Genomic DNA, 67,385 nt, shown 5'->3' with positions numbered 1-67,385 from the left:
CAGACTGAAGCCAGTGCCCCCAGAGGGGAACCTCCCCGTACCCTATTGCCTAGCACTGCAGTAAACAAGCCCCTGGAACCGGTTCCCCGGGGTGTTATTGAAAAGTTCGGCCCAGCCCAGGCACTTAATTGAGCATATCCGGATGGGAGTCACCTGCCCCTAGGCCAGCTGGGAGGTGGGGAGGGGGCAGAACTAGTCCAGCTAGTCACCCCAGTATGCCCCTCCCAAAGCACACGGCAGAACCTCAATGCATCCCCCTAGCCCTGCTTCCCCTGCCCTGCCGCCCCTTCTCTCATGCTCTCTTAACTCGGTTATACTTTGGGCCTTCACAACTTCCCCTGGCAATGAGTTCCGCAGGCGGACTGTGTGCTCTGCACAGTAATGCTTCCTTCGGATTGTTTTAAGCCTGCTGCCTCTTACTGTCCTTGAGTGAGCCGTGATTCTGTGTTACAGGGACGGGGCAAATAAATCATGGTTTTATAGACTTCTATCACACACACACCCCTAGTTATCTCTTAGGTTTTTTTCTAAACTGGACAGACACTGGCTTGTTAATCTCGCCTCAGAGGGAAGCTGTTTCACCCCCCTCCCTCAGCATTTCATTGGCTTTCTCTGTACCGGTACCAACTCTAACGTACCTCTTTTGAGCTGTGGGTGCCCAGAATGGCCGTGGTATTGGGGAGAGGGGCACCCCAGGGCTTTCTATTGCAGGATTATGGTATTTTCTGACCCAGCTCTTTCCCTAACAGCTCCTAAACATGCTCTTAGCATTTGTGCCTCCCGCTGTGCGTTGAGCGGATGTTGTCAGGGAACTGCCCCTCTTTCCTGAGGGGTAACAGCTAATTTAGACACAAACACACACACCCCGCATTTTGTATGGCTAGTTAGGATTATGTTTTCCAGTATGTGTTACTTTGCGTTTACCAACCCTCGCAGCCCAACCCAACTCAGGGAGGTGCTGACTGGACACGTTGTTGCCAGGGATTACACCAGAGCTGAGAGAGCAGGGCCTGGCCACAATGGTGCAGGAAGTCCCTTTGAAGGGGAGACTTAGCAGCCGTTCCTACAGCTGGTCAGACTCTGGGCTAGCCTGCTCTCTGGAGGACTGTTGGGCCGCTGGATCCTCTCCCTGGAGAACGCTTTGTCCCCAGCTCTCACAGCCATTGCTCTGGGCTCATGGATGGGCACTTCCCCAAGGAGAGCAGTAGTCACTGGGGTTTATAGATCGACTACCGGTTTTGATGCAGCTGGGGCATGATCCACAAATGGCTTTGAAAATCAGGATCACTACTTTAACCCCGTGGTGTCCAGCACACTAGCCACTAGCCACATGTGGCTATTTGGCTGGTTGAGTGTGGCTAGTTTGCTATAGCAGTAGCTACTATAGTGGCTACTGCTTTAGAACTGGTTGGACACCCCTGCTTTAAACTGACCCCAGGGCTGGCAGGGAGTCAATGGAGGGGGAGCTATAGAGAAAGGAGGCAGCTGCTTTCTGTTTGAGCTGGAGCTTGTGCATCATTTTCACATGCAGCTTCAGTGACAAATACCAAGGCCAGGAGTCAGTGTGACCATCTCGTCTGACTTCCTGTATCACCAGGCCATGGGGCTTTAATTCCTGGCTGAATTAAAGCAGATCTGTTGCTGCTATTGGAGATACCCAGGGGATTAGCTGGCCCTCGGCCCTGGGAAGTTCTGTGTTTTCTCAAGTAGTTCTGTAGAGTTTCCCACAGTTCTCCCCACCACTTCACCCACAATGGCCTGAAATTCTGACACCTCCACTGAAGGTGCTAGAGCTGGGGGTTGTTCCTGGAGACATCCACTGATAAAGCCAGAGCTCTCCCTTCTGCTTGTCTGCCCCTGAGCAATGACACCCCAATATGTATGTCCCTGCCGCAAGCACTGTCCCTGCCTGAACAGTACCAAGCACAAGAGGGCCTAAACAGCCAGCAGAGGAAAGCTAAGCACATGTGTGGATGGACATAGAAAGGTTGGGATGGAAGGAACCACGAGGCATTGTCTAGTCCCCCTGCTGAGGCAGGACCAAGTAAACCCCAGCCAGCCCTGGCAAGTGTCAGCCTGCCCCCAAGAACAGGGATGTTCCACCCTCCCTGGGGAGGTTGCAGGATCAGGGCTAGGTTTGCCAGGTGTCTGGTTTTGAACCGGACAGTCCAGTATTTGACGGTTCTGTCCGGGGAAAAAATTAAGAAACTACCAGACACATCAAATGTCCAGTATTTTCTAATTAGGTAAGTTTTATTATTATTAGGAGTGTGTGAGTGTGTCTACCAGCCAGGCAGTACGCACCTATGTGAGGGGAGGGCAGGGACGGGGCCAGGGCCAGGGCAGGCGAGAATCCCCGGGGCCGGACTCGCTCAAGCTTCGCCGGGACCATGCACAGGATGGGCAGCGCCCCGGGATCTGCCTGTGCCTGGGTCAGTCCCGCTCCCCGCCAGCTGATTCTCTCCACCTGCTCCCCCACAATGGCCAGCCCCACACCCCCGGACCCCTTCTTGGCCAGGCCCACTTCCCGTTGGCCAGTTCCCCCACACCTCAGCCAGCCCCACTGCCCCCAACCAGCCCTGCTTCCCGCCAGCTGGTTCTCCCCCCCTCCTCCTCCTGATCTGCCCTGGCCAGCTCCGCTCCCCCGACCCCCTCCCGGCCAGACCTGCTTCCCGCCAGCTGGTCTCCCCCGCATGTTCCCCGGCCAGCCCCGCTGCTCCCAACCCCCCATCCCCACCAGCTCTGCTTCCCACAAGCCAGTTTCCCCCCGCACACACACACACACACACACACACACACACACACACACACACACACACACACATATCCTCCCAGACAGCCCTGCTCTCCCCCCCCCCCCCCCCCGGGCTGGTGTCCCCGCCCCCATCTGAGATCAAGTATGTCTGGTATTTTTTCTGAAGCCACCTGGTAATCAGGGCCTGTGTACATAAATGGATCCCAAGATCCGAAGGAACTGCTGGGGTCACCTAGTTTGACCTCCTGTGCAATTCAGGGAAGCCCTAGGGCCTATGTTAATGCCTGGCCGAACTAGAGCAGATTTTCTAGATCAGCAGTTCCCAACTTTTTCCAGCTGGGGACCCATTTTGACAATTCAGGAAGACTTGGTGACCCAGGGCAATTCAAAAATGGGGGGAAGTGAAGGAGGACAGAGCCACCCGGGGAGACACTTGGAGACCCTTTTGAAATGTAATGGTGACCCATATTTGGGTCCCGACCCATAGGTTGGGAAACCCTGCTCTAGATGGACACAGCTGGCCAGTCCTGATTTAAAACTGGCCACCGATGGGGAATCCACGGCAGTCTTTGGTCTGTTGTTCCAATGGTTAATTCCCCAATTTGCTCCTTATTTCTAGTCTGAATTTGCCCAACCTCCATTTCTAGCCCTTGCATCTTGTTAGACCTTTGCTTGATTGAAGAGACCCTCAGCAAATATTTGCTCTTCCCAGAGTGCTGAACTGGGGGTGCTGCTGCACCTGCTGGTGAGAGGTGGTTTCCATCACATTCAGGGGTTGCACTTTGGTTCAGTGTCTCTCTGGACCCTCACTATCCAGTGTCATCCTGGCTCCCCCTGTAGGCACTTAGGGTATGTCTAGACTGCCTCTGTCACCAGAGGCATGTAAATTAGACTACCCAACATAGTCAATGAAGCCGGGATTTAAATATCCCCGGCTTCATTAAAATAAAAATGGCCAACAGGCCTAGAACCTACTGCGTTGTGCCATTTACCCTTGTAGAATATTGGCCCAGTCTTCTACCCCTGACTCCGGGAGAGCGGTGGGTGCAGTGGGTTAGAGCAGGCAGGGCTCCTGGCTCTCACATGAGCTATTAATTCCTTGCCCTGAGAAAGGAGGAGTGGGGTGAAAACCAAGTGTGGCTCACACGGCAATGGAGAGGAGAAGGGATCTGCCCTCTCCCTTGCAGTGGCTTGGGATGGAGCGGCCAGGGCTTAAGACAAAGGGGGGCAGGAATACAGGCAGCAAATAACACTGCTTCCCCCCTCCCCCTCCCCCAGATAATTCCCCAAGAACTGATGTTGGGCTCTACCTTCCTCCCCTCCCCCTGTCCTTGTCCCCCATTTGACTATGGAGCAGGAACACCAGGTCAGAGGTAAGATACACACAGCCTCAGAGCCTGTGTCATGCAGCAGCCTCCATAGCCCTGGCTCATTTGGGGCTCCTAGTAGCCATCTGATTGCTCCTGAAAACGGTGAGACTGTCCCTGCTCCCAGGTGTGAACATTCAAAGGGTGGGACGTGGGAGGGAAACCTGAGGCCCAGGGTCAGAGCTGGGAATAGAACGAGGTGTCCTTAGTCCCAATGCCAGATCAGCTGGTCCCACAAAACAGCCTCGCTGAGCGCAAGGGAGGAGTTTCACATGCAGAGACACAGCTTCCAGGAGCAGCACTTCCCCCTCCACCTGCTGTGCGAATGGAGTCACTGGGGCCCACCTGTCTCATGCCCTCCCCTGAGCCCCCATTACATCACAGCCTCAGTTAGCCAGGCCAGAATTCACAGAGGGAAAGCTAGGACCAGACTCCAGCGCTCCCTTCACTCCCAGAGCTGGGCTAGAACCCAGGCATCCTAGTACCCAGCCGTCTCTGCAAGGGCTAACCTGCACTGGCAGGTATTTAAGCAGAGCTGAAGTTTATCAGACCAGAGGGGGCAGCAATGCCTGACCCATCAGGGGTATGAGCCAGAGTTAAAGGGATCCAGGACCAGCCAATCAATGAGTTAGGAGGAATCTGTCCAAGGAGAAGTGAACAATAGAGAGAGTAATGGACAGAGCTGAGAACCAGGACTCCTGTGGTCTATTGCCAGCCCTCCTAGGAAGGGTCAGTTTCCTTCCCCTCACTGGTCCTACATTTTCCCTCTGTTGTACAACAGAGATTCATTAACCCTGAGGTCAGGACCAGGCAAGGGGAGCGTCTAACTGAAGTCAGGCCCCTTTGGATTAGTTAGTGACCCAGACAGACGCCAGGTTCTGCCAGGAATCAGCAGGTTGGAATCCACACACAGCTGCTCATACAGTATCCGGGTATTAATTACTGGCTAATTACAGACTCCAGAGCCAGGCACTCCCAGGCAGGGTGCTAACACACACTCCCTGCATGCTGCAGGGTGGGTCATGAGCCAGGTACTCGGTGTCCCGTTGACTTCACTGGGGGGTCCTTACTCATCAGTCCTGATTTCCCTCCCGCCATCAGATTTACAGGTCCCCTCTCACTGAGCATCTTCAGCAGCCCCCAGGGCTTCTAGCCCCAGCTCTGGAAGAGAAGTCAGGTCTAGTGGTTTGAACCCCTTCCTATTGTGCATGGGGGGCAAAAGTGGGGCAAAAGTCAGTCTTCTCTTCCCCCATTGGAGGAAATGGGGGACACACGGTTGAAGGGAGCTCTCCTGCCACCAATCTGCAGAGGAACCCAACACCAAAGGGGTGCTCAGATGGCACTAGCAGGGGAAGGATCTGATCTGGACCCAACCAGAAACAAGTGGCATCCCAGTTTGCAGTCAAGCACTTAAGGCGCTGGATTGTGTCCTATTCCCAGCTCAGATCTGTGGCAACTCCCTTCATCTGCCCTGGGCCTCATTCTCTTGTCTGTAAAATGGGAATTAGTCCAACAGCCAGAGATTTAAAGGGAGCTTTAGACCACCTAGTGACCCCATTTCCTCTGCATTGAGCTCAGTCACTCCTGTTTGACCAAAGTTCCCCAAAGCAGCCAGCTTCTCCAAGGGAGAAGAGGCCACTACTGGCCTTGGCTGTTTGTGCCAATGCTATTCACTTACCAGATCCCCCTTATCAACACCCACACTGGGGCCTCCATTCTCACTTGAACATGTTTGACTTTTACCATTCATTGGTTCTGCCTCTCTCTCCGCTAGATTCAAGGCCTGTTTGCTCTTTTAGACTCTCATCAGGTTACCTATCAACTTTATTTTTGAGCAGTTTAACCAGCTCACCTTCCAGCCAGAGCCCTGTGCTCATGTGCTCCAGCCTTGGAGCTCAATGCTGGAGGAGCTCATCCCCCTCTACAAAGCACAGCCCAGGAGGCTGGGGGATGCAGTGCTGGGGCACGTGAGGTGAAGAGTAGGCCCAATCTGGGATTTCTTTGCTTGCATGGGGTTCTTTCTTTAAAGAGAGATTCAATTAAACTTTGACAGGAGGATGGGAATTCTAAGGCCCCCTCCTGCCAGGCTGGCCTTAGGGCTGGCCATGCCCAGGGCACTATAGCCAGAGCGTGAGGAGCAACTGGGCATGGGCAGTGGAGGGTACTGAGCAGGGGAGCAGCGTGGCAGGGCATGCCTGAAGTGCAGGGCTGGGGTTGGGATGAAGGGGTCATTGTGCAGAGATTTAGGAGCAAAGGGGGCGCAATGCAGGGTTAGTGGTAAAGGGTGCACAGGAGGATGGCGCAGGGGTTGAGAAGCCCATGGGTGCTGGGGAAATGGGTGGTGTTATGCTCAGAAGGGTCAGAGGCATCAAACCACAAATTTGCCTAGGGTGCCATATTCCCTAGGGCAGGTCTTGCCCTGGTTTCCACAGTCTCTCTCACTGAAGCATTCAGATCCAGCACTTTAAGATCAAAGATATTTCACTAGCCTCCAGGAAAACAAAACACTCTCCCAGTACCTGTCTAGCCCTCCCATCACTGTGGTACCTGCAGGCCTCACTGTCTAGAGGTCCCCCCCCCCACACACACCCTTAATGGCTATCACCACCAGTTCACAATGGGGAAACTGAGGCACAGAGACTTTACATGATAGACTGGTGGGAGAGTAAAGACCTGAACCCAGGTCTATGCAAGGACCTAACCACAACCCCAGCCTTGCTGCTGAAGTGGGCTGGAACAGCACTAGCTGGACCAACACCCTTAGAAGGAATTCCTAACTGATTGAGCTGAGCGACCTCGGGTGCCCTGACTTGTAACCTTATTCCCAGCTCTGGGGAGGAAGTGGGGCTGGGAGTCAGGACCCCTGGCTTTTATCCTCAGCTCAAAAAGGGGAGTGGGGCCTAGTGGTTAGATGGAGTCGGGACTGAGGGCTCCTTGTGACAGTCTAATGGAGCCAGCATCCCCACACACCTCCCAGGCCCTCCCCTAAGGAACAGGCCCGCCCACGAGGGAGTTTAAACATTAAACGCTACTCCCGAGCATGGACGCTAGAGTTCCGCACCATTGCGCTTCCCCCTCCCCCCGCCTGAGCAGCCCCCCGGGGCTCCAGCGGCTCAGGGGCAAGGCACAATGATCAAGGAGCTAGACGGGAGCCTGGCGTGCCAAAGATTCCCCTTGGAAGAGCTGAGCCAAAACAAATGCTACCTGGAAACCCTGATGGGTCCCCTTTCCGGATCCGGCCCTAGGCTGACACACAGGCTGCCCTCGGCAGATCAGTTAAGGAAATGAGCCGGGTCCGAAGGTCACCCTCCTGGAGCCGAGAATCCGTTGTAGACCCTTCCTGGAAGCTGTGAATCCTCAGTGAGCCAGGCTGGACAGAGGGGAGCACGGAACCGTTGGCCCCACATTCTAGCTGTCTGTCGGGCTCCCCTTCCACCAGGAGAAGCCGTTTCCCCAGCGTTACTGTCCCCCAGTCTGGGCTGAGTTTTGAACAGGGGACGCGCCAGCAACAAACGTCATTCAGAAAGCATGAATGGCACTATTTCAAGGAATAGTTGCCTAGAATTTGAAGGACCCGGTTTAATCCTCTTTCTGCCAAAGACACACCGCGTGGGACCTTGGCAAGTCACTTAGCCTCTCTGTGCTTCAGTTTCCCTATGTGAGCAATGGGAAGGAGAGCACCAGGATTGTGAGGTGCTCAGATACTGGGTGATGGGGACCAGATAAACATCTGCACAGAAATAGCACCCTCCCTTCAATCAGACTCACCTGGTACATAGATCTCTCCTCTCTCTTCATCAGGCAATTCACTCCAATTCCTCTTGCCCACAGCCACACAGGATTTTTTCACTAAGAAAGCCCGAGGCATCTTTGAGATCAATGAATTGTCTGGGATTCATAAACAGATCAATAACGAAATACACTTCTCCCTCTTAGCGTAAAATCAGGGGGAAACTTTCACCCAACTTGGGAAGAATCTTTTCCTTTCAAATAAAATTAAAACAAATCAGCAGCCGAGGAATTTCCAGGGAGTATATAAATTTGCAAGGAAACCGGGGAACAAAGTTTCCTCAACGTTCTGAGGAGGGAACGTTGCAACAAGTCAGGACCGCAGCGTTCTACAGATGGATCATTGGGTTCTGGGCAATTTCAGGCAGCGCCTTTCCTTCGCGCGCAGGCTGCGCTCTGGTCAGTTTCAGCCTCCCAGCAGGTACAGTCGCTGAAGGGAGGGAGTGTCGGAGCTGGCTACGGAGCAGGCAGGCTCCCCGGGGTGTTCGATAGCTGCTTCCCTGCCGGGATAACCGGGATTCTTGCGGGCTCGGATCCGGAGGGACAGGTCGGATCGGGAAGGGAAAAGAACTGTACCTGCGCGCTGCGCTGAGCTCATTAGGGAGTTTGTTTTTTAAGGAAGGGGTGGGGATGGCGCATGCGTTTGGAAATAACGGTGTCACCCACCTGTGCGCTACCTGCCCAACCGGTTCCCTGCCAGGAGGAGACTGTGACACGCAGAACCCACAGCTGGGGCGGGGACGCCCCCCTTTGTTTTCTTGATCCTTCAGAGTTTCCGAAGAGAGAGCCGCTTGGGGAGGGGGTTGGGCAGGGGCGTGAGGCACAGACTCTTGGAGGGAAACTTCCCAAAGCTCGGCGGGAGTGAGAGCAAAGAGCGGGGGGGGGGGGGGGGGCAGCGAAGACGCTGAGCTTACAAGTGCCGATCAGTCCAAGCCAGGGTGGCCCGAAGAGCTGGATCCGGATCCTTACATTTAACACTGGGAAAGGTGTTTTCTTGGTTCAAGGTGAAAGTCCCTGATTAACCATCAAGACTTGGCACACTCCTGTAACTCCCCCCCTCCCTCACCAACACACTGATCTACCCCAGTGTATCACCCCTGAATGCGCACAACTCTGGACTGCTGTGGACATCGACGTACATCGCAGGGGCGATGGTGGTAAAAGTGAGGGTGGAAAGTAAGACACCAGAATTCATAGTGGGTTGCACTAGTGTAATGCAGACTCTAGTGTGCATGTATCAAGGTGATTTGCACAAGCGTGGTTGGTGCAAAAACGACCAGCGCTGGGCATGACATCAGGGACCCACAGCCCCACTCCCAGGTTTTCCATTAACTACCAGGCCCAGCTCTCGCTGGTCTCAAGGACCCCCCACTCTGGCTAGCACTAGATTCTGCAATGCATAGGAGGGGAGCCTGGATTAATTACTACTGGACTAGGGACGCCGTGCACCTGATTACTAACAGTGCCCAGCTCCCGTAACCCGCTCAGCTCCCCTCTCATTTAGGCACAGAAAGAAGAAGCTCAGATCTTTCCACAGATTTTTGCACTGATTTCTTATGACAACCTCCCCTCAAATGAGACCTCACTGGTGGGTCGGAATGGAATCCCTGGACAAAAGCCTCCCCACCAATGGTGCCGCTCTGAAGCCCTGGTAATCAGACCCAAGGTGTCTCAGGATGGGCTCCAGCAGCCAATAACAGACAATTGCAAGAGCCCCAGGGGCAGGGGTGGGAAAGAGAAGCTGTGCTGTTTACTCCAGGCAGGCGTCTGCTCCTGTTCAAGGGACAAGTCAGTGGGGCGGTGCAGGTTGCCTTAGAGGGGAATGTCACATGGTGCGCGTTCACTGGATGGATGTTAGCCAGGCTGCACTTAGCCAGGCTGGAAAAGCAACTTGGGAGGACTCTTAGAATGATTGAATTACAGGATTGGAAGGGACCTAGAGAGGTCATCTAGGCCAGTATTTCTCAACCTTTTTTTTTTATAAAGTACCCCCTTAAAACAGTATAAGTACCTCCAGTACCTCCAGTTTTCAGGCACACAATTTTTTTTCTACCATTGTAACACATTTATTTAAACAACTTTATCATAGCCGGGTGGGTGATGAAATGTTTGGGTGGAAAAAGTATAAAAATTATAAAACACTGAAAAAAATTTCAGTTTTCTCCAAATTTCAGTTGTGTTGATGTACCCCCCCCAGACATCTCTCGAGTACCCCTAAAGGTACTTGTACCAATGATTGAGAAACATTGATCTAGGGCTAGGCCAGGCCCCTGCACTCATGGCAGGTCTACCCACTGAGACACAGGCATGGGGAGGGCATCTGGAAAGGACAAGGGAGCAAATGTTAATGCCTGCATACAACCCCTCCCTACCCCCAGCAGGTCTGCCCCTTCCACACGGAAATAGAAGCACACATCCCTCAGAACATCTCATCTCCTAGCCCCATATATTCCCCACAAATCCCCCCTCCAACACAGTCAAGGCTTTAGAGATCTGTATGCTCTGGGCTGTAGGAGGGAAGTGATCTATGGTGGCTTAGAACAGAGGGTTGGGACTGGGACTCGGGGGCCCTGGGTTCTTTCATCAAGCCTGGGAGGGGAGTGGGGTTGAATAGCGGGGCTGTGATTCAGGACCCCTGGATTCTATTTCTTGCCCTGGAAAGTACAGGGGCTAACTGGGCTAGAACAGGAGCACTGGGAGAAGCAGGAGAGTAGTGAAGAAGTTTAGCCATGGCCCACCCAACACAGCATCTTATTCCATATAGCTCCTTCCAGCTGTGTGTCCATGGCCACTGCTCTCCCCCCCCCCCCTCCACACACACACACCCATCTAACACTGAGTGGCTGCTTCGTGCAGCCCAGAAGCTCCCAGCCTGGGAGGGGAAAGGAACTGTTTGTGATTCACCCGCTGCTCAGGAGAACCGGAGCGTCGGGCGGATGCTGGAAGCCAACGCCTGGCGGGTGAGAGGGGAGTGGGGCTGAAAGCTGCGGGCCCCGCTAGGCCCAGCTCCAAAGAATCTTAATTGCAGCCAGCTTGGCACCTGTCAGCCGAGATGCTGCTCCTGGCACACACAGCACATTCCTGGGGCCCGGAGTCCCGCAAGCCAGGCCCTGACACACTTAAGCCTGGGAGCGGAACACAGGGACTTCTTCAACAGCTGCTGGCTCAAATCCAGGCCCAGGAGGAGGGGATTGGCTGGCTCAGAGGGGTGGGGGATGGGACACGACCTCTTTCTTTCCAACATGAGGATAGATGGGAACTGTTGCCTTCTAGAGGGGAAAGACCCCATTCCTGCCTCCTCTTCCTCCCAACCTGGATTGGAGCAACAGATCCAGGATATATGGCCCTTATCTGGGCGGGGAAGGTGTGGACCTATTCATTATCTGTCCAGCCCTGCTCACCACTAGTCCCAAGGAAAAGTGTGACGCCTGAAACATATAATTATCCTGCCTATGTTTCCTCTCGTGGACCTGTTTCATGGCACGCCAAAGAAAGGCAGAGCTCAACCCACCCCCAGCTGCAATGCGGCCAACCCTGGGGTGGAACGTGCTGGGGTGGTAGAGGAGTGTAACAGTGCACAGCAACGCTACTGAGCGTGGGTGGCAGGGAAAAGGGAGTGGAGATAGTCCAGGTTCAGCCTGAAACTGGGGTGCAGAGAGACAGAACCAAGTTAACAGAGCTGGGATTTGACCAGGACCTCAGAGTGCACACCCTAGCATGTAGGGAGAGTGCCAGGTGGTTTAACAATCTAACAACCATCAGTGGGCAGGGTGACAGGGTTACATCTCCCTCAAAGCAGCGAATTGGAACAGCACAGCACCCTTGGAAGTGGCACACGCCCCGCTCCTGAGCTCCTTGCTCTGCCCCCTGCATCCCAGCGGTGCTGCATTGGGGTCAGCACTGGCTGTGAGAGGAAGGCACCCTCTACTGAGCTCTCCACCACAGTAACTGGCGCTCCGCACTGTAATGGATTAGCGGTGAATGTGAGGGGAGAGCACCCACTACCCACTCCCTGCAGCTCCTTAGTGGTCTGCCCCCCACTCCAACTGATAGTGCTGCTGCTTAGCACGCCATCGCCTCCCACCCCAGCATAGGCAGGGCCCCTGCTGCCTCCTGAGCCTCAGCCCACAGGCAAAGCGGATGTCAGCATGTCTGGGATGTGGGAAACACCCAAGGCTGGGCAGGTGGTGCCAGCCCAACGGGTTCAACTAAATACCGGGGTGAATAACCTCAGGGAGGAGAAGACAACTAACAGGAATTCTGGGAGGGCAGTGTAACTAGTGGTTAGGGTGACAAGGGGAGTGAAGCCTCCTGGGGTTTAGCCCTGCTTCTGGTGGGAAATGGGGGTCAGAACAAAGGGGGGGGCTCTGAGACAGAACCCCAGAACCTCTCTGTGCATTAGTCTCCCACACGCCATTGGAAGAGTCTCCTGGCTGGACACTTTCCCTGGCAAACGTGGGCACCAGCAGGTAGACAAGCTGTGAGGCTGATGATGAGCTGGGATGGGCACATTGGCTCGCCCAGGCTCATGGGTCTGGCAGCTTGCACTGTAGAACTGCCTGGGTCTAGAACATGTCTTCAAAGAAGTTGGCTAATTAACCCACAGGTGAAGCAGCATCAGCACTGCTCACACAGGGAAACTGAGGCACCTCTACTTCCTCTAAGCCAGTGCATGAATCAGGGCAGCATTGGAATTACAACCCAAATTTCACTCCCAGCCCTCTCAGTCACTAGGCTCTCTTCCCCTCCTACTGCTACAAATAGAGCCCAGGTGTCCTGGCTCCCAGCCAAGCTCTCTGGGTTGGGGTGCTCCCAAAATCCAGCTAGAGTTTCGGCCGCGCTAGTTCCTGGTGTTGGGACGCCTCCCAACCTCAGCCTCAGGGGGCAATGAGTCTCGTGTCAGGGATGGGGCCGACGCTGGGGAACCAGTCTGGATGTGGATGGGAGAGGTGCGGTTGGAGCCTTGGGTGAGGGGGAGGGAGAATTGTCCCCAGCTCTACCACTGACTCATTGTGTGAGCCTTTCCGCTCCTTGCCTCAATTTCCCCAACTCCTCATGAGCACGGCGTCTGTGAGAGGCTGCCCAGAGACACTGAATCACTCCAGCTGGATCCATGTTTAATATACACAACTAATACTTTTCATCCCCTGCCTGGTGCTGAGATGCAGCCACCTTGGGGCTGTTAACAATTCACAGCAACAGCATGTAACAGTTTTGGACAGGAAGTTAAAAAAGTTGCATCTGATTGAAACTGCAGTGTTTACTGAGACAGAATATAAACAGCAGAGGTGGGATTTGTCTGGGCATTGGGAAGAAGTGCCCTGCTCTAACCACTAGCTCCCACTCCCTTCTCAGACCCACAAACAGAACCCAGTATTCTTGACTCCATCCCACTTCCCTCGGAGCCTGGTTGCTGCTCCTGATGCTGGGATCCTCCCTTCTCGCCCCCGCGCCTGGCTAGGGGAGCAGGAATCTCCATGTGGGGGCCTCTCCCTGTGCCCCAGGCAGGCCCTGTTGCTGCTGCAATACAGTTAGTTTCACCACACGCCCACACACCAACCTATTCCAGGCTCCATGTGCAAGTAACTCCCTCTCCTCATCCAATGCTGGGGTATCTGGGCTTGACCAAGGTTCCTTGATCAATGCCAGTGCCTGAGCCCCAGGCCTAGAGGGTACCTCCAACCCAGCACTGCCATGGCTGTTGGCTGAGGGGGAGGCAGAGGGCAGGAGTTGTATCGGGGCAAGTGGGTGAAACAGTGAGGGGGATGGAGGAGTAGGAAGAGCAGGGGATACACAGGTTGCCTTGTCCTCCTTTCTCCCCTCTGTCCAACCCATGTGATGCACTAGGCTCAGTGGGCACAAACTACCTTTGTGTGTCTTCTTCTCTGGCCCCATAGAACTATGTATAGGGTGCGGGACCCCAGGAAGAGCAGGGGACTGCAGGCCAGGATTCTGGATCCTTGGCAGAGCTGGGGGAATCCAGGGCTAAGGTAACAAGAGATTGAGGGGTATCAGCAGAGATTAGGGGGTCAGACTGGGATAGCAGAGTAGGAGGCACTTCTCAGCCCCTAGGTACCTGCTACCTGTTAGCCAAGATCTCTGCTGCAGCTCAGATGGGGGTGGTTTCATGAGACTGTTACTCAGAGGTTACACAACGAAACTGAAGCAAGTCCGCACCTGCTTCTGCCCCCTCATCCCAGACCCTTGGGGCAACAGAGCCAGGGCTCAGCCAGCACCTCCTCCGTTAGGTGCTCTGGGGACACAGCCCTGCCACTCCTCCCTGCTCTATCCCATAGGCCAGCCCTGCCTGTCACCCTCAATCCCAATTTCCTGTTATTCCAGCTCTGGACTTCCCACAGCTCTGCCAGTGCCCCTCAGCTTGGATTTGCAGCCCTCATATCTCTCCACTCAGCGCCCCATAACTGAGGAGGACCCTGTGCTGTGGGTGTGATGTGGGTGACAGTCCTGAGGGTCAGGGATCCTTGGCTGGATGGGCCCATTGTTCGGGGGCGGGGGGAGCGGAGCAGGCAGTGACAGAGGGGAAGCTCCGACTGGGGGATGGGTAATGTTGGGAAGCGATGGGAATAGCCCGGAGGAGTGATGCGGGGAGGGGCATGTCCGGGGGGAGGGGCCGGGCGTGACGCGGGGAGGATTCCCGGGGGGAGGGGCCAGGCAATGACGCGCGAGGGGTAGACCCGGGGGGAGGAGCCGGGCGCTGACGCGGGGAGAGGGATACCCGGGGGAGGAGCCGGGTAGTGACGCGGGGACACCGCCTAGCGGGTCTGGCCCCATCTAGCGGCCGGCGGGGAAGCAGGAAGGGCGGGGGCCGAGGCGATTGCTGCGCCGGGCGGTGAGCAGGCCGGGCTGGGACGGAGGGGTGCCCCGCGGTCCCCCTCTTCTCTGGGGCGGAATTCCCTGGGCCCCCTCGACCCGGGACACCCCTCCCTCCACCCCAGCGCCCCGGCACCCACAGTCCCCGGCTATTGCCCCAACACCCCCCCCCCCGGGGCCCGACCCTGCATCGCCATATTCTCTGCTTCGCACAATCCCCTTGTGGGGCGCCGGGCCCCGGAGCCCCCCACATTGCCCACAATCCCCTGCGTGGGGCGCCGGGCCAATATGGGCCCCTCATTGCCCATAGTCCCCTGCGGCCCGGAGGATCCCAGCAGTTGTCTGTGCTCCAGGGTCCTGATCTTCTGGCCTGCTTGCCTGGCCCCAGCCCCTGCTCGCTCTTACTCAGGCAGGCCAAGGGCTCCACTTGTCTCTGGGTCCAACCCGGGCCCCGTGGGGTTTTCCCATGGTCTTGGGTTGCTATTTGGCGCCATTTTCTTGATGCCTCAGTTTCCCCAGCATTACAACTGGGTTAGTTGCAGCTTCCCCTCCTCCCCCGAGAGCATCCTGATTCTTAGTTCAGTAACTCCCATTACATACATACATATCCCTTGCCTGACACCGAGATGTGACCACGACTGGGATGGGGCTGGCATGGGCACTGCTTATACAAAGATAATTGTTCAGTGCTGCCATCTCTGAGGCAAGGAGTGTGTGAAACGAGGAGCTTGTGGCTTTGGTGTAGGACGCTCTTTTGTTCTAATTGGCTGCTCTCTCCCACCCAGGTGGTCCCTCCCAGGGGTTGCCATGAGTGTGCGGAGTGGGGAGAGCTGGGCCCAGCTTATAACCTCCTTCCGAGCAGGCCCCACAGCTTTCCTTCTGGCCCGTGGGAGTGATGATACCTTCCTGGCTGAACTGCTGCAAGACATGAGCAGCGAGAGGCTCAGTGAGCAGACCAAGGTATGTGGGGCTGGGCAGGATGTTTTGTTCTTGGCTTGAGAAGAGGTGTAGTGGACTAAAGAAAGTTTGGACAGGGACTGCTGGGTTCTGTCTTCTGCTTTGAATGGGAAATGGAGTGGGGTTTAGTGGTTAAAGCTGAGGGGGAATGAAAGCCAGGTTTCTTTGGCTTTGGAAGGTGAGTGGGGTTTAGTAATTAAAGCAGTGGGGCTGGGAGTCAGGACACTTAACTTCTATCCTTGGCTGAGGTGTGAGAGTCAAGACTCCTGGATTTTGTTAGTGCCGGGGTGGGCGATAATTTTTGATGGGGGGCCACTCCAAGAATGTTGTAAATTGTCAAGAGTCGCACTTTTCTGTGATATTATTGGAGAGGGTTTGTGGTCTGGGACAGAAGTTGGGTAAATGAGGGAGTTCTGGATAGGAGATTGGGGTACAGGCCATGCAGAGTCTGGATGGGAGTTGGGACCAAGGGCAGAGGTGCAGGAGGGGGTGCAGAGGGTATGCGTTGTGACCTGGGAAAGAGAGTTGGGGTGTGGGAGGGAGTGCAAGGTGCATGCTCTGGCTTGGACGTTCTTACCATAGGTAGCTCCTGGCCAGCAGCTCAGCAGGACCTTTGGGCAGGCTCCCTGCTTGCTTGTGCCCCTTCACACCGCTCAAATCGCCCAGCAGCTGGGGCCAGTGTGTGCGTCTCTGCGCAGCATGCCCCTTGGGGGGGGGGGTCTCCACATGCTGCACATGCCCTCAAGCACGGTCCAAGCAGCTCCCATTGGTCAGAGCTACAAGGATTGTGCTGGGGCAGGGGCGGGGCACAGAGACCCTCCTTCCCTAAGAGTGACACACACTGGCCCCAGCAACCGGGCAATTTGAATAGCATGTGGGACTGCAGCAGTCAGGAGCCTGCCCGAGGGTCCTATTGGGCCACAGGACATTTGCAGCCCGGAGTATCATGGTGGGCCAGATCTGAATGTTTGGCAAGGCTTCGTGTTAATGGCTCTCCCTTTCTATCTTCTGGTTCTGCCTCTGTGCATGGCACCCTGATTGCACTCCTTCCTCTCTCTTGCTCTTGCTCTCTTTTGAAGGTCTCCATGCTGACCCTTCTGCTGGAGTTTCCCACGCTGCTGTGTCCAGACCCCGAGGTGGGTGAGCGGGTGGCCAGCTCTCTCCTGGCTAATTTTGCCCAACTGCCCCACTCACCCAAGCTGTCCTGGCTGCGGCACCACCTGCTGCTGGTGTTGGGGACTGTGCTGATCACCACTGACGCCTTTGGGGAGGGCTCCCAGGCCTCCCGTGACTACCTCTCTTTGCTGCTGCATCTGGCCTCGGACCTCAACGACCAGCGGCAGGGGCCGGGTGACCGTGGGGTGCGGGCAGCTGCCTGCGAGAGCCTGAGGGAGTTGGAGTGCTGCTACCCTGGCCTGTTCTCCCGGCGATTGGACTCACTGCACTCCATGCAGCAGCAGGAGCTCACACCAGTCCACCAGGGCTATACGCTGTTGTACAGCCTGGCCCTGCGCAATGCTGTGCTGCTGCTGGCCTGCCAGGGTGAGGGGACCCTGAGTGACTTGCTGGCTGGCAATGAGGGGCTGGCCTGGGAGGCAGTGGGGAATGCTGGGACAGTCTCTCCGGCCTCCATTGATCGCCTGCTGCTGCTTCCAACCCCCACTGAAACCAAGGAGCTGAAGTCGGTGCTGTCCCAGCTGCTGGATGGCTCCTATCTGCTGACACCACCTGCCCAGAGCCAGCTTCTGTGGCACCTGGCCCAGGTGTTGTGTGTAATCCGCACCCAGTCACCTGCCATCTTCAAGGCGCAGCTGGTGCGGCTGTTTGGCACGGCCCACGTGGCACTGCTGCACGCCAGCCTGCAGCTCAAAGGGCTTTTCACCGACAGCCTCTTCACAGCCGAGGATGAGGCCTTCCTGCTGCGCCGCCTGGTGGGCATGGCCCAGCACCCTGCACTGCCCTCACCCCTCAAACTCTTCTATGTCGACTGCCTGCTGCACTTCCCCGAGAACCGCCCACTGGGCTCTGGCTCTGAGGAGGGGCTGCCTGTCCTGCTCACCCCTCGCCTGGCCTCTTCCCTCTTCCCCTCCCTCTTCAATGACCCAGGCACCATGCTGGCTCGTCTCAACCTGCTGAGCCTGGTGTGCCTGGAAAACCAGGGCCCTGAGGCTGAGCGGGGTGTTGGGTATATCTTTGAACATGTCCTGGCACTGGCAGACACTGTTGCAGGCAAGGGTGGCCACGAGGCCACTGGACTCTTCTTCCGAGCCACCTACCTCTTTGCCCGCTACTTTGGCTCAAGGCCACAGCTCATGGCAGAGCTGACGGACACCCTTGTGGGGTTGTATCGTCAGCACTGCTCCCTGGCCCCCAACCTCATCAACCTGCTGAATGAGACCCAAGTGGTGCTGGATGACCCAGCCTGGCCCACATCCTTGAGCAAGGCCCTGCTGGAGTTGATTGTGGGCATGCCGCTGTTGCCACCTTGGGAGCAAGAGCTAGGCTGGCACCTCAAGCTGTTGGCCCGCGTGGCAAAGGAGAGCGGGGTCCCACAGGGCAGCACGCTGGAGTTCCTACAGCGCCTGGTGCGGTTGGCAGGTGCTGGACGACTGGGAGATTGGCACATTGGCCAAGCTTTGCTGAGCGTTTGCCGCAACCTGCTGCATCACCAGCCCCCACCTGACAGCAGCCAGCTGGCTGAGCTGCTCCAAGTCGTCTCACTGAGCTACCCTGATGTGGATGTGCAGGATCGAGCCCGCTTCTACTACACGCTCCTGTTGTGCCTGTCCGGGGACAAGCTGGGGGCAGTGTTGGCCCCTGGTGGGCGCCTCAAAGCCCGAACTCTCTCCTCGTCCATCACGGCAGACAGTGAGAACTTTGCTGCTGCACTGACTGTGCACCCAGCCCCACAATGCCTGCTACAACTGCAGCGTGAGGCCCCAGCTAAGCCCATCTCGGTGCCAATGCCAGCCTCCCAGCCATGCCCTGCTGATGCTCAGGAGGTGGAGGAGTGCTGCCGATGGCTCCTGGAGCTGCGTTCTCCAGCCCAGATCAGCCTGTCGTACCGTCTGCTCCACACAGGGTCCCCGCCCGAGCGACTCTTCTGCCTCCTGCTGCGTTTTGAGCGCTCTGACAACTTCTATGAGCCAGTGCCTGACATGTGCGTGCCCTGCCTCTCCACCTCCTGCCCATCACCCGTCCTCACGCTCCATCTGCAGCCCCGCTGCCCCTACCCCACCAAGCTGGCAGTGAGCGCCTTGTACACCACACAAGCAGGCCTTACCTACTGCAGCCAGTTAGAACTACTGCAGGTGGCCTTTCCAGACATCTTCCTGCCTCTGGCACTGCCTGCAGCTTGGGACCCCGAGAGCCGCTGCCACCTCTTTGATGCCCTCTGGTCTTCCCTGTGCCCAGATGGGCAGGGTGACTGCGCTGAGAGCCTCTTTTGCTGGCCCTCCACCCAACAGCCCTTGGGGGCCCTGGTGCAGGCTCATTTTGCCAGCTATCTAGTGGCAGAGGAGCCAGGCACCTACAAGATTGCCATAGCCCTGCCACCTCACTATCACATGTTGCTGCAGGCCCAGGAGACCCAGGGGACAGCACGCATCACTTTCCGCACAGACTACTGGAAAGTGCTCCCCCACTTAAGTGCCTACCTGCAGGAGGTGGTGGGGTGACAGAGCCTCAAATAGGGATGGAGGGGTATCTGTGAGTGAGGCATCTCCTGGGAAGGGGGTTCTGTGAGTAGGAGTAAAGGGGACATATCTCCAGCCATTTGGGGGGATTTGAGAGTCAGCAGTGGGGACACATCTTCAGTCCCCTGAGAAGGCAAGCTGTGACTAGGACTGTAGCCTGACTTTCCTAAGTTCTGTACAAATATCTTTTACCAGTAAAACTTGTAGTGAAATGAACAAACTAGTGCATATGGGGAAACGTGCACTGGGGTGAGGGTAGGGGTGGTAAATTAGGTGCGATGGAGGGAGAAGCAATGGAGTGGCTCTGGAGAAGTGAGAGAGTGAAAGGACAATTGGGGGTGCATTTGCACCCTCACATGTGGTGGACACCATGCCTGCCGTGTGGGCTCAGTGCTGAAGGACGGGTTTGGTTTCTGAAGCCTCGTTGGTGCTTGTCTACTTTGCTGGTACAGGGGCTGGTGAGCAAGGGCTGGTGCTAGGTGTCTTGTCACCGAGCTGGAAAAGGTTTTCAGTGCCCCCTGCCAGGACTGTGGTCCTTCCAAATGAGGTAAGGTAGCCGTGTCCCTGAACCTGCAACGTTGGTGCCCACGTTGGCCACCTTGCTTGCCTGCCTGTGGAAGCCTGGTTCTGCAGAGTTGTGCAGGGAAGGGGACCCTGCTTGGAACCCAACAACCGAGAAGGCAATGAGTCAAATCCAGGACAACTGCTGAGCAGGGTCTGAATGTGAGTCCCCCCCGCCACGCCACGCCACGCCACAGGCGATAACAGCGGCCATCTGGCAGCTTCCCCGGCAGACTCCCTCCAGCTGGCAACCCAGCGTCCATCCCTGCCCCCGAGCCAGCCAGGCCCCTCTCCCGGGAGCAGGGGGGAGAGAAGCTGCTTCTCCATCGTCCAGCATGGACATGCCACAGGGGTTTCACTCTGGCCGGAAACTATCGCGTCCATCCTGCACTGGGACTGGGCCCGCCACGCCCCTCATGCGCCGGAGGCTTTCCTGGGTCCTACACGAGCGTGAGGACTACAACCCCCAGCATGCCCCGGAATCGGAGTGGGTTGTCACGGGGTGCGAAGTGTTCCCGCGCGGTGAGCGGCAGGAGTGGGCACGCCCAGCGCGCACGCGTGGAGCATATCGGCCCCGCAGGCACCTCCCCCTTCATTAGTGTTCCCTCTCCGAGAGGGTCCTGCCCACGTGGGGATACGGGTTCCTGACAAGGCACCCCCCGGCCCCTCCCCCCAGCGCCGCGCCTGCCTCCGGAGCGAGATGTCTGAGAGCAGCGGCCCCATCCGGCTGGACCTGAGCTCCCTCCGGGCGGCGCCCCGGGATGTCCTGCACCTGCTGCCCTGCGCGGTGGAGCACAGCGGCCGCGCCCCGGTGGACAGATACTTCACGCCGGCCATCCGCCAGCGCTCGCAGGGTTGGTGAATCCCGCCGTACTGGCGGCGCTGCAGGGAGCGGGACGATGGCAGGGGTCCGTGCGGGGGACGCCCCCTACAGTCAGTGCAGTGCGAGGAGGCGCTGGCTGCTGCAGCGAGGGGGTGGGGGCGCTGGTGGGGCGGGACCCAGTGCGGCACTAGGGTTGCTGTGCCCATTTCTCAGTAGCTCATCCCCTGGACAAGGGGTTCTGTCTCACAAGCTCAGTGTCGATCTGTCTTCCTGCAGAGAAATCTGTATCCTTCCGGGGCAGGAGCCTCAAGGGGCAGGATGTGCCGGTGCCCCAAGGTTATGTGGGGCTGGTGCTGAAGGAGGATCAAAGGCCCTGCACAGAGGAGGTGAGCCCGATGGAGATGGATTGAGGTGGATAGGGGAGAAGCAGCATGGAGACACTAGCACTGGCCTGGGGGAAGGCTGTGGGGCTGCAATCCAGCAGGCAGGGCACTTTTGGAGAGACATGCCCCTTGTGGGGCTGGGTGGAAGAGGTGTGGTTACTGCTTTGGGGCAAGGCCATCAGATTTGGGAACAGCTAAAGGGGGCATGAGTGAAAGCTGGCTGGGAGACCCCCAGCCCCACTGGCTGTGTCCCTGACTCCCAGCCCTCTGTGCAGGAGCGCACAGTGCGGCTGGAATCAACCTTTTCAGCGCTGACGGTGTGGAACCTGGAACAGCCACCAAGTGCGGATGATGGGCTGTTCCTGGCCCTGAGCTGGCCAGGGATTGCAGAGGCTGTAAGTACTGGTGTGCTGCATACCCCCACCCCATCTCAGAATGGGGGGAGGGGAGCGTTGGTGTGTAGAACCTGATGCTACAGCAGCAGCAGCAACTGCAAGGAGGCCATGATTCCCCTCATCCCACAAAGACACTACACACCTACTATAGGCAAATTGGGGGCAGAGGACTGCTGACACCAGGTGCTCCTAGGACAAGAAGGCTGTGGCTTCATGCCACCCCACCTCCCTGAGTTGTGCTGGGGGGGTGCAGCCTGGCAGAAAGGGGCAGGGCTGGGGGCTTGTCTCCCACAGTCCTGCCCTGCCCAGCCCACCTTGTCTCCACCAGCCCTGCCCACCACCCATTAGGGATGTTCGATATTAATTTAATAATCATGTAACTACATCAAATCTTAGTGGTTACACAATTACTCGATAGTCTCTGAGGGCAGGGCCAGCTGCCAGTGCACTCTGGGCCCCAGTCCTGGGGAGTCCCCCTGCCACCCTGCACAGGGGCAGCAGCAGCTTCTGTCCACGGGGTCCCAAGCTCCCCATGGACAGAGGCTGTGCTGGAATCCCACTGAGCAGCCTCTCTGCTGCAAGCCTCCAGCTGCAGATGACAACTCCTTCAGCTGTCTTGGCCTGCCAGGATGTTCTTGATGGGGGCAAATGGAAGCCCTCATGGGGGAAGGTGACTGCAGTACAAGGCTGGGGCTCAGTACTCCTGCTGTTGGGCAAGTTTTTACCCCATATGTGCCTGTTTCCCCTCCCATCCTGATGTAGACAGAGCTTCCTAAAGCAGTGAGTCTCATTGGGTGCCTCTGCTGTACTTGGCCCAACAAGAGTCCCTGTCTCAGTTTTGGGGAGCTGCTCCTGCACTGCTGTCCCTGGAGGGCTGGAATCCCATGAGTGTGAAGGGCAGCGATTTTTGACGTGTCACCTCTCATTGCAGATCCACGCACCAGTGCTGAAGAAGGAACAGTGAGCAGCAATCTTAAGCCTGCTAGTCACTGGCTAATTCTGGGGTCTGCATTCTTGGGCATTTTGGCCCCACCACCCTGCACAGTAGCGCCATGCTGAGAATACATGGATCTCACAGAGATACCTGTTTGGTCCAAGTTATTCTAGAGTTTGCTGAAGCAACACCTGGAAACTAGGGTGGGACAGCATCACCCCTGGTCACTGGCTGTCTGTCTGCCCTCTGTGCTGGAGACTGGGGAGAGGAGACCTGAGTGCTATGGACCTAATCTTGCAAATACTGATTGCTCAGGTCCTTGGGACAGGCAGCTTCATCATCCTGCAGAGGGGGAAACTGAGGCACAGCCCTGGCCCAAGTCACAGCAGCTGAGTGGAATACAACTAAGGCATTGTTACTCACAGCCCTTCTTTAAAACTACTTGGTCATGAGTCTCCATGGTCTCTTGCTACCCCAAAAGGACTCTAATGCAAGCGTAGCCAGGACTTCTGCATTCTCTTCCCTTTCCTCCCTACTGTGCCTTTGTTTCCCCCTCTGAATGGAACAGAGTTAGCACATTCAAGAGCCCCTAGCAGCACTGACCAGTTAGGGCAGCAGGGTTGTGCTTGCAGCCTCTTCTTCCCCTAATTTAAGGCCTGGATTTGGCTCCCACGGCTCTAAGCCACCACCCCAGCATTGGGGAGCATGTGCTGGCACTCCAGCCCCCCCTTCTTCCCCCACCACAGGGCTGGAGCACACAAAATCTACCAGCCTGGGCCCCTTGAGGCTCTGGGGTGTGAAGAGAATGTGGGAACTGTCTTTCTGCTTCCCAGCAGGGGCCACATCAATTGAGGGTTTGTGGTGGTGGTTTTTTTGGCTTCTCACTTGTGTGCAGCTCTCAACTAATTTTTCTGGGGGTCAGCAGCCCTGATCCAAAAAAGGTTCCCCACTCCTGCCCTAATCCCTTCTCCAGCCTGCCACAGGCTTTGCACCCACGCCTGTGCCCTCACAGAACCATTCTTGCCCAATGTTCAGTACTGCTACTTTGACAGGGGGAACATGCTGTTTGCAAGGCTTGACTCCATAGTGTGGCTGGGGACAGCAGTTGGGCCCATTGCCAGGTCAGTAAGGGTAGGGTAGAGCTAGTCAGGTGCAGGGGCTTGGCCACCATAGCAGGATGGGGATCAGCACCAGAGATTAGTGCACAGCTCTAAGTGTCTTGGCCTGAACAGTCAGACCACCGCTCAGAGCTGCAGCCTCTGGTGCTAGGGGACACCTGCTGTTTCAGGGCACAGGGAGCATAGTAACTTTGAGGCCCTAACCTTGTGTTTGGCCACAGCCCCAGCCTGCACCCTTCCAGGACTGGGACATATTCATTGTGCAGGGAATGCTGCAGCTGGAGTGGCTGCCCCTGAGTCTCTGGAGTAGAGCGCAGTTGTTGCTCAGGGTATTGCACAGCCCTGGGGAGGGTAATGCAGCCAGAACATTCCTTGTCCTCCTCCAGCTGATTAAAAAGGGCCAGGATCAATCATTTTAGGTCCTGGGTCTTTTATAAAAAAACTCAAGAGTGAGTGAGTGACAGAGAAACGCAGAAGCCGGCCAGCTGCCGGGGTCCCAGGGCCACCCAGTCTCAGCCTTTGGGCTCCTTAGTCACAGCCCACATTGCACAGGGTGGCCTGGCACGATGCAAGTCTTAGATACAAATGGGGCCTTCGCTCTGGCGCTGAGACAAGGAGAGCAGCATAGGGGCCTCTGCCCCCTTCAATGGAGTCCAGCCATGGGTGGAGAACGATGCAGCTCCAGCCTGACCCCATGGCTGAGCACATGATCACCCTTGCAGATGCTGTTGTCTGGTCTGTCCCAGCTCTGGGGTAAGCTCCCAGGAGCTGCATGTTAGCTGGATGATTAGGAGGCCCCATGTCAGGGCCACCACGGAGTTGATGGCAGACAAGCCCTGCTTCTCACCACTTCCCCCTTTTGCTCCAGTCTTTGGGGGTGAAGTGCAGACACTTGGAGTCAATGCGCAGGATCCGCTTCAGCATCGCCCTCTCATGCCCATCCACTATGTCTTCTGAGAGTGTCAGGATGTACTGGCCCTTGAAGGGGGACAGCAAGGGACCAAGGTTAATGATGGGGTTCAAGAGAAATGTCTCATCAGGATCCCTTAGAAAACCAGCCAAGGGGCCCAAGTCAACCTAGCTGCTCATCTCCACTGGTGTGTTTCAGTCCCATGTGGCAGCCCCAGCAGCAGCCCCGTCTCTTTTCAGTTTCCTTGCACTGATCTCTGCCAGTGGGGATAGAACCAACCCCATCTACTCCAAGTCATTAGACCTCACTCCCCTACCAGAGCCAGGAAGAGATGTCATGAGTCTTGCCTCCCAACCCCCTTTAGTTCAGCTACCCTAATGCCTTGGTGTCTCTCCAGGCTAGTGGCACGTACAAAGAAGCCACTTGCCCCTCCTGGGTACCTCTAGGAATCTCTCTCTGCCTGCCATCAGTGTTTCCCCCCAGGGTGGGTACCTTGTAGTAATTGATGAGATTCAAATACTGCAGTGTGGAGATCACATCCTCCTTCTTGATGCTGGTGATCTCGCTGATTTCACTGAAAGACAATAGGTGGTGAAAGGGTGGAAGGCAGTGGCCAGGGGTCACCAGCAGGGAGATGGGGGAGGCATGTCAAGAGGGTATGCTATGGGAGCCAACCGTATCTTCCCCATATGCCCTGAGGCTATTTTGTCTGCAGCCAGCCCTGGAATCGCAGTAGAGGGAATGATTTTGAAGCAGCCCTCCAAGAAGTGTTAGCTGACTCCCAATGACAAGTGGCTCTGTGTTCCCTCTCACTGATTGGTGCAGAATCTTGGCTCTAGGGTTGGGCGTGGAGTTTGGGATTGTGGGCAAGGCACTCACTTGATAGTGATCTGTGGGCGCTCTCCGTTCTCAGACTTCAGGTTCATTAGGATCTCCAGGATGGTCTGGGACCAGTAACTGCGGTAGGAGAGAAGCCCCAGGTCTGAGAGTGGCTTTTCTGGTGTCCCTGTTTTCCCTTCCACCTTGGAGAGCTCATAGCCTGCCAGGGGAAATGCGACAGGGTGAGGGTGCTGCAGATCAGGGGAAGGAGACACTGATGAAGTGGTTGCCACTTACTGAATTCGATGAGCAGCTTGCCATAGCCTCGCCTCTGGTATGGAGGCAGGGTTAGGATGCAGGCCACATTGTAGTCCTCTGTGGACTCCTTCTCCTACAGCAAACAGCAAAAGCTTCACACCCCAGTAAGTGGCTAGAGTGCTGTGATGTTGTGTGTCCCAGTGATTCCTGTGCCATCAAGACTGCCCCCTTTCTGCCAGATCCCCATGCCCTCTATCAACTCCCCACCCCCCACCTCTCAGCCCCCATAAACTCCTGCTCATATCCCTTTCCATAAATCCTGGTCTTAGCCACTGATTCCTGCTCTCTCAGCCTGCCACGGATCCAGTGCCACTCAGCCAAAATGGCCCCCTACACAGACTGCAGCCATGACCACATCGGTCTTGGGCCTTCAATGCCCATCAGTGGCCAAAGTCACACGAGTTCCCCTCCTCCATTCCAGTCACAAATACCTGTCCTTAGTCACAGTGGCCCCTGCTCCTTCATGCCAGAGAGCCACAGCACCCTGCAGACAGAGCCGGGTCAATGGGGGAGCAGCTGCAATACCGCACAGTGATTCCCTGACCGAAGGCTAAGTCTCTCAGATGCCCCCTAGCTTCTATGACCCTTTAGGAATCTCCCATGGGGAGCCTGAGGATTCCCATCATACCACTGTTCTGGTTGGCTGGAGAGCCAGGGCCATGAAAGGAGTAGGGAAGAAGGGTCCCATTCAGGAAGCAGGGAGCACAGTACAGCGCCCCTCACCTTGGAGAAATAGCCCACGATGTGGAAGCCCTTGCAGTCATACTCTGTCATGACATAGAAGAGGAAGGGGTCAGTGTCATAGTACAGGGTCTTGTGGTCCAGGAAGCACTTCGCCAGCAGGCAGAGGTTCTGTGAGTAGCTCTGTAGGGACAGCATAAACCAGAAATGTTAACATCCCCACCCTGCTGCTGGGGTGTGTGGGTCAGCTAGCTTCAAGGCTACTGTGAAGAGGGTAGGCCCCGGTTCTAGACACCAGCTCCCCGGCCCAATGGGGAGCCACACTCAGACTATCTCCAGCTCCTTTCATCGGAGTGGCTCAGGCCACCGTACTAAAGCCCCACATGGCCCAGGACATTGTCATAAAGCAAACTAGAAAAATGTGGTCTCAGTCAATGTTCCCCCTAATCTTTTCCATCCATGTGCAGAATAAATTTGCATGTGCAAATGATGTCTCAATCGGTTTCTCTCAATCTTTAGGATACCAGCGATTGGCTTGCTGCCTGTCGCACCTTTGGCAGGAAGATCTTATAGACTGGCACTGGCATAGATGAAATTAGATCTCAGACTGGCACTGGCACAGATGAAATTACTATATGGTGGATGTACAGCTGGTTAAAAGGTTGCACTTAAGGTCAGTGTCCAACTGGGAGGGCAGAGCTAGTGAGATGCCATAGGGACCAGTCCTGGGGCCTGTACTATTTAATACTGTCAATATCTAAAGTCATTAATGGGGTGGAGTCTATGCTTAGAGCATTAAGGGATAGTCGAGGTTTATTGGTCCTGCCTTAGATTATCTCGAGGCCCCTTCCAGCCCTACATTTCTATGACTCTACAGAGGAGGGCATGTAAGAAAGAATTACTTATGGGGAAACTGAGGCATGGAAATGGGAAGAAACTTCTTCAAGGCTACTTAGAGAGGCAGTAGCTAGGCTGGAATGAACCCAGGAGTCCTGACTCTCAGCACCGTTCTGTTTTGGCCAGTAGAACCCCCTCCCACAGCCAGCTTTCCCTGTCACAGACCCAAACTCCCACACCCTGGAATCAGGAAGTCTCCTAAGGGTGAAAAGTGGAACAGAGAGCCCCGCTACAGCCATGCCTGAGTGAGGGGACTTCTGTCCCGGAACTGCCTCTTGCCTTGTTCTTGCGCCCGTCGATCTCAAAGAAGGAGATAGTGCCTTTGCGGTAGATTTCGTTCCCAGGTGGGTGCCGTAGGTCACACTTGGTCTATGGGAGAGAGAATCACATGTGGCCAGTCAGACCCCGCAGCTTGCACATGGGGCACCTCGAATGCAGAATGGAACCAGAGGGACTGAGTTTCAAGGGGAACAGGGAAAGAGCTGCCTGCATCTAGCAGAGCACAGGGGAGCGGCTAACAGGCTAGTGGAACCAAAGCATAATTCCCCTAAAGACAATCTGCCACCTCCTCTCCTTCCAGATGGCAGAACTAGGATTAGAGAATTACACAGTTACAGGGACTCCTCACCCAGCACTGAGATGCAGCATGCTCTGGGGTGGGGTGAGGGGGCTATTTATACAGGCAGCCCTTGCTTGGTGCCAAGTGGGCCCAGGATCAGCACTGACCTGGAAAGAAAAGCAGCCCCTACTGAGTCACCCACCCTGCTCCCTGCAGGCCAGAACCCCTAGTGCCACACTAGGGAACACACTTGGGGCAGAAGCCCTGGGATCACGGAGTGAGGGCTGTGCCTGCTGGGGGCCATGCAGGGGCACGGGGAGGGTGATACGTACTAGGTGCCTCTGCAGGCACTTGAGGCTCTTGACATATTTGAGGCAGAACTCGCAGAGATACAGCACAGGCAGGGTGGTGAGCTCCTGTGGGTAGGGTGAGAAGTACCAGGGCTTCAGGCGGTGCCGGCCCAGCTCGATGCACTCTATGTTCTTCATGCGCGTGATGATGTCGTCATGGCTGCGGTCCGACACCAAGCTGCCAGTCATGCGCGGGGCTGAAGGGATGCCATCTGAGCTGTCCTGGGAGTCCTGTAGAAAGTGCAGGGGCAGGAGCTATTGGACCCTCCACTTTGGACTCTTCCAGACTCTTTGTGCCCTTCCCAAGGGCCTCCAGAACCCAACCACTGGCTGCTAGTGGTGGTGGCGCATATGCGATGGCACAGAAACGAATCCTGGCAGCTCTCCCAGATCCTACAGGTCTTCCAGGTTTGAGAGATGGAGCCTAGGAGAGCCCCCAACCCCACTTCTCCCCACCCAGCATCCCCAACTTTGATAGTGTTGTAGCCCTGGCCTTGGGCAGACCACAACTTCACCTGTCACCCACCCCTCACATCCTGGGCTCAGGACTGCTTCTTGAGTCAGCAGTATCTTCCTCAGAGAAAGGGGAAGAGAATGTCTAGCCCCATAGCTACTCCAGGCTTCATCCTGGAGGGACCTTATTGATCACCCATGGAGCAGATCCCTGCCCGATACCCTGGGAACCTGAGAGTTCCTCCATCTCTGGCTATGCCTGGTGGCTTCCCTGGCAGAGGGCAGTTAACGCTCCATCCTTTCATTCAAGTCAGGCAGATTTTACCTCATCTGTGCCCAGGCAGTTGGATTTCCTCTTCCTGCCAGGCTGGGCAGCCACAGCTCTCCTGGCTGAGCCGTTCTGGAAGAGAAGGTGAATGGGATGTTATATGCAGCCAGGGGGTGGGGGGGAGCCATCTCCTCGCAGCGGAACAGGGAGGGACTCTGTCTCTCATCCTCACCTCACCAGTACCATGGAGCTAGGAAGCAGTAGGTTTTAAGACTGATTTTTGAAGATACAGATGTTTGTATCCATGCAGGGCTCTAGTTTTAAGACAATCCAATACCAAATGGCTGACCACAGCCCTATGTGGAGCCAAGTAGTTGGAAACAGGGACATATCAGAACATCCCTCAGCTGGCCCAGGAAAGAATCATCTCCTTTCTGGATGAACCCTTTCTGCTCCAGAGTCCCTTGCTGGAACTGCAAGCAGTGGCACTGAGAGTTAATGCCCCTTGGAGATGCCCAGAACAGCTCTCCTCTCTTGGAGGTATTGACTCATTCTCTGCAGACTCAGACATTGCTGCATTGGTTGCATTTGGGTTACGTTTTGTCCCCAAGCATGAGGGAGAGAAGCTGTGATTTTGCGCAGATCACATGACTCCAGGAACTCGGGCCCAAGTCTCAGGGTAATAGTGCCTGGGTCTACACCTAGCCCTGGGCAGGAAGGAGAAATAAGCTCTCCCCTGGGATGGAAATACCCCTTCCCAAAGCATAGCCCATCCCCTGCTATTACCTGGGGGAACACAGAGGCTTGAGTGGTCTCTGTCGAAGCAGGGACGGGGGTTGCAGGGGAAACCACCTCCACCTTCCGTTTCTGAAACAAACCCAAAAACTGGTTCATCCACATGGGACATTGCAAAACTTCCCTGCCCTCCCCCCGCACAGATTCCCCAGCAGGGGCAGCGGATCATCTACAGATGAACATGCAACACAAAGTCTTGTAATCTCAAAAGAACTTTCTAAGCCATTTGTATGGGAATCCCTCATCCAGCACTGCCCTGCTAGTGTCTTTGGGATGGGGCGCAGCACTGTTTATACAGAGATCCCTCGCCCGGTGCCGAGAGAGGTCCCTCTCAGGTGAGGCACGAGGGCTGTTGAACTGCCTGGCAATGGAGAGCAGAGGGTAAGAATCTCTTTTCCAGCTAAAACTGCAAGAAGTTCTAGGGAGGCAGGACGTAGCTGTCCAAGCTCTGATTTGGCCAGCACTCCACCATTCATACCAAAACGCGGGGGGAAGGGCCAAGAGATCTTTAATGATCAAGAAGGGTCACAACCTTCGGTATCGGCATCATTTAACTGAGGTCTCATACTGAGTGTGAGGGAAGAGTGCCCCCTATTGAGCCCCTGCTCCAGGCTGTACAGTACTCTCTAAAATCATGATATGACAGGACAGCAAGCTCTGTATATGGGAAGAATGTCACTTACTGAATCCCCAGCACCATGCCTTGGGGGCTTCCCATGCAAGTCCAGACCTAGCCCGACCCCGGCCAGCTTGTGCGACCTGGCGCGATCCCAGCTTGTGGCCACGCCCAGACCATGCTGAGGATACGAGATGGGGGAGGTATCCCCGGCGCCGGTGCGTACCGTTGTCCGATGGTTCGGCTGGACGCAGGAGCTGGAGGAGAGGGGTTGGTCAGGCTCCCCGGGAACAGCCTCCCTCTCCTTAGGCAGGTTAAAGCGGAGCGTTATCTGCACTGGGATGGGCAGGGTTTTACCGCTGGCTGGAGCTGAGGCAGGTTGTAGAGATAGATCCAAGGTCTTCCTCTGAGTAGGGATGAAGATGGGGGGCAGGGGTTACCAACACACCCGGCTGGGGAGAAGATGCATTGCTGGTCAGATATGGGGGGGCATGGCACCACTGTCCCAGCTTGTCACAGGCCAGACAGTGAGAAGAGTACATGGGCCCAGATAGATGTGATGAGTTGGTGCTAGGGCCAATGCTAGGCCCTGCTCTTAGGATAAGGTATACTCTAGCATTCCTGCCCTGGAAATCTGTATGCCTACAACCCCTGGGTCGAGATCAGGTAGAGGGAGCCAGCCTGGGCAATCGGAAAGAACACTGTTCTGGACAAACATCCAGATCTCCCCATTCTTTATCCCCTGCAATCTCGAGACCTTCCAACAATCCCTAGTGTCCTCCTCCTGATCCTCAGACTGGCACTCTCATCCTGTCCCACCCCCCATAACATCCCCGAAAGCAGCGCTAGCATCCTCCATGGCCTGCGCCCAGCCCCTTACCACTTCCCGCTCTGGAGAGCTGGGCCGGGAGCCAGGAAGCCCATTCTTGGTGGGAGTCTTGGCTTCCTTCTTGGGGAACTGGATCTTCTTCAAGTCCAGCCGGTCATGGGTAACCCATTCATCCAGACGCTTGTTAACTGCGGACAAGAGGAGACTGGGTTAGCAGCTCTCTCTGTCAGGGTCATGGGAGAGGAGGAAAGTACCACCTGCGGACAGCCAGTCAAGGCAGAAAAGTGGTGCTAAGACTGCCCAAGGCTGGAGAAGGATGGATAAGCTGCAGAGGGGAAGGCAATACCTCACACTGGTAAACAGCAGAACCCTCTGGCCATTTGGACAGTTGAACCCAAAACATTTAGCTCCATCAGTCTCAGCTCCTGAAGGAGGAGTCCTGGCTTCCTCCATACAGTGAGAGAGGAAGGGTCTTCAGAAGGGAAAGTAACAAGCCCAAGAACTCAGGATATTTGTAACTAGGGATGTAAAATTCCATTTAACTGGCTACACATATTGTTTAACTGGTTAACGGATTAAATGGGGATGAGCAGCATGGGGTGGGGCGGGGCGGGGCTGCAGTCCAGCTGAAGCACCCCCCCCTCCCACCCACTGTTGGGCTGGAACCCAGAAAATTAGGCAATGGGGCTGGAGCTGCAGGGGATATTCCAGCATCCTGATCGGAGCAGCCCCTGGCTAGGCGCTCCAGCCCACTGCGGAGCTGAAGCAGCACCCTGCCCATGACAGGCAGGGAGCTGCTCTAGCCTCACCAGTTAACCCTTCACATCTGTATTCATAACTATGGCCATATACATAATACCCCCAAGTGTGAAAGTGTGTGTGTGTGTGCGCACGTGCAGGAGAAGGCCCCCAAACAGGCTAGAGAACACAGTGCCTCCCTGTCTAGATGGTGAGCTCTGATTCTGAAGAAAAAGCCCCCCTCTCCTGAGTCTCTGACCCCATTTGCCACTGCACTCTCATGGGAAACCTCAAAAGATCCAGAGCTCCTTGAGCTGGGCAGAGCCAGCACCCCCTAGAGGGGAAAGGCCCCATGCTCCATTCCCTGCCCCATGAGCCAGCCAGTCCCCACGGTATAAGGCCAGACCGGAGACTACGTCCACTAGAAAGAAAAGACTCCGCATCCTATTCTCCAGAACTCAGATGACCTCCCTATTTTGGTTCAGAACATGAACAAGCCTGTGTCAGTGGGAGTGAGACTAGGAAATTAGTCACCCAAGGGCCAGTCAGTTTACTCACAGTCAATGTAATGTACGTAGAAAAGCTTCCTGCCGCTGATGTCCTTAACACTGAGGATTTCAGCCAGAGCTGCAGGAGGGAAAGAAATAGCATTTCAGAGGAAATTTCCACTCACAGCAGAGATGCAAGGAAACCTCCCTTGTGATGCTTAAACTCCACAAAGATCCAGAGTTAGCAACAGAACGAACAGGGTCACTGCAGGACACCAGGAATGGGCAGGGGGAACAGTTACAACTAGGGATGTAACAGTGTAACTGTTTAAATTGTTAACTGATAAGCATGAACTTATTGGTTACTGTAATGGTTACATGCCAACTCCCAGCCCTGTTCCTGGGGAGTTGACTGCTACCCCATGCTGCTGGTTCTGTATCAGAGCTCACAGCATGGGGCAGCAGCCAGCTCCAGAAGTGGGGCTGGAAGTGGAAGTCCTCTTAAAAGCCAGTTTTCAGTGCACACCAGTTTCCAGGGAACCATCTGCTGCTCCACACTGTGTGCTCTGCATACTACAGAGTATGCAGTACAACCAGCTCCCCAGGAATGAGGCTGGGAGTCAGCTCCTGGCATACAGTGGCTGCCATCTCCACTCCCGGGGAGCTGGCTGTGCTGCAGATACTGTGGAGTCTGCAGCAAGTAACCACTAAGATTTTTTGTTAGTGATTACGCAGTTATCTTATTAACCACTTTTTAACGTTGCTTTTTTAACATGCTATGATGGGAGTGTCATGCTCAAATCTCTTCCGCCCGCCACATCTCTGCTTCTCCCACAGCATTTCCAAAGCTGAGAACAGAACACAGGTGGGCTAGCCCCTAGTGTTCTACTCCCATTCCACATCCAGGATTGGAAGCTAGTAGTCCTGACTCTCAGCCTTCAGTTCTAGTCACTAGACCCAACTGCCTCCCTATAAACACCACCCACATTAAGTGGTGAAGGCAGCATATATTTTAGACAGAAACTACAATTTTTTAAAATTGCCATATTTGGAAAAGACCTCAGTTTGTAACAGTTTTCCAGGAAACATCCTGGTTCTGATTCTGTGTTCTACAACATGCTAGAGGGACGCCATGGAATGTCCTGGGCATTTGCAGGATTGGAGCAATCTCCCAATATTTATATTCCTTTTAAAACACTTTTAGAAGGATTTTTCTTCCTAACCTCACGTTGATGCCTATAACGGGTTTTTTTTCCAGCAACGAAAAATTGTACTGTGGAAAGTTAAAAGTGAAACGGCACTGAACTATCAAATGCACACAATGAGCAATCTGGTGAGAAAAGAAAAATATGTACATTAGTTTGATTCATTTCTTTCAGTTCTAGTCATCTGGAGCATTACTTTTAACTATTGGAAGTCCAAAAGAACAAGGTCACACAGCTAAGAGTGCAGGTCAACTGTTTAAGATGTTTACTGTACTGTGGAAAGCAGCAACTCTGAAAATGACATGAGGTCATGGTAGATAAACAGTTGAATATGACCTTCCAATGTGACACTGTAGCTAAAAGGGTGAATGCACATTAGATGGATAAACAGGGGTATTTCAGGCAGAAGCTAGGATGGGCTATGTACAAAAGTAACAGCATTACTGGATATTGTGTCCTGTTTGGATGGCCACACTTCTAAAAACAAGCTGACAAGATGGAAAGAGATATAAGAATGATTCAAGTGTTTGGAAGACTCGCCTGACAACGTGTGCTCTGTGTGACAGGAGGAGGTTAAAAGATGGCTGGACGACGCTACATGGGAAAAAGATTCTTGACAACAGAGGGGTTGTTAATGCAGCAGATAAAGCTAGAAGTTGATCCAACTGCTGGATATTCAGGCTAGAAATGACTTGGAAATGCATCTTTAAATCAAGATTAGACATCTCTTTCTAAAAGCTTCACTCTAGCTCAACTCCCAGATCTGTGCTCAATGCAGGAATGTCGGAGATGGAGTCTCAGGCTTAGGTAATGCTGGTGATCAGACTGGATGGTCAATCCTTTTTGGCCTTGGTCTCTATAAACTCTGCATTCTGGTTTGATCTCCCAGGTGAACAAGAATTTAGCAGAATTAGATGGGGGGGGGGGGTCCACGATTCAGAGACGGCACCAGGGTGGGGATGGGGGAAGAGGAACTCTCCTAGAAAAATAAGTTATTGGGATTGTCTGGTTTACAGAGCAGATGAAGAAATGACACATGATAAAAGTATATAGAAAAATGACAGGGATAGAGAATGGGGATGGGCACATCATTTCCATGTCTTGTAGCATAACTGCAATGAAAATTTCAAGAACACTTCAAAACCAATCAAACAACATTCTTTTTCATGTAATACACCACCAGCCTCTGGAACTCACTGGCACTTGACACAGTTAAGTGCAGGATCTCAAAGGAGACTGGAAGCTCATAAGGAGGAGACCATCGAGGGTCAACCCGAAAAAAAGAACAGGAGTTTTGGAAACCTCCCATTTCAAAAGTTAAGCTATCTTCTAAGTATTGGGGGAACCCACCTCCTATCAGGTTATTCCAAAACAATGTAAAAGTTTTTACACGTTCCACTGAAACACTCAGCTGCATGTAACCCAGGTCTGATCTAGTGTGGCAATTAATTCCTATGGCTGTGGTATTGTTTAAGTGGGAACACTTTGAAGAGTATAAATTAAGAATACCCTCTACCAAATCTAGCAGGTGAAATCTCTGCAGAACTTGGGAGGGTGACAATATAGACATATGAGAGATTATTATTTCAATAAAGTGCGTATAGAAAAATACATGATGTTTGCACTAGAATGAGGCATTTTTCATACTAGAGATTTTTTCTCCAACTCTGGCAGTGTTTCAGTAGAACCAACATTTTCTGGGTCAGGAGGTCTCTCCTCTGTGCCTAGCACTGCAGAGTGAGAAAAAATCCTTGCTCACAAGAGCTCACTCCCCAAGTATATTTGAGAGATATACTGGGAGAGAAAAATGCACAAAAATGTACCTTTATATTTGTAGGTACCAAGGGCCACACTCGCAGATCAGCACATCCCTGCAACATGTGTCCACACCAAGGCCAAACTTGATCCTCAATACAGTTATATAGATACCGGAGATCATTCTGATTCTGGGGCAGTGCCCTGGGTATTATCCAGAACAGTGTTTCTCAATCGGTGGTACAAGTATCCTCAGAGGTACTCAAGAGAAGTTTGGGGGTAGATCAACAACTGAAATTTGGAGAAAACTGATTTTTTAAAAAAGTTTTACAGCACTTTATTATTTTTGTATTTTTTACACCCAAAAATTTCATCGCCAGCTAAGCTACGATTAAATTATTTAAACAAATGTGTTGCAATGGTAGAAAACATTGCATGTCTGAAAACTGTAGGTACTCAAGGTACTTATGGTTTTTTTTTTTTTTTTTTAAAGGGGCTACCTTATACAAAAAAAGGTTGAGAAACACTGATCCAGAGTCTCTCCCACCCAAAGTGTGACAGCTCTCGCCTTCAAATGCTGCCCTGGGATCCTTGACCATGACCTGAAATGGAAGGGATTATCCCACAGCTTTGGGGCACTCCCTTTAACCAGGAGATGAGTTGGCAGTTCCAAAATGACAGGCTAACATTTCCCTCCCTAGGGAACCTAAGATGCATCCCAAAAGCATGGCAAGCACTAGAGATGACCAATCATTCCTACAATCTGGGTTCAAAGCCTCTAAAAGGAAAGAGATGCCCAGCTCCACGTGCTTACTGCCCCCCTCACATTCCCTGTTTCCCCCTTTCATAAATGATGCAGCCTTATCCCTTTTTCCAACTGAGGTCCCCCATTGGCCGATTCTTCTATCCTCTGCATTGGGCCCATTTCCTCCTATACACTGGTCTCTTCATTAGCCTTCTGAGACTCCCGCCCGTCCTCCCTTTCCACACGGCCCCGTGTCCCTACGTCTCCCAAGATATCCCCCGTGCCTCTCATATACCCTCTAGCCCCTCCTCTTTAAATCCCACCCCCATCATTTAGCCCCACCCCCTCACTTACGCCATTCATCTTCGTTATCCTGGTTGCGACGCAGCACGGGCAGCCGGCAGCCCTCGGTCACCTCTCCCTGCGGGCGGGATGCAGAACAGTTAAACAGGAACCCACAGGAATCCCCCCGCCGGACCCCACCCTACACATCCCACTCACCACCTCCGCCATCTTGAATGCTCGCCGGCGAGCGGGGTCTTCTCTTCCGTTCCCCGTGCCGGGACGTTTCCGGGAACGCGTGGGGGCCCTTCCGGTCTGTTATAGCTACTTCCGGTCCACTCAGTATATGTTGCTAGCGTTCGGCCCTGCTCAGAATTACTTCCGGCAGCATGATTAACTCCTTCCGGTCCCAGCGAGGACCCGCTCCGGGGCTGTTCGTGGCGTTCGCCTGAATCGGAAAGGAATCTGAGGAGTTGGCGGGACCGCAGTTAGCGGGCGAAGCACGAATGGCGACAGCGGGAGATTGCCCCACGTACGTGCGCAGCTAGCTGGGCGCATGGGAGAAAATCATGTGACTCGGACGTGACGAGGCCTCTGGAGCGTTTAGCCTCACGAGGCCGGTTGAGGGCCCGGCAGCGTTTCGAGGGGTCCCCGAGATTCGGCTTCCCCATCGCCTTCCCTCCCTCCCAGTTTCTAAAACCGCAACCAAGTAGAGGGGGGGCCTTCAGTGGAGCCGCGTGACACGGGCCCCTGGAGCCCTGGGCCCGACAGCTGCTGGGGCCCACAGCCACCTAACTTGTAGTAGCCAGAGACTCGGAGCCAGGGCTCAGGAGTTCAAGCTTCTAACATGTCCACCTGCTTCCCAGCCCTTCCTTATTGACCTCGTATCGCTGCCGGGGCAGGCGAAAAGCACCCTTTCTGTGTCCAGGTAGGAAGCTTAAAGCAGAACTAGGACTAGAGCCCAGCTTTCTAAGTTGGTGTGGCAGCATCTGTCTCCATAGATTTCCAGTAGTTTGCTGTGGCACCACTTGCCTTGCCTCAATGACCCCAGGAATCTTTAATCTTCTTTTAGAGGGCTTTCTAGTTCTGTCTTGTAAATCACCCTCATATCAAGTTCTGACTTAAAGAGGCTGTTAATAGGTAGCCTTTTCTCTATGCTTGCCTAGGATCCCCATGTTGCAAGGTGCTGTAAAAACATAGAACCTGCCTCACAACCTATAAATCCAGAAATGACAGGTGGATACAGCCATGAACAATGAGACAATCTGGTCTGCATGCTGGGCAATGGGTTCACCACCAACAATCTACATGTCATGCTTTTTGAAGCATCCCATCAAAGGATAGTTTGAAGGAGCTCAATGAGATAGCTTTGCATGCACTTACAGGGAACTCATAAACATGAGTGATAGCATAGGAGAAAGGATGAAGAGGCTTAGTAGAAATATAATAAGTATGCAGTAGGGATGTGAGTGTGTATCCAAGTACACGATTAATCAATGAGTCTGGGCTCATTGCTTAACACTGTGTTACACGCCCCCCCCCCTGCTGCCTTTGACACATAGGCAACAGAGGGGGGGAGGAGCCAGCTTTTAAGATGGTTCCCATGTGTACCAGCTCCTGTCAAACCAACCTCCTCCCGCACTGTTGCCTCAGTGGGTGGGAGCTGGTATGTGCAGGTAGCCTAGCCTTCCCCCCCCCCCCCCCCCCGTACTGCTGCCTCCCACAGAGCGGTGGGGGATAAGGAGGAGGTGGGAGCTAGTGCTCACAGGAAGCCTCCTGCCCCCTGCATTGCTTCCTCTGATACAGAGGCAGCAGGGGCGGGGGGGGGGGGCAGTGGGAGGGAGGACAGGAGCTGCTGCTGACGACAGGGACCTGACTTAAAAACCAGCTCCTTGCCAGCACTGGCTTCCGCCTTCCTTCCCACTGCATGTAAATGTGTAGCCACTGGAAAATTCAATGGTTATAGATTTAAAATGTGTTTATTTGTGTAACATCCCTTTTAGGCAGTTAATGCTTGGCAGCATGGGCTGAAAATGAAAATGTATAGGTGCTGGAAGTCAGGGTGCTGCTGCACTCTTTGGCTTGAAGTGGTTTCCATTATGTTTGTGGCTTACAGTTTGGTTCAATGACTCTCAGCACCTTCTTGTAAAAACTGTTCCAGCAGCCCTGTAAGAGATGAGTCAGATGGGGATTGGCAATGGAGGGCCTTGAAAGGGAAGAGAAGCAGCTTAGACTGATACAGGAGAAAAGGGAGGGCCAAGGAAGGGAAGCAAAGAGAAGTATGTCATGCTCAAAGTGAGAGCCTGAAGAATGATATTTGCACCAGAAAGGAAATGAAGCACAATCTCTCCAAGGTTATGTCTACACTGGCGGGTTTTTGCGCAAGAACAGCCATCCTTCCGCAGAGCCTCCACACTGCTCGCCAGCTCTTACACAAGAAGATTTACAGTAAAGTGTGGTAAGAGAGGGCTTCTTGTGCAAGAACTATGCTCTTTTCTAACAAATGTAAGCTCTCTTGCGCAAGAGGGCAGTGCGGACGCCCAGCAGGGGTTTCTTGTGCAAGAAAGCCCTATAGCTAAAATGGCCATCAGAGCTTTCTTGAGCAAGACAGCGTCCACACTGCCATGGATGCTCTTGTGCAAAAGCACATGACAGTGTGGCCGTGTTCTTGTGCAAGAGTTCTAGCACAAGAATCCTTGTGCAAGATGTTCTTGTGCAAGAAGCTGCCAGTGTAGACATAGCCCAAGAATTTGCTGGGGGCAGAGGTAAGGTGATATGGTTGTGTCCTCTTTAAGGGAGGCAGCATGAGTTTATTAGCTAATGGTGCCTATGGTGTCCTATAAACAGGGAACAGAACAACAGTGTTGCTAAGAAATAGCCTTAATGGGCCACCTCTGGGATTTGAATCCCCAAAGGCAACTGCAGGGCCATTTATTCAACCATTTACTGCTGTGGACATTTGGCCTAAAAAACCCAATGGGGAGGCCACAGCAGCTGTAAGACACATGTTTCCTGGTTCCTTTGTGGCCTTCTCATAGCCTATAGGGCACTATAATGTCCATGCACAGCCCCATATGTAGCCTTGTATCACCCCCACTCTGGTCCCTGTATAATGCAGTAGGCCCTACCCTACTCGTAGTATGGTTTATGTCTCATGAATTGGTCCCTCTAGTCAAGGGCTCCATAATGGTCCCGTGTGTGATTCCTGAATGACCCCAGAGCACTCTTGGTTAGGTTCTTAATAGCCCCCACGTTCCCAGCTGCAACATGGCCCCGCCGCCTCTCTTGGCTTTGCAATTTGCCCTGGCTGCCTTCGTCGCTTCTGCGCCTGCGTGGAATCCCCCCCCCCGCGCTCGTTTGCATGAGGCGGGGCTTTCCCAGCAGCGGGGCGGATCACGTGCTGCGGGCATTTCCGCGTGCGGCGTAGTTTGCGAACGGATACGGCGGGTGCTGGACCCGATCCCGCCGGAGGACCCCGCGTGGACCACGCCCCTGGCCCCGCCCCTGACGCGGACCCCCGATTGGGCCCGGAGCACCGCTTCCGCCTAGGAACCCTTCGAGGGGCTGGACCCGCCCACGATTGGACTCGTCTCCCGCCCGGACAAGCTCCTCGGGACGCCCCACCAGCAGCCCTCTCCCGAGTGGGGCTGGGACACGGGGTCGGGATCCCCCTCCCGCCTAGGACCCGCACAGGAGCCACAATCCTCCCGTTCCCTCTCAGAATTCTCTCCGTTGGGGGCCTCGCCCCACAGAGGCCCCCATCCCCTTGGAGTCTAACCCCCCCCCCCCCCCGCCTGCCGTTGTACTGAGACACCCCCCCGAGCTCGCACACGTCCTTCTTGTGGACTGGGGTTTGTTTCCTGAGCCCCGCGCAGGAGCCCTCCCCAGCCTCGTATTCCCTGGATTCTTCTGGCTCCAAAGCTGGGAGCCCCCTTCCTTGACTCCCTCCAGCCAGGGAGCACCCACCGCAGTACCTCCTGTATTCCTAGCCTGGAACCTAGCCTGACTTATGGCAGAAATGGAAGGTAAGTGTATACGCTCACCCCAGCAATAGGGACTTTCCTCAAATTCAGGACCCCCATTTAACTCTGGGGTATCTCTTCTCCTTACCTTCATCTCTGGAGGGTTTGCATGAAATACTCATACAGCGAGTTACTGGGACAGTTGGATGTGTAAACGCAGTTGAGCTCATACAGATGTGAGTGTGGGGGGAGCACCCATTACTGGAGTGCTGGTTATGAATATGGGGGGCTTGAAGAGAAGCTGGGATTCCCCAGGAGTCTGGGTTTCCCCCACTTTGTCCCTTCTCCCCCCACCCCACCCATTATTTCCTCAACTGGGCCTCTGTTTTGTTTTGGAAAAGTATTGTGATGGTGGCTTGTGAAAACTGCTTCCTAGGCCTTGGTTGGCAGTGATTTCCCTGGTTGCTTTGGGGGTAAGGCAGGCACAGTGGATTTGGGATCTGAAATGTGGGAAAAGGAGAAGAGGGGGAATTGGTGTCTCTTAAGAAAGGCCAACACACTGGGAAAAACACAGGTGGCAGGATCCTTCAGACTGGAGGAAGGGCTGGGCTTGAGCTGACTGGACATTACACCATGGAAATGGCATCTCTGACTTGATGTTTTGGGCCTGTAACCATTAACACCTAGTTCTTATGTAGTGTGGCACTTTCCATATTATCCCATAACCCAGAGCTCTTCTGTCCCGCCACATCTGGGGCGGAAATACAGACACACAGTAAATTACTAAAACCGGAAGTGGTTTGTTTGTTATGTGTTTTAGACTTGAGGAACTCAATTTGTTTAGCCTAACAAAGAGAAGGGGTGATTTGATCAGACTATGGATAATTACCAGAGGAACAGACACTTGATAATGGGCTGTTCAATCTAGCAAAGATCTCATAAGATCTAATAGCTGGAAGCTGACGCTAGAAAAATTCATAGCAGAAATACTGTGTTTCTGTTTTAACAACAAGGGGAATTAATAACATTGGGCCATTTTCCCAAGGGGTGTGGTAGATTCTCTGTTGTTGGCAACTTACAAACTAAAATGGGTGTTTTTTCTAAGAGATCTATTCTAGTTTAATCAGGAATTACTTCAGGGCTACTATACCAGAGTTCAGACTAAATTATCACTGTGATTGTTTCTGACATTAAATTACTGACTATTTGTATTGCACTAGTATGTTGGAGTCCCAGTTGGGGCAACCAGGTGTATTGTGATAGCATGAAGGATCCCCTTTCCCCACAGATTGGTGGTGGATGCTGCTCAGATCTCTGGCTTAGAGTGCCCCAGTTGTACTGGGCACTGCTCAGACACATAATGGACAGGCTCAACACAAAGAGCTCCCTGGTGAGATCTTGTTTAAGGTAAAAGTCTTTTCCAGTTACCTGTATTGGCTAGGAGCGTAGAACCCACAACCATGATCAACAGTAGTGCTGACAAAAGCCACAATGGAGACATCTTTCCTGGGATAGGGAGGATTTGATGATGAAGTGATACCAGTAAACCCTGCCTAATATAGACAGGATGTTGAATGACACAGGAAAGTGAGGCACAGAGAGGAGAAGGGACTTCCCCAAGATTAGTGATAGACCTGGGAATAGAACCCAGGTGCCCTGAGTCCCAGTCTGGTGCCCTAGCCACTAGCCCTGATGAAGGGCAGGGATTGCTTTTCAGTGTGTGTCTGTGGAGCACTAGGCCTGATGGGGGGGACCCTGTGCAGCTCCTGGTGTGACAAGGGGTTCCCAGTCTTGGTCAAGGTCTCTGGACATTATTATTACTTGTATTACAGTAACGTAACAGGTTATTCTGAGCCTGCTCTCTGTTACACACCCAGCCCTAGGCTCTGATCCAACAGAGTGCTTGTGTGTAATTCTATACCCTTCATGGGTATCAGTATTACTGTGTATTACATATGTCTTGGTAGCACCAGGAGCCCAGGCCCACAGCAGGACTCCATTATGCTAGGCACTGTACAAAGAGAACAAAGATACTCCCTACCCCCAAAGAGCCCAGTCTCTGGTCATGGTTGTGAGACCAGCTGCTTCAGAGACCAGCACAAGAGGGCACTTCCCACTGCTGTGGTGGAAGCAGCTGAGGGGAGATAATCTGGCCTCCTTCAATGTCTTTTTCCCAACTCTGGCTAGAGATCAGCTTCATTGCTGAGGCGGGAGGTTTGATGTCCCATCCAAAACTCTGGCTTTCCAGCCTTCACCCTTCCGTTTTCCCTTCTGGATTCCTGTTTGGCCCCCCCAGCCTTAGTCACAGCCTGTGGGAATGAGTTTGGTAGGTGAACCGTGCTGTGCATAGAAATCTTTTCCTCTGATCACTTCTGAATTTGCTGCCTTATGATCTCAGCTAGGACTCTATTCAGGACATGCCTATGGCCCATATGATATAGAAGGTCAGCTTGTCACAGGCGCTCTTCTGGCCCTAGGATCTACAAATGTCCTTGTGCTAGGAGGAAGCAAAGGAGGTGCCCTATTTCTCCTCTCCTCCTAAGCTCAGCTGAGAAGTGAGCAGTCCCCATTGCTCTCTGCTGTTCCAGGCCCATCATTCTTGAAGCCTCCTGCAATTCTGCCAGGCCCTGTAGGAGGTGGCATGTCTGGTGCTGTGTGCAGCAGCACTGTTGGGTTATATGCTCGCATTGGAAGATCTTTCATTCCAAATTAGTTTTTTTTTTACTGCTGCTTTTAATCTGTCTTGTCAGATGTCTCAGACTCTGGTTTAATGCATTTATTTAATATTATTTGTATTATAGTTGTAGTTCAAGGTGCCAATTGAAATCGGGGTCTCCCTTGTGCTCAGAGCCCCCATCCAGCTGAGAAGGGTAGGCCCAATTCTGTTGTGCCAGGCACAGGCACACATTAATACAGTCCCTGCTCTGGAGGAGCTCACAGTATGAATAGATGAAAGTAGATGAGGAGACAGAGGCTACTGGCATGCTTACCAGAGTAATCAGTTAATCAGCTCCTGGCCAGAGCAGCTCCTGCCCATGGCACAGTGTGGCAGACTTGGCCTGGCCTGGCCTGGCCTGGCTGGAGCAGCTCACGATGGGCTGTGCTGCAGGCCGGGGGTGCCCCTCCATCCTGGCTGGGCCTGCTGCACCACACCATGAGTGGGGTGCTGCTCCAGTGGCTCTCTGACCTGCAACATGGCAGGCCAGTTAAACATACAGTTTAACCAGTTAGCATTTTAAATGGCATTTTACATCCCTAGTTCTGACTCCCAGACCAATGCGCCTATCTGCTAGAACTAGGTATGTTAAAATTCATGTAATTGATTAGCCATGTAACTGCAGAAACTTTCAACAGTTACACCTGGGGTGGCAGCCAGCTCCCTGGGAGCCATTGTATGCTGGGAGCTAGCTTTAAAACTGCTCTCCCGCCTGCCACTGCTGCATGCAGGGAGTTGGCTGGAGCAGAGGCAGCAGCATCTGGTGGCACATGACTCCCTGGGAGCCGGACCAGTAGCCTTTACACTACACCGTTGCACTCTTACATCTCTAACTAGAACACATTGCTGCTTACAAAATTGACCAGAATTAAAGAATTATCATGGATTTCAAGGCCAGAAGGGACTTTTGTGATCATCTAATCTGACTCTTGCATAACCCAGCCAAGAGTACCATTCCTAGCCATTCCTACCTCCAGCCAAGATCTGATTTTCAAGCTAGAACATTGGTTTTAGAGGGACTTGTGATCTGGATTGAAAAACCCCAAGGTATAAACACTGCATCAGTCATGGAGTCAGCTGTTCTGATGGTTAATTCCCCTCCCTGTTAAAAATTTGCATCTTATTTCTGGTCTGAATTTGTCAAGTTTCAGCTCCTGGCAACTGGGTCTGATTTTGCCTTTGTCTCCTGGATTGAATCCTCTGCTCTCAGAAAACTCCTCTGCACAGAGGTGCTTAAAGCCCATGATCAAGTCATTCTCAAGTGTCTGTTTGGGGGACAGCTTTCTAGACTCAGTCGGATTGATCTCTTAGTTTCATACCAGGTGGATAAAATTCAAAGGGTTTATTTAAAAATAATTTTAAATTATTTTTTAATATTTAAATTACAGATGTTCTTTTAAATTAAAAGAAAAAATAGTTAAAATATGTATAACCTATAATTTTCTTATAATCTCTTAAAACGTTTAAATAAAAAATATTCTGAATCCATGACATTCTATTTAAAAAGTTTGAGTTCAAGGCTGCCTTTCAGTATAAAGAAAAAGAGGGAGGAGGCATCTAACTTTTGAGTTCAGAGTTTAGAAATATGGCACAGGACATCAGCCTGTTTCATTTTTAAGAGATTTAAAAATCTCTTCTGACTAGGAATTTAAACTCCATTCTCTGTCACATAAGCATGTTTGAAAATTTTCCCAGGCTGACCTGATATTATCAGTTGAATTCACTGGCTACAGTTAATCCCTCTGTTCCTTTAATAAATCATTTAGTTGTAAACGTGAAACATGTCTTCATAAGAGAAATTTGTGGATGCAAAACACTTAATATTTTGTTTAATAAAAATGAATTTTAGCTACTGTTTAGTGTATTTAATTAAATTTCAGTTACCACCCTAATGCAGGTTGACACAAATAATGAACAAAAAGTTAATTAGTAAATAAGCCATATGTCTTTTGCCATTTTCTAACATGCTAAAGATGTTAATAAGAATCTGAAAATATTAAGCTATGTAATCACATAAATAAATGCATATTGTTAGTTCATTCTCTTAGGCAGTAAAAAGATGTAGCAAATCTAGTATAAAGACTATTTAATTGTAACTACATTTTTTTTTAATGAGGGCATCCTTTCTTTGAAAATTACTAAAGAACAAATGGAAAGGTTTATGAAAATGGATGACAGAAATTCAGGCTTTCCGATTGGTGATTTAAATTGCTTTCATTTTAAATCGGTTGACTTGGTTCTCTAATGTTTAAGGACACCGGAGATGATCAGATCATGCAATCTGACCTCCTGTCCAACATGGGGGATTATTTTTACCCAGTTCCACTTGTGTTGAGCCCAGTGCATTTCACTTCTCAGGAGACTAAACAGTTTTGAGCCCCAGGCAGAGAACAGGGGAGGTCAAAGGGACTGCAGTGCCCACGTGCCCTACGCTGGCAGAGAATTGCTGAGGTGAGCTGTGCCCAGTTGATCCCAGCATGTTTCCTGCACTGTGCTGCAGAGGGAAGTGATATCTCCCAAGGTTTCTGCAAATCTGACCTGGGCGAAATTCCTTCCTGAACCCCCATCTAATGATTAGCTGGACCCTGAGCATCTGGGCAAGACCCGCCAGCCAGGCAGCTAGAGAGAGGATTTGATACCATTTCAGAGCAGTAGCTTACCCCATCCAGTGTCCCACATGGGCTGATCTCTGATGTTTCAAAGGAAGACAGAAAACCCTCCAACCCAGACATAAGAATGGCTGTGCTGGTCAGACCAATTGTCCATCTAGCCCAAAATCCTGTCTTCCAACAGTGGCCAATACCAGGTGTTTCAAAGGGAATGAAGAGATCAGGTAATCATCTGGCTAATAGCCATTGATGGTCCTATCCTCCATGGATATATCTAGTTCTTTTTTGAATCTTCTAATAAGTTTTAACAAAAAACAGGACAATGTAGCACTTTAAAGACTAACAAGATGGTTTATTAGGTGATGAGCTTTCGTGGGCCAGTCCCACTTCCTCAGATCAAATTTCTATCACTAATAAGTTTTGGCCTTCATAGCATCCTCTGGCAGAGTTCCACAGACTGATATTATGTGAATAAATACTTCCTTATGCTTGTTTTAAACCTGTTGCCTATTAATTTCATTGCACGATCCCTAGTTCTTGTGTTATAAGTAGGAGTAAACATTTTCTCCACGCATGTCTTGATTTATGGATCTCTATCTTATCTCCCCTTAGTTGTCTCTTTTCTAAGCAGTGAAGTCCCCATCTTAACTAACTAAACACCTCTACTTAGCTACTGACTGAAGCCCTAAGGCATGAGATTTGATTACATTTGTCTTGATGTAGTCTGTCTTTTTGCAGTCATAGACATGAAATCAGTTTAGAAACCGCTGCTGTGAAGATTTAAATCTAGCCCATCTGTGTCTGATTTCAGTATGTTCATTGGAAACGGAATGTTCATTCATTTAAAACTGATTTTTTTGGGGGGAGGGGCTTTCCCCATGCAACAATTAGTCTGTGGGTGGCACTGCCAGAGGATTTTATTGTGGCCAAGAGTTCAGGAGGCATTGCATAGAGACCGAAAGCTTAGTGGGAGATCAAAACTACCCAGAGAAAAGATTAAATAAAGCAAGCAAACCTTCAGGCAGGGCTTTGTAGCTTTCTACTTCAGGCCCCAAGCTGCCTGCTAAATAATGACTTAGTGACACCCCAGGAGCTCAATCTATTTGTTTAACCAAGAGAAGGCTAAGGGAGAACTTGATCCTAGTCTAGGAAGAGTGAATGGCTGGAAGTTCCCACCAGATACATTCAGAGTGGAAATCAGGAGGTAATGTGTACCAATGTGGGGAATTAACCAATGGAATAAACTACCAAGGGCCAGGGTGGATCCCTGGCAATTTTAAAATCAAGATGGGATGTTTTTTTTCAAAAATACCGGCTGATGTTCCTCCAAGAGTTAATTCAAGGCTGGTCTATGGACTGTCATATAAGAGGTCAGATTAGACTAGATGATGACAGTGACTCCTTCTGACCTCAGAATCTGGGCATCTATAATAGGAGTCCAGGGATTGTTCCCATAATTTTTCCTTTAGGCATCTTTGCCACTATGGAGACAGGCTAGATGGGCCCCTTGATCTGATCCTGTCTGGCTCTTTAGACAGATAGTCCCTTCCCTAAAGTGACAGTCTTTGAATTCTGTGTTCACACATTATCTGTTGCAGTAGGGTCCTGGACCAGCACCGGGGCTTCTGTTCCTAATCCCAGAGTAATAGGAATTTGTGGCCTTACCCTCTAAGGTGCATTACAGTCCATACTGTGGCCCAGCTATCTGACTTCTGGCTACACAATACGGGTTAGTTCACAGTGACCACCTCTTGTGTGGCTCCAGCCCCCTTCATGTGCTTGTTCACCTACAACACACAAGATGCTTATGCATGAAGATATATAAACTCCCTCATGAAATACGTGCACAGGGGAGTGTGTTTGTATGTATATGCAGATGATGCACACATGACACACACTCTGCCCTGTAGTCAGTCTAGTGTGTGTATAATAGTAATTTTAGCTCTTTCTGTACTTTTGATCAGATTTCAAAGCCTGCTACACAGGGGAATATCATTCTCATGCTGCTGCCTCTGGGGTGGGACACTGGAGTGGTTTACACAGCGATCCCTTTGCCTAGCACTGAACTGCAATTACCCCTGTTCTACAAATGAGGGAAACTGAGACACTGGCAGGGAAGATTTACCCAAAATCACCCAGTAGACTGGTGGCAAAGCCAGGAACAGAATCCAGGAGTCCAGAGCCCCAGTGTTATGTGCTACCCACCTGGCCACACTACCAGGTCTATATGTAATATTCCCATTCCTCTGTGATGATCCACAGAGGATGGGAGTCTCCCAGCCCCCAACTGCCCAGCCTAGCTCTAGCTTAATCTGTAATGATGCTGTCCTGAACTAGTAAAAGATGTCAGTATGGCTATACCAATGCAGTCATACTGGCAAACCTTCCTAGCAGTCTCCATTTATAGTAGCAAAACACTCCTTTGTACCAGTGCCTCAAGCAAAATGAGCCATGGCAAAAGGCTTTAGTATCCTTAGTAGTAGTGCCCTGAGTTTGCTTTGGAGCTTTTGCTAGTATAAAAGGCTAACCAATCTCACCCATAAGTGACCGTGCTTTTACCAGCAAATGTGTAGTTTCAATCGGGCTGCAGGCTTGTAGCTCGGGAAGTCCCCAGTTCAGTCCCTGTGGCTGTCATGCCTTTTTGAATTTGACACACGTACCTCCCTGTATGCCAGGGGTGGGCAATAATTTTTAAAAGGGGGCAACTTGATAAATTTCTGAAGTGGCCCCAGGCTGCCCCAGAGGGGGCTGGGCCTTGGGTGGGAGAAGTGGGGCCAAGAGACCTCTTGTGCTCCCCCCTTCCTCCCCCCTGACCCTGATTGGCTTGGGGGTGGAGAAGCACATGAAGTCTTCCCTCACTTTCCCCCAGAGAGCATCATCAGCAGTTTTAAAACAGATGGCAGTTCTCTCTAGATGCCTCAACCGGAGTGGACCTCACATGCTTTCCCAGGCCAATCAGGGCCTGGGGAGTGGGCAAAGTCTATTGCCCCCTGTTCTAACCCTGCCAGGGGCACACGGCAGCTAGAGAGAAATGTGTTTCTCTCTAGCTGATTGGCAGGGGAGGGGAGGAGACATTGTGTGCTCCCCCTGTCTCCAGGTCTCTATTGGCCTGGGGAGTGACAGGGCAGCTACAGGCCAGATCTATCGGCTTGGTGGGCCACATCCAGCCCATGGAGGCCCCTTTGTCCACCGCTGCTGTATGCATTTCTCTCGGGTGAGTGCACAGGGAACAGAAAGTACCTACAGGGGGAACAGAAATTGGCTAACATGAGAACTCTTCAGACTGACAAGCAGGTCTAACATGATCCAGCTACAGGAAGCTAAAGCTTACCAAATGCAGATAGAAATATGGCATCCCTTTTTACCAGTGAGGGGAATTAACCAGTGGACCAGCCGTTGGCTGTGGTGGGTTCTGCATCCCTGGTGACGTTTAAATCAAGATTGGATGGCTTTCTGGAAGATCTGCTGCAGTTCCTCCAGGACAGAGCCAGGCCAGCCTGTGCTATATAGGATGTCTGACTAGGTGATGTTAGTGGGCCTTTCTGGCCTTACACATGATGGATCTGCACGTGCTCCCCTGTACATGTGCATGTCAGCTGCTTTGCAGACAATCAATATACAAAGGCGGCTCCTGCCAACGTCCCAACTTCAATGGCTTTTGGGGAGAGATGGGGTAGAGGCCTCTGCGGTCAGTGGGGAGGCATAGCTGGATTGTCTCCGGAGTGGGGGAAGAAAACCAGCAGGACCTTGCTGCCTCCCAGACCCCTAGTTCCCTCTCTCCTCTAAGAGCTGCCGCTAGAGCGGAGGAGTTTTACACATCAGAAAAGGTTTCCTGAAACTTTAATGGACCTGTATGTGGAGGTAGCCCAACCCAGTACATAGTGTGCAGGACTCGTGGGTTATTTTTGCCACCTTGATGGGCCTGTCACCCTCCCTTCCGCTCTCTGTAGCTCAGTTTTCCTGCCCAACACTTCTTTGTGGATTATTCATTCTCCAGGGCAGGGACTGCCTCACTGTGCATTTGCAGCGAGTCTAGTCTTGGTCCGGGTCTGTGCAGGGTTCAGCAGGCCGTGCCCCTGATTTCAATCGGTGTCTGTGCAGAGCCTGGCACTGTTATAATGCCCATAATTTTTAGAGATGAGTCCCCCATCTAGTTCCATTCTTTCCCCTCCACTCCAGCACCCAGGGCAAGATTGGTCCCCAGAACTCCAGTTCTCTGTCCTCCCTGTGCTGAGCTGTTGCCACTCTTCTGGCTGGGAGAGCTGTTGGCCCAGCCTGTGGCAGGCAAGATTCCAGCACAAAACAGATGACATCAAGGGAAAGGAATTGCTCTCTCTGCCCCTCCCCCTGCTTTCCAGCAGGACATGGGGATGAGGATTCCCCATTCCCGGAGCTGGCAGGCCTGGGGTCACTGGTTAGAATATTGCCCCACCACCCCTCAGCCTTTCCATTCTAAATACTTTAGTGCTGAAACTGGCAGAAAACTCCCTTCAGGTGCCCCTCAATTCTGCCCTGCAGCCCCCTGCTACCCCAGCCCCGGGCTCACCCCACCCCCACACCTCTTCTAGTGCCCCCTCAATCCTGCCCTGCAGTGCCCTGCTAACCCAGTCCTAGGTCTCTATTCTCTACACGGAGTCACACCTGTGGATTTTGAGGTGATAAGAGATACCGTAAATTGCTGCTTCCATTGGTCCTGGTCCATGCATAAGCCCCATAAATCACTTCCTACTAGCAGCCCTATTAGGACAATGGTACCTGGTTAATGAGTGAGCTGTGTCCCTTAGTAACCAGGGTGCAGCTCTCAGCTCTGCAAACAAACCAAAGGCATTAACTAACTGCTGGTCTGATGGAAGTTGGGAGCCCCTATGCTGGGCGGAATCAGGCTGCAGAATTGGGGTCTTAAGTGTGTGTTGAGGGACCTCAGGTGGAGGCACGGGATTGTCTTCCCAAAGGAGCCACCAGAAGCCAGATGTCTGGAGGAGTTCAGTGGGGGAACTCTGGGCTATATGATATATAAACACCCCCATCCAACCCACCCCGGAGGTGACTGCATCTCAGTACCAGGCCAGGGATCCCTTGGGTGTATTTCTGAAGGATGTGTGCTTGGGAGGGGATAGTCTCTGTAACAGGGCTTGTCTGGGGCTTGCTGTTACCCAGAGTTGGAGGCGTCTCTGGTCCTGTAGGAATGACAGGTCTAGTGTCCAGACTATTCTGTAATTACTACAGAAACCATAATTTCATCTTCCAGTGAGATCCAGACACTTCTGGGGTGGAGCATGGCAATGTACAACAGCCACCCAGCAGTGCTGCATAAGGGTGTCTGAGGCAAATAAGAACATCTGGAATTGCCAGAGCATCTCGGGAGAGCAAATGGAATTGTCTGAGCTGAAAATTCCCCAGGGGAGTGGGGTTGAGAGGTTAGGCTCAGCGCACAGCCTCTTAGTGCTACACTGGGACATCTGGACCAGCCCTGACTGCCATGGGAGGGAGCCTGTTCCCTTCAGCACTCAGTGTATCTCTTGGAGGCGTTCCAGCTGCATCCTCGCCTGGCAATGTCTGCAGCCTGGGCCCCTCTGACATTTGGGTGTGGTGCTAGGCTGGCACGGTCCCATGTGTGTTATAGGAAAGAATAGCAGGGTAGGGGAGTTGGGATTTGCCCAACTCTGGGACATATCTGAGATTATAAGAACATGAGAATGGCCGTACTGGGTCAGACCAAAGGTCCAGCTAGCTCAGTAGCCTGTCTGCCAACAGTGGCCAGTTCCAGGTGCCCCAGAGGGGGTAGACCGAAGACGATGATCAAGCGATTTGTCTTGTACCATCCATCTCCAGCCTCTGACAAACAGAGGCCAGGGACACCGTTTCTGGCTAATAGCCTTTTATGGACCTAACCTCCATGAAATTATCTAGCTTCTCTTTAAACTCTGTTCTAGTCCTAGCCTTCACAGCCTCCTCTGGCAAGGAGTTCCACAGGTTGACTACACGCTGTGTGAAGAACTCTCTTTTATTAATTTAAAACCTGCTACCCATTAATTTAATTTGGTGTCCTCTAGATCGAGAGCCATTAACTCCCTGTCATGAGCCCCTGCACTACTTCCTTCCCCCCCTCATTCTCACCCTGCCTGAATATGTTTTATTTGTAATTCCATGTTATTCTGCAACTTCTAGCCAGCCTTGTTCCCACCCCAGAGGCACTTGCATCTCACCACTCTTCCCTAGGGCAGCATAAGCTCTATGTTGTGGGGAAGTCAAGATTCTGGGCAGCAGATAGGCCAGGCCTCATAGAACTATGTAAGAACTATGTAATACATTGGGGGCTGGGGAGGGGCGGGGGGAAGAGTGGTGATGAGGTGTAATACCAGGTATGGACACTAGGTGGAGCTGATTGACAAGAGAGCTGTTTTGCTAGTTGGGACCATACAAGGGCCCCATCTGCATGCTGCACTTGTGGAACTCTCTGCTGCAGGAAGTTGCTAAAACTCTGGCTCAGTCATGTAAATAACCACTCCCATTGTTGCCTTTCAGACATGCTGCCTTTTGTCTTACTCCAGCAGAACTGGGCACTCCAGGGTGAGTCATGAGTCAATGAATGTAATTAACAAAAGTATGATCATTACTAATGTATTTCACTACTAATTGCCCTCAAAGGTGTTAGGGCTTTTGGAGCACTAGTCCCTCACAAAACCATATCAGATACTAGAGATTATCTCTGTAGAACCCAAACATCCTGGCTCTCAGAACCCCCTTCTCTAGCTCACTAGATAGCGCTCTCACCCCAGAGCAGGAATAGAATGCAGGAGGCTGCTGTGCTGCAGTGAGTGGAGCAGTAGGACACTAGGGGGTGCTCTCTCAGGACAGCTACACTGCACCTTTAGCTTGAAATAAGCTATGCAATTTGAGCTATGCAAATTGCGTATCTTATTCTGAGTTAATTTTGAAATAGCATATTTTGTAATTTGGCACGGTCTACACAGCGCCAAACTTTGAAATAATCCGCTATTCCGGAATGTCCCTTAAGCCTCCTGGAACAAGGTTTACAGGGACATCGGAATAGCGAGCCCATTGTATTTTGAAATAACAGGCTTGTTTCAAAGATGCAGAATGAAAATAGTGCCGCAGTGTAGACATACTCTGAGTAAGTGCCTTCTTCCCTGCCCCCCCGTATTGTAGTTTGTCACTAGGGCGTGCCATGCTGCTAGAAATGCCATTAACTGCATGAGACACAAATGTGACGCTATCTCTCAGCACTTGGTGAGGGATCTGTGTATAAACAGGCCTTATTTTTCACCCCAGAGGCAGCTGCATCTCAGCATTCTGGGCTCCTAGTGCCAGGGGTTCCCGTCTGACTGGGGTTGGGATGACTCATGGTGGAATCTGGATTAGTCACACTCTGAGGTGGATTCCTGCAGTGGAAGTTGCAGTCAGTGGCTAGGCCCTGGGTGATGGCCCAGAGCATGATTGGGAAACGCTCAAGCCTGATTCTGGCAGGAGATCTCCTGGGGATTCCGTCTTTTCCCTTCAGCGCTGCTGGCCTGCCAGCAAGAGTGATGTGAGGAGCTGGACATTGTCCTCTTGCTGTAAAGCTCCAATCAGGAAATCCTCAAGAGGGGTAACTGCCAGGACTATGCTGAGATGTGGCAGTGGGTGCTGTCCCTGGCCCTATGCAGCACTGCTACCATCTCTGGTGTGGGGCTGTTCAGAAAGATTCCTGGGTTCTATCCAGGTGGGATCTAGTGGAGAGGGCCGGAAGGGCTGTGAGTCAGCCCCTCATTCAGTCCATGTGCCTGACTTTCCCTCCATGCTCTATGGTACTTGTGCCCTGCAAGCCAAAGCTATTGCTGATTGCAGAGTTGTGGGTGGGGTGGGGGATGTTGCAACTCAGTTTATCCATCACTCATGTCTGTGTCTCTGTGTCCCCAGAGCCCCCTCCCAGCAGCAATCCTTATGTGGAGATCATCGAACAGCCCAAGCAACGTGGCATGCGCTTCCGCTACAAGTGTGAGGGGCGTTCTGCCGGCAGCATCCCCGGGGAGCGCAGCACCGACACCACCAAGACACACCCCACCATCAAGGTCAGCCCCATCCCCCACCACACCGATCAGCCCGCCTCCCCACACTCACCAATCAGGTCTGTGCACCTTCAGTGTCCCCACTCCTGCATCTCCTCAGTCCCTCACCTCTGGCTGGTGGCCTGGACCTGCAATTGACATCCTGGGGGTTGCCTAGTGGATGGAGCAGAGAGCTGGGAACCAGGATTCCTGGGAAAGAAGTGGGGGCTTGTGGGCAAGAGGGGGCAGGGGGAGCTGGGAGCTAGGACTCTTAGGGTCTCTCTCTCGCTTTCTTGATTTGCTGCATGATCCCAGGGAATGCTGCTTCCTCACTCTGACTCATTTCCCCACCCCCTAGGAGATTGGAGGAAGGTGTCAGAGTGTTAACGCTCCTGTGCTCCCGATTGGAATAAGATCCCAATGTAGCCTTATGCCTAAGGGGCCAGAGCCCTGCAGCGGCTGCCCCCAGGAAAGCAGGAGGGAGCAGTGAGTTTGGAAGGTCTTAGCCTGATTTCCAGTGGGGGTGGGACACCTTTTTTGTCAAGCTGAGGATCCGTGGCACCCCTAATATCTCCCACCATCTTCCACCCCCAGATCAATAATTACACAGGTCCTGGGAAGGTTCGCATCTCACTGGTGACCAAAGATGCTCCCCACCGACCCCACCCTCATGAGCTGGTGGGCAAGGACTGCAAGGATGGCTACTATGAGGCTGAACTATCACCTGAGCGCAACATCCACAGGTGAGCCCCAATGCTTGTGTTCAGTCCGAAGCTTTGTTTGGTAGGCGTGTGGGTTCTACTGCATGAGAGATGGGGGCTAGGAGTCAGGGCTCCTGGGTTCTGTCCCTGGAATTGGGGGAAGGCTGGGGGGGAGTGGGTTAAAGCTGTGGGGTGGGGGAGTTGGACATCAAGGCTCTTCAGCTCCCCTGCTGATTTCTTTGTGACCTTGGGGAAACTGCAGCATCGCGAGGGGTGAGGATCAGCATGTTGGGGCAGGGCTGGGGGCTCCCAACTTGGGCTGGGCTGGCACCCATGTGCATAATGCTGCCTGCATCTCAGCTTCCAGAACCTGGGCATCCAGTGTGTGAAGAAGCGGGAGCTGGATGAGGCAGTGGCACAGCGCATCCGCACCAACAACAACCCCTTCAATGGTGAGGGGAGACAGAACCAAGGATAGCCCTTCATGGGGGGAGGACTGTTTGGGCATGGGGCAGAACCAAGGACAGCCCTTCATGGGGGGAGGACTGTTTGGGCATGGGGCAGAACCAAGGACGGCCCTTCATGGGGGGAGGACTGTTTGGGCATGGGGCAGAACCAAGGACGGCCCTTCATGGGGGGAGGACTGTTTGGGCATGGGGCAGAACCAAGGACGGCCCTTCATGGGGGGAGGACTGTTTGGGCATGAGGCAGAACCAAGGACGGCCCTTCATGGGGGGAGGACTGTTTGGGCATGGGGCAGAACCAAGGACGGCCCTTCATGGGGGGAGGACTGTTTGGGCATGGGGCAGAACCAAGGACGGCCCCTTCGGGGGGAGAACTGCCCGCGGGAGGGGAGAGGCAGAAACAACAATAGCCCCTGTGACATGAGGGGGGAACCCCTTGGGAAAGAGCAAACAGGAGCTCTTTGATGGGCCGGGCTCAGAGCCATAACAACTCTTTCAGTCAATGTGGGGCAGGAGTTTGCCTGGAGAGGGCTGGAGCCAAGACTCCTAGGAGAGGGGAGGTAGAATTGGGGATCAGCCCTCCCCAGAGTCTCATCCTTCCTCTCACCCCTGCAGTGCCCTTGGACGACCAGAAGGGGGACTATGACCTGAACGCCGTGCGGCTTTGCTTCCAGGTGTGGGTGCAGGACCCTGTGGGTACTGGACACCTTGTGCCACTTCCCCTTGTGGTGTCACAGCCGATCTACGACAACCGTGAGCCTGAAGAGAGAGGACCAGGCCTAGCTGGGGGGTGGGGGTGGAGGGAGGGAGATTGGAAGCAATGTGGGGAGGGGATCTGACCCAGTTGCAGGAGCTGGGGAGCACAGCAGTAGGGGAGAGGGTACTTGGGAGCAGGTCCTTGACCCAGAGATTGAGAGAGTTGGTGGGGTCCTTGGAGCAGCAGTAGGGGGTGGTTATGGAAGAATGGAGGGGCCGAGGGATGCTGTGGGGAGAGGAGCCCCTAGAAAGAGACCCACCTGTGTCCACATGTGGGTTTGTACTGGGGACTCTGACTGTCTCCCCCTCTTCCAGGTGCCCCCAACACAGCTGAGCTGAAGATCTGCCGGGTCAATCGCAACTCAGGGAGCTGCCTGGGGGGAGACGAGATCTTCCTGCTTTGTGATAAAGTGCAGAAAGGTGAGTGCTTGGGGGAAGCCCTGGGACTCCTAGCATGAGAGGATGAATGGGGGACCTGGGCATTCCCAGAGGGGTGAGTACAGGGGTGTCTCTCCCTCCATCAGGACACAGTTGGCTTTTTCTCCAAAAGCTGGATCTTTAGCCTGGCTTCCCGCACAGGGATTGTGACTTGCACTTCTCCCCCCCACCCCACATACCCATCCTCTGAGCAGCTGGTTCTCTTGCTCTCAGATGAGGAAGCCAGTGGTTAGTGAGGGGTGTGGGCATTCCCTGTAGCTGTATATGCTTGGGAGAGATTCAGATGCCACCTAGCTGATTAGCAGAGCCTCCACAGCACGTTTTGGTTCTGTTGGTGGTTCACAATTACACATGCCTTGGTGCACGTAAAAAATTATGGATGCAAAAAATCCGCACGTGGATGGAAAAGATTAGAGGGAACATTGTTAGTGGGTTGGCCTGGTGTCAGAACTCCTGGGGTCTGTCCACAGTTTTGGCAGGGCAGAAAGGTCTAATAGTTGTAGGGATAATGAGGAGGGGGGATCCTTAAAGCCAGACTCCTGGGTTCTATCTACAGCTCTCCCACTGGTGCCTGCAGCCCCTTCACCACCCCTTTATTTCCAGAGGACATTGAAGTCCGGTTCTTCAAGGACTCATGGGAAGCCAAGGGCTCCTTCTCGCAAGCAGATGTGCACCGGCAGGTCGCCATCGTGTTCAAAACCCCCCCCTATCAGGACCAGGCACTCAGGGAGCCGGTGACGGTCCAGATGCAGCTTCGGCGCCCATCTGACAAGGAGGTCAGCGAGGCCATGGAGTTCCGCTACCTGCCAGATGAAGGTACCATGAGGACTTTCCTTTAAGGGGTGTTGGCTCTACTCTGGCCATAGAGTAGGGGAACTAGCTGGCTTCAGGAGCGGGGAATGGTACCCTGCTCTGTGGTAGGGGGGAAAGGAAGGGGGAAATCAGTCCCCAGGGCTAAAGGGCTGTGCTGTCTCATAGGTGACTTCCATCGCATCGAGGAGAAGCGCAAGCGCACACGGGACACCTTCAAGAACTTTGTACAGAAAACACCTTTCGCAGGTGAGGCTGGGGTTGGGTAATGGCTCTGAACAAGGACAGGGCAGTAGAGTATGTGGGGGGATGGACAGGAGGTTGTGTGGGGTCTCTTAGATGGACATGGAGAGGATTTTAGCTAGGGAGTTGGGAGTGTCTGGAGAGAAGGGGTTCTTTGTTGTGGGAGGGCAGCTCAGGAGCATGCGTAGCTCTTGGGAGTGGGAGGGCTTTGAGTTGGGCTTCAGGCCCTGAAAACAATTGGGTTGGGGGCCAACTGAGCTTGCTTGCCCCTAGTACAGGTTATAATTGTGGTGTTGGGAGATGGAATCCATCAGCCTCCTGTCCCGGGAGGATCTGAGGGTGGCCTAGCTGCAGTGAGGGGATCCTCTGCTGTGCCACCCCCAGCCCCACCCCCCCCGGTCATTGACTCGGTCCTTCCTCCCAGCAGTGGTAGTTCCAGAGGCACGCTCACCACGTCGGATCGCTGTCCCTAGCCGCACAGCTCCTGTTCCCAAACCCACTTTCAGCCTACCCAGCATGAGCGGTAAGGGGGCGTCAGCCACACTGCACCAGGGCGGGGAAGGGAGCGTGGGGGCTTTCCCGCTAGGGAGCACCAGCTCTGGTCCAGCTCCAGTGTGTGGGGACTGCCCAGTCCCCTCTAATGCTTTTCTGTACCATGCCATCCTGGGGGAAGGTCCTGGGGTCCCTGCTGCATTCCCTGTAAGCTGCACGCTTGTGTGGCTGCTCAGGAGAGATTCAGATGCCACCCTGCTGATTTGTAGAGTGCCCACAAGTGGGTTTGTTGCTACTGGTGGTGCACATTCACACATGCCTCAGTGCCCATAAAAATTTATGGATGGAAAAAAATCTGCGTATGGATGGAAAAAATTAGAGGGAATATTGGTCTCTGTTCATTGGGTCCCCCCTACCTCCTCGCACTAACCTCTCCTTTCCTCTAGGTCTCCCCGGAATGGCAGGTGCCATGGGGCAGCTGCCACCAATCCAGAAACCGCAGGCCACGGCCCAGCACACCTCTTTACCTTTTACTGGGCCCAGCCAAGCTCCTCCCGCCCCCCAGCTGAGATTCAGTACAGTCAACCTGGAGCAGTTCTCCAGCCTGGGCATCTCAAGCCGGGCCCAGCCCCCACCTCCTGTTCCTGAGACTGAGCCCAGCTTTGATGCCTTGTTCCAGCTGCCTTTTGACAGTGGGAGCGACTCCGCTACCATGGAGCTGGGAGCCCTGTTGGATGACACCACCTACGCCAGCCTAGAGTCCATCAACACTAATGACTTCCGGCAGCTGCTGAGCCAGGGGTCATCCATGGAGGGGGCTGATGGGCACAACATGCTTCTGACCTATCCCGACTCAATCACCCGCCTGATGAGCAGCCAGCGTGGTGTGGTGAGTGGGACAGGGGAAGAGTCACAAGGCGACGGTGGAGGTGGGGGGGGCAGCGGTGCCAACAGCTTCATCAACGGGGTCCTAGGCACCCTCCCTGAAGAGAGCCTCACCTCCATGGGAGATCTGGACTTCAGTGCCTTGCTCAGCCAGTTCAGCTCCTCCTAGAGGGGATGTTAGGAAAGACAGACTGACAGTGACACCCTCTGTGTGGCTTTGCACAAAGGACTCGGGGCAACTGCTCATCTGCTGAGAACCTCCCTGGAAAGATCAGACTCTGCTCTGGACTCAATCTGCCCAGGTCTCCCTCCAGCCTGGGCCTTATATTACTGGCTTTGTTTGGCTTCAGATCTCACTGTCCGCCTCTCCCCACATGTCTCCCGTGCCCTGCTCTGTATCTACCCACTGGTGGGTGTCTCCCATCTGTCAGGAAGAGTGGGTAGTGCCAGGAGTTATTTTCCTCCCCCATTGCAGGGGTTGGGGGGCAGGAGCAAAGAAAAGCCCCACCCTCTTTTCACAGTAATGGAGGGGGAAAGGGCAGAGAATGGACTGATCTACGGTCGGGACAGGCTTGATTCATTCACAGGATGGGGGAGGTGGAGGGTGAAGCTGCCCCGAGCTTGGAGCAGTGTTCCCTGTAAGCTGAGACGCTTGGGGACTACCATGGAGAGATTCAAATGCTGCCCAGCTGATTAGCAGAACTCCTGCAGCCGGGAACACGTGTTTTTTCCTGGTGGTGTACGTCACATCTTGGTGCATATAACAAAATTTATTCCACATAGGTGGAAAAAAATTAGAGGGAATGTTGATTCTGGATTCTTTCTGCTCCCTTCTTCTTTACCTGAAAATTGCTGGCTAGTGTGAGGGAGCTCTACCCCAGCTCCTGTAACAGTTCTGATTAGCTGCCCATTTCCATTTCCAGCCTCCTGGGGCAGGCAGCCAATCACAAGGGGTTTCCTTAAGACAGGGCAGTGAGTTCTGGCATCCAGACCAGACTGGCTCTGTGTTGCTGGAGGAAGCAAAGAATTCTCTTCTCACCCCAGAAGGTGCCTTAGCAGAAGCAATATTAACTCCCCCCTTTTTGGAGTGGGGAGTGTAAACCGGGCTCCTCCCACCCAGCAGCAGGCAGGGATGACCTGTGGGCTACTCTGCACCTCCTTGCTAGGGGGGACTCTTCCCTCTGTTGCACAGTGGCTTTGGGAGGTACTCCTTGCCCTCTACAAGCTGAGTAAGGAGGATAGGGGTTGCTGCTGTATATTTGCTGCAGCCTGTTTTGGCATGACCTCAGGTTGTAATATGTGCCTTGCCATGTGGTGGGAGGGGACAGAACTGCCCCTTCACCTCTAGTGCCCTGGATCCCCCTCATCTGTACTCCATGGCTCAGAAGACTCCACTGGGCCTGCTGTTGGGGTGGTGGCAGTGCCCAAAGCAGTCAGGAGAAGCACCCTCCTGGGTCTGTGAAACAAAGTTGGCTCTGCTAGATGTCCTAAGAGAGACTATGGACCTTTCAGAGGCCCTGGGCCACTCCTCCATCTGGCTCCAGCCCACAGTAGGAATGCCCAGAGAGGAGCGCTACAGAGCGTCTGGGCCCATCATGGCCTCTCTGTGCATTCACCATTACAAGGCTTGTATAGTGTACCTGACTCTCTATTTTGGCTTCCTCTGTCCTGTGTCTTACTATTGGCTAAAAATAGAGGGTTGGTTTTAACAATGAGTGATGTACTATTAATGTATTTGCTAACTCTGGGGCATGGGGGACTTGCTTCCATGCCCACTTTTTCTGCTGACTTATGTTCCTAATAAAACTAGTCAAAGAACAGTGCCTCCTTCTTATTGGCACATAAAAATAGTGCCATCTACTGAAACCAGTCCCTGGTGGGCCTTGACCTCCTGAGTCCTGCAGTCTCCTATCACAGGCAACTGTCATCAACAGCCCCTGCCAGCACTTAAGCATCCTGCTATTTCCCATTCCCTCAGCATTGCTCCAACAGTTTGTACTACAGTAACTCAAGCAATCCCTACCGGGAACACCTGGGAGTGTCTTGGCTCACTAAGTGGCTTCATTTACACACCCAGGTTGGAATTATCTTGACTATGGGCTGGATCTTGCCACCTGAATCAGGAGCTACTCCAGGAAGCTAGGACCAGATCAGATCTTGCTCACTGAGCCCAGACACTTCTAGGGGTGTGTCTATGTAACCCACACACCTGGGCTATGTCTACACTGGCGGGTTCTTGCGCAGGAAGATCTCTTGCGCAAGAAAACGTCTACACTGGCCAGAACCACATCGTAAGAACGCTGAGCTCTTGCGCAAGAAAGTGTCCACACTGGCGGGAAGCCCTTGCGCAAGAATGTATCTCCGGAAGCAAATTGGCCATGTCAAGAGGTCACCAGCAGCGTCTGTGGACATGCGCCGGACCCCCACTGGGAAATGTACTTAAAGGGACTCCTCGATGGCTGTTTCCCTGTGGCTGCATGCTCATGCACCCTTTTGAGAACAGCACCTGTCACCTCTGATCCTGGCAAGTGCCCCGGGCACCCTCGCTGCCACCGTCACAGCCATGGAGCCGGAGGAGGACCCCAGCCAGCAACATCCGCTCCTCATGGCCATTACAGAGGCTGCGGAGCTCCACCAGGGAGCCACATTGCTCCTGCAGGAGCTGGAGACTGGGCAGCAGGTGCAGAACCTCACCACGGCTGCAGCTGGGCTTGGGCAGCCGTACCCCACCACTGACAGGCGCCTCTAGAGCTACGACACCAGTGGGGACTGGTGGGAGCGCCTGGTGCTGGGACAATGGGGAGACCAGCAATGGGTGCAGAACTTTTGGATGCACAGGGGGACATTCCATGAGCTCTGCACCCCCTGCGCTCCAGAAGCAGGACTCCCGCCTGCGCCCTGCCATCCCCGTGGAGAAGAGGGTTGCGATTGCCCTCTGGAAACTGGCCACACCGGACAGCTACCGCTCCATGGCGAACCAGTTTGGGGTGGGCAGGTCCACCATCAGCGTGGTCATCTGGCAGGTAAGGCCCTCCATGGACCATGGGCTCAACCTGGGGGAGGGAAGGGGCCAGACCGGGTGGGGGAAGGCTGTCCCGGAAAGGGGAAGCCCCGCACATGGGGTCACGCTGTCCCTCCTGCACACAGCCCCGCTGGTGGGGGAGGGGGAGATCCCTGTGTGGGGGGAGGGGCCATCAAAGGGAGGGTGAGCACACCCCAGGGGCCCATGTACGCACTGTCTCTCATTCCATGCATCCCTCTGCAGGTCGTCAACGCCATCAATGATGTGCTGCTCCAGAGGGTGATCCGCCCCCAGGACATGGACACCACCATTACCGGCTTCACCAACCTCGGGTTCCCGAATTGTGGGGGAGCTATAGACGGGACCCACATCCCCATCCGGACCCCAGAGCACCAAGCGGCCTGGTTAATAAACCGGAAGGGCTACTGCTCTGTGGTGCTCCAGGCGCTAGTGGACCACCAGGGCTGGTTCCAGAACATTTATGTGGGGTGGTCCGGGTGGGCCCATGACGCTCGCATCTTCAGGCACTCAGGCCTGTGCCACAGGCTGGAGGCGGGCACCTACTTCCCTCAGTGGGAATTCACCATTGAGGATGTCAGGATGCCCGTGTGCATCTTGGGGGATGCGGCCATACACCAGCGACCTGGACCACAGCCAGGCCACCTTCAAAAGCCACCTGGACCTGGCCCACAATCCCGTCGAGTGCACCTTTGGCCGTCTGAAGGGATAGTTTAGGTTCCTCCTGACCCGCCTGGACATGGGGGTGCACCACATCCCAGAGGTCGTCTCGGCATCTTGCATGCTCCACAATATTATTGAAGGGAGGGGGGAGGCCTTCCTCCTGGGGTGGATGGTAGGTGAGGGCCAAGCTTACCAGCCGCTCCACATGGCTGCCACCTGGCAGACCAACTGCCACAGGGTTCGGGTCCGGGAAGTCCTCTGGGTGATGCTGGACCAGGCCCCAGAATAGGCCACTCCTACACCTCTGCAGGGATGCCCCTGTGCCCCCACTTCCCGCTCCCATCACCACCCCTTCTTGCCACCCTTCCCTCACCTCCCAATAAATAAAATGCACTTGCTGTACATAAGGCACTTTTTTATTTACATGGGGAAGGGAGTGCACTGGAGGGAGGAGGGGACCCTGAACTGGGAGGGCCTCATGATGGATAATGGAGGCCTCTCCCACCCCCACAGGTGCGGGGGCGCTTCTGCCCCTTGGGCCGGGTCGGGGCAGGCTGCACTAGGAGGTGCTGAGGGTGGGGGACCTCGGGAGGGGGCATAGGCAAGGCAGGTGGAGAACCAGGAGTGGCAAAGGGGAGCCTGGCAGCATTGGGCTGCTGCACAGGGCCCATCTGGTTGGCAGTGGTGCCCAGGAGAGTACAGACATGGTTGCGGCGCTCCAGGTACTGGCCCCACACCCACTCCCGCCACTCCGCATCTGTGCGGATCTTCTCTGTCAGAGTGCACTCCATGCGCTCAATCGTGCAGACGTGGCGGCGGAGCAGGTGGTGGCAGTCCCACTTGGCTCCTTTGCACCAGTGGGATGGGGCTGGAAGGTTCCCTTGCTGTGGGTCCCACTGCAGGAGAAGCAGAGGAGAGCAACATGGTCAGTGAGCCCTGCCCCAATGGTGCTCCAGAGCCCCGTGCCCTCCTCCCAGCATGTTACGATGCCCGGGGACAGGTGTGGCTGGTGAGGGGGAATTCCCCTGGGGTGAAGGGGGGGTCCCAAGGTGGCCCAGGAGCCCCCAGGGAGGCCACATGTGGTGGGGTGGGGCCTGTTGTGCCTTCCCCAGGGGAAGCTACAGTGTCCCAGAGTTGGCCATGGATATGTGTGTTGTGTGGAGCACCCTTTAGGCTGTGTGGGGTTAGGCCTGCAACCTTGGGGCTGGCCTACTCCTGGCCAAACCTCCCTCCCCCCCAATCTGGTTGAGTGGAATCCCTGGGGTCCTAGGCATGTGCTGGGGCTAGCTGCTGCTTCTCTGTGTCACTTGGTCAGGCTGCACGTAGGGTTGCTGGATGGTTTCAACAAAATTACCAGACACACTTGACATTACATGACAATCTACATTACATCTTAGTTAAAAAATCCCAGACGTATATTTTCTCATTTTTATCCTCTCAATTTGTTTCCTGAACAGAGAGCTCAAATACTGGACTGTCCGGTTCTAAACTGGACACCTAGGAACCCTAGCTGCACGAGGTTGCACGTGCTGCATGCCTCTGCGCAGCATGTGGCCAGGCTGTGCAATGTGCTGCTACCTCTCCCCCATCCTGTGGTCCCTCTCCCCCCTGCCCCCCACCAGCACACTTGCAACTGGTAGCCACTGCACTCACCAGACAATCTGTCGCTGGCTTCGGAGGATGCCTGGGACACATCCTGAGTGGTGCTGGGCCGGGATGGTGAGGTCTGGCTGCTGTCTTCTGCCACCTCCTCCTCGTCCGAGGACCAGTCTCCCTCCTCCTCTGGTGGCCTGGGTCGGACCACTAGGGTGGCCACCGCCATGTCCACCTGGGACAGCAGGGGAGTGGCCCCTTTGTCCCGCAAGATTTAGTGCAGGCGGTGATACTGGGGACAGGCAGTGGCTCTGCCACCCCCATGCTCGCTAGCCCGCACATAGGTGAGGTGCAGATCCTTCATTTTGGCCTGGACCTGTTCCAGGGTCCAGGCCGGGTGTCCCTTTGTGGCCAGTGCCTGGGCCATCTGGACAAAAATGTGTGCATTTCTCCTCTGGGACTTGGGGTCCCAGAGGGCCTCCACCTTTCCACAGAGGTCCAGGAGGGCAGTCACCTGGGTGGTGCTCCAGCATGGGATGTGAGGGAGCTGGCTGATGCTGGGCAGCTGCCATTCCTCCCTCTGGCTGCTCCCTGGGCGGCACATGGCAAATAGCTGTGTTCCATGCCTGTGTCTTTAAGGGGGGGCAATTAGGGGGAACCAATGAGTGGTGATTGCCTGTACGGAGTGTCGGAGAGGCCACCTGTGTTTTTCACTGGAGGCCAATTCTTGCGCAAGCACGTGCTTGCCGAACGTCCACACTGCCCTCTTGTGCAAGACTGCCTGCACAAGAGAGCTTAAGCCTGATCGAAAACAGCATAGCTCTTGTGCAAGGAGCCGTCTCTTACCATGCCATACTGTACATTTACTTGCGCAAGAGCGGATGGGCAGTGTAGATGCTCTGCGGATTCTTGCGCAAGAACAGCCGTTCTTGCACAAGAAGCCGCGAGTGTAGACATAGCCCTAGTGCGGTTACTGAGCACTGCAAGTGGTACCTAGACCACAGCAACAGTTAAGATCAAGAGACCTCTACAGCATGGGCTAGAAGCCAGCTGGCTTTTAGTTCAGAGGGTAGAGGCTCCTATACTCAGCTCCAGAGGGGTTCAAATCTGCCTGGTGGTGGTTACATCTACACAGCGCTCTTACCTCGAAATAAAATGCTGTTCTGACAACTCCTTTACCCCTGGTGGATTAAGGGTTACAAGGATACCAGAATAGCACACCCATTATTTTGAAATAACAGGTGTATTTAAAGATGCAGAATTGCTTTTTCAGAATACTTCCAGTATTCTGAAAGCCCCACTGTCTAGACATAGCCAAGGAGTGTGGGTGAAATTAGCCCCACATCTTCTGCTCTGCCCTTTCTCTGAGAACCCAGCTGTTCCCAACTATACTCCAGATCTGGCTAACACCTCCAGTGTCTGACCATGCACCCTCCCTGTGGTGTGGGTAGCAAAGAGGCTTCACCCTGGTTTTGTTGTTCTAGGAGGGGACCAGAAAATGTTTAACAAAAAGACTTGCTTCACTTTTACTCTCGAAATTCTGGTCTTAGTCCAGTAGGGTGCCGTGGAGTGTACATACTGGAAATGTAGTGTACATACTGGAAATGGTGTCACAGCACTGACCACTTACACAGGCTTTAGAGTGTCAGGCAGTGTGTAATCCAAGTTTTGTGCAATTACTTAATCAAAAAACCCCTTAAGGATTCACTTTCACTCTTTGTGGGAAGTGCCAGATCAGTCCCATGTAGGCCTGGGTTTTGGCCCTGACCACAGCCAGTACTAGGTGCAAGAATCTGCTAGTAGCAACTGTGGCATAATCTTTTCCTTTGGAAGTCATCCTGACCCCTAATTGTTGAGCATCTTAAGTTGTTAACCCATACAAAACTTGTAGTTAGCAGTAACTAGTGTGACTAGCTGTTCTTACCCAGATAAATGACCACTTGCTCTGTCAAATGCGCAGTCCTCTGATCGTTTCACAGGCTAACTAGACCTTTCTGGTTTCACTGGTTAGCTCCTTGGTATGCTCTGCCTTATGGCCCAAAGTGCCACACTCTCTCCCATAACTTGATATCCTTTTCTTCCCTCTTGAAGATGAATGCTCCAAACCTTCCTTCCACCAGGCCCAGATTGTGCTCATCTCTTCTCACCCTTTAATTCTGCAGTGAAATTCAGTGGGCATTCCCATATGCCCAGAGGGTCCAACCTGGCATTCCAAATCAAATCCTCTCTAGCATCCCGGCTGGAGGGTCTTGCTCAAGGTCAGCTAATCACCAGATTGGGGGCTGGGAAAGAATTTTCCCCTGGTCAGATTGGCAGGGACCCTGGAAGTTTTCACCTTCTGTGGAATGGGGTCACCTGCTACACAATCATTTATTTTCTGCCATTGCAAGGCCCTTGGGGAACCCTCAGCCCCTCTTGTTCTTTCCAGGGCCCACATCAGGTTAGTATCCTGATTAAAATGCTTTGGTCTAACTAAAGTAATTGTCAATACAAGGGGAGTGGTGAAAGTGAATGGCTTGTAATAGTCAAGACTATCAAACTAGCTAATCTAATGGGCCTTCCTGGTCTTGAACTATCAAACATCAAGTAGAAATCCACCATTCCAGCTTCCCCCCCCCCCCCCCCACCCATTCAACTAGCAAAAGAAAGCACAGAGAACTAGGTAGATCTCACCCACCACATTCCCTATGACACAGTGGACCTAAGGGAACTGATTCACAGGCAGCTCAGGGAGAGGCAGTGATGGGTTGTCTGGTTTTGGAGCAACCACTTCCCCAGCTTCTGGACCTTAAGAATTGCTGGCTGTTGGCCCAGAGATGAGCTTAAAGCTGAAGTCCAAGTGAAAAACTAGAGATTCCCATTCCCTCTCTCTGCTTCCACCCTAATGCCATTTAGCCCCCATCCCAAGTTAGTAGTAGGCATGGTGAGATGGGGTCAGAGCAGAGGTGCTGTGACTGAAATAAGAGTTAGAAATGACTTTTGCCCTTGTGGCTAATTGGGCCAGCTGGGAGGTGCCATTACTTGTTCAGAGAACCTGGGGGAGCGGGGCAGGAGAGAACTGCAAATCAGGACTCCTGGGCTCTAGTGAAGAATGCTAGGTTCCTGTGGGCAGGGATGAAAACACACCATCCAGGACTGTAGCTAAAGGGAGCTCCCAGCCACAAGCTATCCTTTCATCCACCTCCCTTTTCCAGCACATCTTTCTGGGTGCTAGTGCTGCCCCCTGCTAGCTATGCACTTCTAGGGTACGTCTAGACTACATGCCTCTGGCGATAGAGGCATGTAGATTAGGCTACCCGCACTAGGAAAATGAAGCAGCGATTTAAATGATCAGCTGTTTGTCGGCTCAGTGCGGTAGTCTGGACGCTCCGCGGTCGACATCAAAGGCATTTGTCAACCTCCCAGGTATGCCTCCTGGGATGAGGTTTACCTAGGAGGTCGACAAATGCCTTTGATGTCGACCGCGGAGTGTCCAGACTACCGCACTGAGCCGACAAACAGCTGATCAACTCAGCGCAGCAGCCATTTAAATTTAAATGAAGTGGCGATTATTTAAATTGCCGATCCATTTTCCTATGGGGGGTAGCCTAATCTACATGCCTCTGGCGACCCCTAGGTACTCCATGCACTGCTTTCCCTCCCCTGTGCA

General features: G+C 53.4%; 5 protein-coding genes across 13 annotated transcripts in view; 3 read left to right on the top strand and 2 right to left on the bottom strand.

The window, feature by feature from the left end:
* The window catches only part of OVOL1 (ovo like transcriptional repressor 1), a 13,723-nt gene extending 4,498 nt beyond the window's left edge, over window positions 1-9,225 (bottom strand). Inside the window, exons 1-2 of one of the 3 annotated variants that reach the window (XM_075939013.1) lie at window positions 8,578-9,225; window positions 7,891-7,971 (exon numbers count right to left, since the gene is read on the bottom strand). Coding sequence is in view for 2 of the 3 variants with exons in the window: in XM_006129753.4 (XP_006129815.1) it covers window positions 7,891-7,990 (100 nt within the window). In the remaining variant the exon portion in view is untranslated. The other 2 variants (XM_006129753.4, XM_075939012.1) reach the window with 2 other exon arrangements.
* A 5,429-nt stretch (window positions 9,226-14,654) lies between these two features.
* AP5B1 (adaptor related protein complex 5 subunit beta 1) lies at window positions 14,655-20,066 on the top strand. 2 transcript variants are annotated; one of them, XM_075939008.1, is made up of 3 exons: window positions 14,655-14,761; window positions 15,528-15,702; window positions 16,779-20,066. In XM_075939008.1, exons 2-3 carry the CDS (start codon window positions 15,550-15,552, stop codon window positions 19,374-19,376), a joined length of 2,751 nt encoding a protein of 916 aa, XP_075795123.1. In that variant the 5' UTR covers window positions 14,655-14,761; window positions 15,528-15,549; the 3' UTR covers window positions 19,377-20,066. The 2 variants fall into 2 exon arrangements, with proteins under 2 accessions (XP_075795123.1, XP_075795124.1); XM_075939009.1 differs by lacking the exon at window positions 14,655-14,761 and adding an exon at window positions 15,027-15,273.
* A 547-nt stretch (window positions 20,067-20,613) lies between these two features.
* On the top strand, window positions 20,614-22,637 carry RNASEH2C (ribonuclease H2 subunit C). The gene is made up of 4 exons (XM_006129685.3): window positions 20,614-20,809; window positions 21,055-21,164; window positions 21,437-21,556; window positions 22,488-22,637. The coding sequence occupies exons 1-4, from the start codon at window positions 20,656-20,658 to the stop codon at window positions 22,518-22,520; spliced, it is 417 nt and encodes a 138-aa protein (XP_006129747.1). The 5' UTR covers window positions 20,614-20,655; the 3' UTR covers window positions 22,521-22,637.
* Window positions 22,638-24,021: 1,384 nt separating this feature from the next.
* KAT5 (lysine acetyltransferase 5) lies at window positions 24,022-36,692 on the bottom strand. Of its 3 annotated transcripts, none has more exons than XM_025188019.2 (14): window positions 36,536-36,692; window positions 36,389-36,455; window positions 32,400-32,468; window positions 31,155-31,291; window positions 30,342-30,680; window positions 29,650-29,730; window positions 28,921-28,995; window positions 28,125-28,373; window positions 27,513-27,602; window positions 26,379-26,519; window positions 25,635-25,728; window positions 25,398-25,557; window positions 25,011-25,092; window positions 24,022-24,586 (listed from the first exon to the last, which is right to left on the bottom strand). In XM_025188019.2, the coding sequence occupies exons 1-14, from the start codon at window positions 36,545-36,547 to the stop codon at window positions 24,452-24,454; spliced, it is 1,731 nt and encodes a 576-aa protein (XP_025043804.2). In that variant the 5' UTR covers window positions 36,548-36,692; the 3' UTR covers window positions 24,022-24,451. The 3 variants fall into 3 exon arrangements, with proteins under 3 accessions (XP_025043804.2, XP_075795126.1, XP_075795125.1); XM_075939011.1 differs by having other exon boundaries at window positions 30,501-30,680; window positions 36,536-36,691; XM_075939010.1 differs by having other exon boundaries at window positions 36,539-36,621.
* Window positions 36,693-36,709: 17 nt separating this feature from the next.
* RELA (RELA proto-oncogene, NF-kB subunit) lies at window positions 36,710-61,842 on the top strand. 4 transcript variants are annotated; one of them, XM_006129689.4, is made up of 12 exons: window positions 36,710-36,848; window positions 52,129-52,173; window positions 53,524-53,675; window positions 54,246-54,394; window positions 54,713-54,804; window positions 55,432-55,569; window positions 55,888-55,992; window positions 56,614-56,826; window positions 56,989-57,069; window positions 57,488-57,586; window positions 58,002-61,463; window positions 61,706-61,842. In XM_006129689.4, the coding sequence occupies exons 2-11, from the start codon at window positions 52,131-52,133 to the stop codon at window positions 58,607-58,609; spliced, it is 1,680 nt and encodes a 559-aa protein (XP_006129751.1). In that variant the 5' UTR covers window positions 36,710-36,848; window positions 52,129-52,130; the 3' UTR covers window positions 58,610-61,463; window positions 61,706-61,842. The 4 variants fall into 4 exon arrangements, with proteins under 4 accessions (XP_006129751.1, XP_006129750.1, XP_006129748.1 ...); XM_006129688.4 differs by having other exon boundaries at window positions 36,790-37,244; XM_006129686.4 differs by lacking the exon at window positions 36,710-36,848 and adding an exon at window positions 38,158-40,341.
* The last annotated feature ends 5,543 nt before the right edge of the window (window positions 61,843-67,385 follow it).

The sequence above is a fragment of the Pelodiscus sinensis genome, chromosome 11, assembly GCF_049634645.1.
Source record: "Pelodiscus sinensis isolate JC-2024 chromosome 11, ASM4963464v1, whole genome shotgun sequence".
In the NCBI taxonomy this organism is placed as follows: domain Eukaryota; kingdom Metazoa; phylum Chordata; order Testudines; family Trionychidae; genus Pelodiscus; species Pelodiscus sinensis.
The sequence above is the reverse complement of the archived record's forward strand: the minus strand, read 5'-3'. Positions and strand labels throughout refer to the sequence as shown.

What these genes read in the sequence shown, in the direction of transcription:
- AP5B1 (XM_075939008.1), top strand. Translation starts at nt 15,550, where the DNA reads ATGAGTGTGCGGAGTGGGGAGAGCTGGGCCCAGCTTATAACCTCCTTC. An exon ending in GGCTCAGTGAGCAGACCAAG is followed by an intron (nt 15,703 to 16,778) that starts GTATGTGGGGCT and finishes TCTCTTTTGAAG; the next exon opens with GTCTCCATGCTGACCCTTCT.
- RNASEH2C (XM_006129685.3), top strand. Translation starts at nt 20,656, where the DNA reads ATGTCTGAGAGCAGCGGCCCCATCCGGCTGGACCTGAGCTCCCTCCGG. An exon ending in CATCCGCCAGCGCTCGCAGG is followed by an intron (nt 20,810 to 21,054) that starts GTTGGTGAATCC and finishes GTCTTCCTGCAG; the next exon opens with AGAAATCTGTATCCTTCCGG. An exon ending in AAAGGCCCTGCACAGAGGAG is followed by an intron (nt 21,165 to 21,436) that starts GTGAGCCCGATG and finishes CCCTCTGTGCAG; the next exon opens with GAGCGCACAGTGCGGCTGGA.
- KAT5 (XM_025188019.2), bottom strand. An exon ending in GGCATGGTGCTGGGGATTCA is followed by an intron (nt 29,731 to 30,341) that starts GTAAGTGACATT and finishes GGTTTGTTTCAG; the next exon opens with AAACGGAAGGTGGAGGTGGT. An exon ending in CGCCCACAGATCACTATCAA is followed by an intron (nt 25,093 to 25,397) that starts GTGAGTGCCTTG and finishes ATTGTCTTTCAG; the next exon opens with TGAAATCAGCGAGATCACCA.
- RELA (XM_006129686.4), top strand. An exon ending in GCAGAACTGGGCACTCCAGG is followed by an intron (nt 52,174 to 53,523) that starts GTGAGTCATGAG and finishes CTGTGTCCCCAG; the next exon opens with AGCCCCCTCCCAGCAGCAAT. An exon ending in TTGTGATAAAGTGCAGAAAG is followed by an intron (nt 55,993 to 56,613) that starts GTGAGTGCTTGG and finishes CTTTATTTCCAG; the next exon opens with AGGACATTGAAGTCCGGTTC.